The sequence below is a fragment of the Oryza sativa genome, chromosome 10 (genome assembly GCF_034140825.1).
Source record: "Oryza sativa Japonica Group chromosome 10, ASM3414082v1".
NCBI classification, from domain to species: Eukaryota; Viridiplantae; Streptophyta; class Magnoliopsida; order Poales; family Poaceae; genus Oryza; species Oryza sativa.
Window position 1 is genome coordinate 14,451,264 of NC_089044.1, and position 60,948 is coordinate 14,512,211.

The 60,948-nt window shown below is 40.4% G+C and overlaps 5 protein-coding genes across 6 annotated transcripts; 4 read left to right on the forward strand and 1 right to left on the reverse strand.

Annotated features, from left to right (window-relative positions):
• The first annotated feature begins 11,963 nt into the window (after positions 1-11,963).
• Positions 11,964-13,904, forward strand: LOC4348578 (homeobox-leucine zipper protein HOX23). Its single transcript, XM_015757937.3, has 2 exons — positions 11,964-12,693; positions 12,912-13,904. The coding sequence occupies exons 1-2, from the start codon at positions 12,106-12,108 to the stop codon at positions 13,389-13,391; spliced, it is 1,068 nt and encodes a 355-aa protein (XP_015613423.1). The 5' UTR covers positions 11,964-12,105; the 3' UTR covers positions 13,392-13,904.
• Positions 13,905-30,828: 16,924 nt separating this feature from the next.
• Positions 30,829-36,577, forward strand: LOC4348579 (probable serine/threonine-protein kinase PBL3). Of its 2 annotated transcripts, none has more exons than XM_015758842.3 (6): positions 30,829-31,376; positions 32,623-32,972; positions 33,051-33,186; positions 33,283-33,419; positions 33,518-33,641; positions 35,870-36,577. In XM_015758842.3, exons 1-6 carry the CDS (start codon positions 31,316-31,318, stop codon positions 36,346-36,348), a joined length of 1,287 nt encoding a protein of 428 aa, XP_015614328.1. In that variant the 5' UTR covers positions 30,829-31,315; the 3' UTR covers positions 36,349-36,577. The 2 variants fall into 2 exon arrangements, with proteins under 2 accessions (XP_015614328.1, XP_015614329.1); XM_015758843.3 differs by having other exon boundaries at positions 33,292-33,419.
• Positions 36,578-40,499: 3,922 nt separating this feature from the next.
• LOC4348580 (uncharacterized) lies at positions 40,500-43,427 on the forward strand. Its single transcript, XM_015758844.3, has 3 exons — positions 40,500-40,702; positions 40,935-41,225; positions 43,050-43,427. The coding sequence occupies exons 1-3, from the start codon at positions 40,685-40,687 to the stop codon at positions 43,095-43,097; spliced, it is 357 nt and encodes a 118-aa protein (XP_015614330.1). The 5' UTR covers positions 40,500-40,684; the 3' UTR covers positions 43,098-43,427.
• A 5,405-nt stretch (positions 43,428-48,832) lies between these two features.
• LOC4348581 (meiosis-specific protein PAIR3-like) lies at positions 48,833-56,121 on the forward strand. The gene is made up of 12 exons (NM_001423025.1): positions 48,833-48,984; positions 49,072-49,201; positions 50,276-50,357; positions 50,476-52,125; positions 52,234-52,381; positions 53,412-53,552; positions 53,625-53,685; positions 53,778-53,927; positions 54,048-54,106; positions 54,625-54,759; positions 55,505-55,596; positions 55,687-56,121. Exons 3-12 carry the CDS (start codon positions 50,328-50,330, stop codon positions 55,753-55,755), a joined length of 2,535 nt encoding a protein of 844 aa, NP_001409954.1. The 5' UTR covers positions 48,833-48,984; positions 49,072-49,201; positions 50,276-50,327; the 3' UTR covers positions 55,756-56,121.
• A 32-nt stretch (positions 56,122-56,153) lies between these two features.
• LOC4348582 (ATP-dependent 6-phosphofructokinase 5, chloroplastic) lies at positions 56,154-60,659 on the reverse strand. Its single transcript, XM_015759399.3, has 14 exons — positions 60,269-60,659; positions 59,394-59,720; positions 59,230-59,311; positions 58,811-58,884; positions 58,618-58,729; positions 58,374-58,469; positions 58,187-58,288; positions 58,017-58,091; positions 57,714-57,854; positions 57,468-57,584; positions 57,282-57,386; positions 56,989-57,069; positions 56,774-56,902; positions 56,154-56,683 (listed from the first exon to the last, which is right to left on the reverse strand). The coding sequence occupies exons 2-14, from the start codon at positions 59,684-59,686 to the stop codon at positions 56,516-56,518; spliced, it is 1,575 nt and encodes a 524-aa protein (XP_015614885.1). The 5' UTR covers positions 59,687-59,720; positions 60,269-60,659; the 3' UTR covers positions 56,154-56,515.
• Positions 60,660-60,948: the final 289 nt, after the last annotated feature.

Consider the following 60,948-nt stretch of genomic DNA (forward strand, 5'->3'; position numbering starts at 1 on the left):
ACCCGCCCTCGACGAACGCCACAGAGTCTCTCAACGAACGGCGGTGCGCACCCCGCTACAACACCGCAAACTCGGCGAACTCATCCGCCCATGCCGCGTCCCCAACGCCGGCCTTCGACTTCAACGGCATCTGATCCACTGTCGTAGTCGCCATTGTGAAAGCTCCGCCTCGGACCTCCACCTCGTCATCGGGTGCGGCGGTGGTGGCGGTGGCGACAGACCCTCTCGAGGTGGCGGATCTCAGCCGGACTCACTGGCCGCTTGTCACCCATCTGCCACCGGCAACCTCCCAAGAAGAGAAGCAAGGAGAGAAGAGAAGAGAATAAAGAAGAGCTGTGGGTCCCATATTTTTTTCTCAGACTTACATGTGGGCCCCATATATCTTTTTTATTTTTTTTGCTGACTAGGATGCCACGTCATCAAAACTAGGCATCTATACTACTATGGGACCTAAATGGCACGGTTTTGTATAGTTTAGTGGTGAAGATTTCTGGTATTGAGGATAAGGGATGTCAAACAAACTTGGTGTAAAGTTGAGGGAAGGCTGGTGAACTTGTTCATCCAATCTTCCATGCCAATGCAGCCTAAGGATGGGCCCTAAATTTGATCCGAGAGATTATATTTGGGCTGAAAATCAGCCAGAAGCTCAAATTTCATATATTTCTTCAATTGTTCGTTGTTGAGAGGAAGGAACTTCTAAGGCGGAAGCGATCGCCCCTGGGCGCCCTCCTCTCCTCCACCTGTTTTTCTTTTTTGGCCACCGCATTACTTTCCTATTTTAGTAAATTTATGCACCTAAAATTCATACACCTTAAGTTTACACCTCTAAAGTTTAGTGACCTAAAGTTTATAAATCAAAAGTTTATATATCCGATTCAAATTTGAATTTGAATTCAAATATTTTTTATATATAATATTTTTATACATCTAAAGCTTATACACCTAAAGTTTATAGACCCAAAGTTTATAAGTCAAAAGTTTACGTACCCGATTCAAATTTGAATTTGAATTATATCTGATTCAAATTTGTATTTGAATTCAAATATTTTTATATATAGTATTTTATACATCTAAAGTTTATACACCTAAAGTTTATAGACCCAAAGTTTACAAGTCAAAAGTTTACATACCAGATTCAAATTTGAATTTGAATTCAAATATTAGTTTATAGACCCAAAGTTTATAAGCCAAAAGTTTACATACCCATTTTAAATTTGAATTTGAATTCAAATTTTTTATATGTAGTATTTCTATACATAAATTTTTTCAACCTTGTGTTTTTTATTTTTTAAAAATTTATGGTGTAGTAGGAAGAGAAGAAGGGGAGGAGGAAGCAGGAATAGTGTATAGGGGGATGGGGGGTGATCGCCTGGGGCGATCACCAGCCCATTAGCCGCCCCCCTTCTAAGGCTCTAGAGGGCCCATTCAGATAGCGTATTCTATATACTTATATAGTTCATCCCCACTAAGTGTAGTTAATGCTATTTCTCTCTTATCTCCTTAAGCCACATCACCCTAATTGTTTATAGCCTTTGGATGATAGATCTATGGTCTAAATTGTCTCTTCTTTCTTCTCTCATAAAAACATGCAATCTCAATTATTTTTAGGCTCAAAATTGTATCAAATTGTTTTAGTTTTGATAATCAAATTACATTTTATTTGCACATATTATGCAACTTAATTTTCCGCAGCAACGCAATGGGGTATTCATCTAGTTAATAATATTTATGGGTACTGAACTGCTCCATGGAATCGAACTATTTTAGGGTTGTTTTGGTTATCTACATTGCCAAATATTTGTGTGGCACTGCCGATTACTCCCTCTACTAAAAACTATAAAGCATTTTTAAAATAGTGATAAATCAGACAATTTTAGCGTTCACTTTCAATTGAAAAAAATAATGACGTAAAAAATGATGTTACTAGTACTAGATTTATCAATCAACAAACTACCATAATATACAACTATTTTATTTAAAATAATTTACTTTTATAAATATTATTTGTCAAAACAGCATATCACAGGTGGTGGATTAAAGTCCAAAAGCACTAGAATGACTTACATTGTGAAACGGAGGAAGTAGTGTCTATCTAAGCTGTGCTATAGCTTTTACATTATTTTTAAAGAGTACTTCAAAAGGAGCTAGCAGTTATTAGACCATTCCCAGTAAGAGATACTATTATTTTTATGTTTCTAATGGTGCCATGTAACAAATAAGATATTTAATTGATGATTGAAATAACTTTTACAATGTATTGTTTCACAAGCAATACATATAAGAGACAATCTGTACTGGAAAGAGCGTAGATATGGTTTCATCTAGATGAAGCTCATTTCATCTCTCAATTCATTAAAACCTTACCACATCATCCAAATTGCTGACATGGCAAATGAAACTTCAATTGGAAGTGGCTTTAAGGTCCATTTGAAACTCTATATTAGATTAGCATATTGCCAACACGTAAAACAGCATAGCTTATTAGCGCATAATCAATTAAATACTAAATATTATAAAATTTAAAAATAGATTTTTTTTGTTTTTCTTAAAAAACTTCTATATAGAATATTTTTACATAAAATATATCATTTAATAATTCGAAAAACATGCTAACAAAAAAACGAGCAAGTTGTACTTTGCTGTAACTTGAGCGGGACATTTTAGCAAGTGCAACTTAATTTATGGACAAAGTCTATCAGGCATATTGGACCCACACATTTGACACGCAACAATTGCTGAGGCCAATCTCATATGAAAAACACCTTAGCTCAACTTTTAAAGCCCGCCCCTTGTAATTATACATGTGCACATATATCTATAGTGCTAAAAAAAACCTAAATAAGTCATCATTTCATTCTAAATTGATCTACATATATTTTTTTTAGATTATTTCTAAATGATCTACATATTTTGATCTACATATATTTTTTTTAGATTATTTCTAAATGATCTACATATTTGTGTTCATTTATTAAGTCTATTCGTTATTTATGCATTGGAGTAAATGGACATTGATGCATGCATCCATACACACAAATATTTATAACCCACATACAATATCTTGATTTGCTATTGGCTAGGAGATAGTGGGGATGATGCATGTATCGAGTTTGCTGCTAGAGTAAATATAATATGAGAGAGTTATTAGTTTTTTTTGGTCTTGTTATATATATGAAATATGTAGATCAATTTGAAATGGAGGGAGTATATATGTACCATGCCACTAAAAACGAGTGTCATGTTCTAGTCCCAGCGGTAATTAAACTGAATGTTTTGAACAGTTTTAAATAGTGACAAATGTCCGATCACGAAGCTTAGGTTTCTGTTTCAGGAATTTTGGAAGAATGGAGGATTTTTTTTTTTTGTTTTTGAAACAGAGAATGGAGGGTTTGTACAATGAACATTTTTCCGACCTAATAATTGTGCAATATTATGAGTGGTGATGACTTCCATGACATGAAAAAACATTCGCGATCATAATTTGTTCGTTCTAAAGCCATTGTTCGTCCTTACTCAGCCCACTGGTCGTTCACACTTTTACTGTTCACGATGGAGAGGGAGAGGAAATTCAGAAAAAGGCATGCCCCTGCAGCTGTTCTGTCACTGTCCGTCTTCGCTAGCATCAGCCATGCACATGCTCGATCGATCGGCCATTCATCATCTTCATCGATCAAATCGAGATTACCTAGGAAATGTGCAAAATTGGGGCTATATATACACACACACCCGATGTATGCAGCTACTACCTGTAGCTAGCCATGTCTCTAGTCTCGTAAAAGCACGGTCGTCCTCCTTCTGTTTTCATCCTATCCCACATCCTTAAAAAACTGCTCACTTCCCCTCCATTGATATCCCACATCCCATCAAGAAAAAAAAAGCTAAACAACCGAAAGAAAAAAATATATATGGGAGAAAAAATTGAACATGTTTCCAAATCCCGTAAGAGAAAATAAACCACGTTTCTGGAACATATCCTATTATAACATACGAGTATGTGATAAATACTACTATTTGTCCACCTTCTTCTCTCCATCATCGTACCGATCCCTACTCAAAATCCATTGTTTTCCACGCGAAATCAATGCACTAGAAAACCAAATAAAAGATAGAAAAGACTAAAGTCTATAAGGCCATTCCCAACCCAATGATTAGGATGATGTCCATAGCATTAAATAAACTGCCACCTAGAATAAAAAATGATGTGGCAAGTGAATAAATGATGTGTCTTTGCATGAGACATGGTTTCTACACAACATCCAAGACATCGTGTGAGATAGATAGCATTAAATTTAAGTATAGAATAGTGGTGTTTACATTGGCAGAGTAGTGTCTAGTACTATAGTTTCTTGATGATGTGGAGTTTATGAAAACTATGTCTAGTATCTTGGTTTGGAAATGGCCTAATACCGTTCCTGCATCCCTCCAGATATCATTGCAACGTAAAAACTAAACCACGTAGAATCATTCATCCATATTCTTCAAGATACAGTTTGCAATGCACTGGCATGTCACTAGTGTACGAAAAAGTGTGAGATGTAAGCATCATTCATCCATGGCGCGCGCGTTCTCCCTCTCAAATAATAGAAACCATCACAACATTTACTTCAATGAAGTTACAACCAATTATTTACAAAGCTTGTAAATTGAACGACTGCCAAATACAAATTACAACTTCATATTGCTAAATCTTCATATATATAGTTGACGAAAACTATATAACGGTGTTTCTGAGTAGTGGCCTAAAAGTATTGCATATAGTATATTTTCCTCGTCAAACCAGAAAATAGAATCTTGAAAATCAGCGCTCGATCGTTATGCCGACAGGATCATTCTCACACACATCACCATGGATGACCGACTTCGAACCAAAGCTGAGAATGACTGAATTATATATCAGATGCTTGCTCAGATCGATCTTGCCGTACATCACCACTTCATGCTGGCATTATTAATGATTAATTAATAATGTTGGTTTCACAAAGGTTGCAATCATCTTGACCTGAATATGTCAACTCCTAACTGTTTTGAGTCAAGGGAATAAATAACTTTCTAGATTATTGGACTAATAACTTCAATAGAGTGATGAACATATATATGTACTAGCTAGCTAGACATGGGATTGGCTGCATATATACAGCCATCAATTATTTTGCATGGATCATGCCCTTGTCTTTTCACCATGCATATATCCCTTGGCGCCATTAGAGGGTAGCAATCTATATCCTTAGCTAGCATGCATACACATGTATATGCATGTTTTAAACATGCCTCATTGCTTCTTTTGAGTACGATGATTTGCATGCATGCACTCACGAGATCAGTAGTAATCATGAGGAATGCCATTATTCTTGGTCTACATATGTACATATTTCTCTATAAGAACTACTATTCAACACATATATATGTAATTATGTTTCCATGATACTTTTCAGGCCTCCTTTGAAACACGGGATTTTCGTAGGAATTAACCACATTGTCTCCATGATACTTTTCAGGATTTTTATAGGAAGCATCCTTTTGAGATACATATAAATAGGTTTCATGGAATTGCCTACAAACTAATATCGTAGGACGTAGTTAAGATGTACAAACAAGGTGCTAGATATGGATCCTAATTCTTTGTAAGTAAGATGGCCCTATGTTTGAAAAGGTTCTCAGAAAGTGAGCAACAAGAAGTGAAGATGGTAGTGTGTGCATATAATGAAAATAAAGGTGGAAAAAAAATGCAGAGCTTTTCTCATCTGGCCCTACTTATCTTGGCAGTTAGGTTTTGGGGGGTAGTGTGCATATGTGGTCCTTTCAAATTTGTAACAGTACTGCATGCATGCACTTGTGCCCCCATTGGTTGCAGGTTTGAAAATGGCAAAAGGGGTGATCAGTGGGCTTGCGTGTTTGAGGGGCTGAGGCTGGTGCTGGTCTCTTTGGATGTATGTTCAGATTATTTTGTGTAGCAAAAACCAGTTAATTTGATTTCTAAATATTGGAAAAACAGCATATTCGTTCTTTCGATCGATCACCCACATAGTATAGTGACACATAGACTAATTAGAATTATTACACAATATGTGTTAGTCGATGATTTATAAGTGTGGTTCAACGGTTATCGCCCCTCTCTCTCACTTCTCCTTAGGATTGAATCATTTTAGATCCTTTGGGAATCGGTGCTCATTAGATCATTCTTGTCAATCCATTCCAAATGCCACTCACAAGTCGGAACAAAACATTTCGATACAAGTTGATTATGACATTTTATTTCATGGTTTATATAAATTATATATTGCATTTATATGCATATAAATGTATATTTTAAGCATTAATTAGTGGGCCAAAATTCTGTTATAATATTATTTTAAATACTACATAAGTATAAAAATATCATGTTGACATATAACAGAAGACTAAAAAAAGAAGGAAAAGTACCAAAGGAGGTAGTGTCATGTGAACTTTTTCATGCTCTACCATACAATACTATTGGGAGGCAATACATATTAACAATAAAACATGTGGGCACCTCCTTGGGGACTATTAAAAATCTCATTACCTTACATGTTGATCAACACTGGTATATATATTAATCGACATGCCTAATATTGAGACGGGAATAGGACACAACCTTCTTTACCATTTTATGCGGCGAAATGGTATACACTCGAGCCAAATGTATCAAAATTAAATGGAATGATCCAAAACAAAGGATCGCCTTGCAATATAGCTAGCTAGACAACAAATATTTTCTGAACCAAAAATGGTTTAAGAAGTGCGATTTTGCGACGTCCACGAATTGAACATAACAAAATTGAACAGAGAAATGATAGATATAGGCAAGAGAGGAGATGGAGATGGCATGGGGGCCAAGGAGCCAGACGCATGATAGCTGTACGTGTGTTAGGTAGCAATCTCTGCACCTCCATAGGACCCCCCCATGCATCCCCATCCTCCCCCCTTAGATTCCTGCAGCTTTCCTCCTCTTTTCTCTTGCATTTTTTTTCTGAAAAAATACATCAAATGGTGGCCAGCAGCTACCCCTCTCTCTCTCTCTCTCTCTCTCTCTCTCTCTCTCTCTCTCTCTCTCTCTCTCTCTAAACCAACATTATTTTTTATTTTGTATATTTGATTCTTTCTCTACATAGCCAGCTCATTCCTCCAATTCCCTCTTGTACTTTCCTATCCTCCTCCACTTCCAGCATCATGCAGCATGTCCAAAAATCCCTAGATGAAAAAAAGATCATGCCTAGAAACGTACCATGCTTTTTCTTCTCACTTTAAAAAAGAATCGGTTCACTAACTAATAATAAATAAGCCATAAGAGTTTCTTCGATATGTGTTTCCTAAACATATACAATGCGCTATTCAATCGCCACTCATCGTGCACTATGAGAACAAATATATGGTACTTATGTTTGAAACACTTGAATTTCACGTGAAATAGTTCGATCATTCAACTCTCGAAACGAAAATTGTAACTTTCCAAGCGAGCGAGTGCTATAAGGCTTCAAAATTCAAACTTTTAAGAGAGTTGTAATTTATGGAAAAAAATTCTATCTAACTATATCAATTTGAACATTCTTTTATTGGAATAATGCACTAAACTAAGTGAGATGTCAAGTGAGAGAGAGAGTTAGGAGAATAAACTAGTGAGAAGGTTCTCCAAAACGATCCTGCAAGCACATGACGGCCAGCTTCTCGGCCGCATGGAGCAAACACAAAAATATTTGCAAGTGTACGTACCAACAACTACCAAAATTCTGACTGAACACATGCAAGAATCTCCTAGCACAACTTTGGAAGGATCATGGGGCTGATTAGTTTAATCATCCCTGGATTAAGCAAAAGATGCCTCATGATTTCTTTTCTATATATATACATTGTGAATGCACTAGCAAGCTTAGGATAGTTATTAGCAACTAATTTTTTTATGAAGCTATTAACAACTAATCATAGGGCTCTCAAGAGGGGGGTTAGGTTCCCTAGAAGAATGTTAAGCTTTTCAGAGACCAAGTTAATTACATATGATTGTGTCATCATCAGCAGTCATGCATGAATTGGTAATCATAGGAAGCTTGGAACATCCCTGTGATGGTCAGTACTGATGGATTTACTCTGCAGAGAATGATCTGCAGGACCAGTATTTTTATACTACTACCATGTACTTTGTACTAGTACTTGGATAAATCCCTGTAGGGGCTAGGTGCTAGCCTCTACAGTACATGTTGTTCTGCCACGTCATCTAGGCCTGTATGTGCAACAGTTACATGAAAATGATAGCCATGTTGCATGTTGTCTTCGATCAACAAATGTTCATCTGTGTGTTTTTCCTTTCATATTACAGATCTCGTTTCAACTAGCTAGGTGCACTTATTAAGAAAAAAAACACCCCCCCCCCCCAAACTCACCACAAATCAATAAATGTGAAAAGTGCAGAAATGGTGCCATCATATAGTTTGATGATAAGGTGATTTGTGGAAATGTGTCCTATAGCTTCAATCTTTAATGCGGCAGTTAATGGTAGACTTAACTTTTCCTTGTGGTTATTTAGCTTTTGAAAAGCCAACAGTCAAGAGTTAGATTGGTTTCTCTTTCTCTAACAAAGATAGTGTTATTAGTTTTTCTTTTTTAGGGTTAACATTTCTCCTAAGATGCTATTTATGTCACCTATTAAAGAAAGAGAGAGGAGCCAACCGGCCTCCAGGTAGTCTTTATTTTTTTTCCTCTTTTTTTACCCTGATATTTTTGGGGAGTTATTTCTCCATGCTCGAAAATGTCTAAAAACAAAGGTTTGTCCTTAGCTCTCTATTTTGTGGAAACTAGCAGCACCAAGTGGCTAATAAAAACAGTGTCGAGAAAGTGTTCCTTCTCATCAATCTCATGTATGCTGTCATCAACGTTGTCGTCGTCGAAACAACACCATCTGATTCGACTCCAATGTGACGTTCTTCCTAATTAAATGAACCGAGTAATTACGCCCAATATTAGTTGAGTGACCCGCTATATTTTGCCTCGGCGCAAACAACAAAACAATATAGGTAATGGAGTCTCTGGAGATCTCATCCAACGATTACCAGCTACAAGTCGGCACCACCACCATCGGACAAGAGGGGTGGAGCCAGAGATTGGCCAAACCTTACACTAGCTAGGCACTTAATTTTTTTACAGTATTCACTTAATTTTTTTACAGTATTTTGATAAGGTTTCAGTGGGGATTACGAGGCTAAACCTAGGGCGCACTCAGGCCCAAGGTTCCCCATCCTTATCTTCGCCCCTATCATCAGGGCACCACATAGACCGCGCTTAAAATCCGAGCGTCCACAGCTTGTTGCGACGAGAATCCAAGGTGCTCAATCCACACCACATTAGGAAGAGAGGCTTGTATGCCCAAGTGGTGGAAATTAATCTCGAGAGTTTCATGGCATTGGAGTGAGTTGGCATATGCAGGGACCCAAGAGGGAGGTAGCTAGGAGAAGAAGACATACACATGCCCAAGTACTGTTGGAAGTTTCGCCTGCCTGTTCACAGTAGTAGCAGTCAGTCAGTATAGAGAATTAGAGAGCCACTGTGCGAGTGCATATGGCCGTGGTTGGTGCAGAGACGATCGATCGAGATATGCACAGAAGCTTAGCAGCCAGCCACTCGTTAGCTCGGGGAGCTAGCTAAGCTGGTACTAGTACGTACGCTGTGCCACTGTTCGGTGGGGCCCACACGCAGCAGAGAAGCACGCAATGCGTGTCAGGTCGTCCGGCCGGCCCTGATTGATCCGTTGGGATATGTATTGGCATGTGGTAAGCACCGGTGGAGAAGCAGTTTTTACTCCTGGTTCATAACCCTCCTATAGTTCCGGTTTTTCAACCGGAACTACGAATCCAGGACTAAAGATATCTTTAGTCCCGGGTGAAAAAATCGAGAGTAAAAATTCATTTTTAATCCCGGTTGGTAACACCAACCGGGACTAAAGAGGCTAGATCCGGTTGCTACTTTATTCTATTCTTTTCTTTATTGTTTTTAATATATTGATTCACTCTATCCCATCCCAAAATCCCAAATCAATCATTCCCGAATAGTCTCCAAATTCTCAAATCAATATCTCTAAATACATCACAAAATCTTAAAAAAATTACATCACAATTTCTACAAAATTCATCACAAATACATCACATATTCACATCACACACAAATCAAATACATCACACACAAATCATCTCAGATCCGAATCACAGATTCTCAAAAAAAAGGAAAAAAAGAAAGAAGACGAACGACCCGCCACCTCGCCAGCCGCCGCCGCGCTGCCCGCCGCGTCGCCGCCGCCAGCCGCCAGCGCGCCCGCACGCCGCCGCACCGCCTCGCCCGGCCCTCCGTGCGCCGCGCCGCCGCGCCGGCCGGCCGCCGCCGCCCGCCACGTCCCCGGCTGCTGCCGCAAGGCCGCTAGCCGCCAGCATGCCGCCTCGCCCGGCCCTCCACGCGCCGCGCCGCCGCGCGGGCCGGCCCTCCGCGCCCCGCCGTTGCAGAGGGAGGTGGGAGGAGGGAGAGGAGGAGATTGTATTGATCCGATCTGCGTGCAACCACCCCACTTATGTCGACTTTTTTCCCGGTTGGTGTTACCAACCGGGACTATTTTGGTTGGTAACACCAACCGGGAGTAAAGCTTATATCGATATTTTTTCCCGGTTGGTGTTATCAACCGGGACTATAAATAGATCTTTAGTCCTGGTTGGTAATCAAAAAATTCCTCAGAGCTTTCAAACCGGGACTAAAGATGTTTTTAGTCCCGATTTTTAATACAACCGGGACTATTGTGAAATCTGGTTGACCGACCAAAGATGGTTTCTCCACTAGTGAAGGCCCCGTTTAAGGTGGTGTTTGAATCTCCTGAAGATGAAGATGAAGATAAAGTATTTCACGTAAAACGAGGTGGTAATAACGTGTGATTAATTGAGTTTTAATTATTTTAAAACTTGAAAAATGGATTAATCTGATATTTTAGAACAACTTTCATATAGAAAGTTTTCGTACGAAATACACCGTTTAGCAGTTTGAAAAGCGTGCCATTTTAATCCAAAAGTTTATCCTCAAATTTCAGAGGAGGGGTGAAATATTTTTTAGTGTCACATCGGATATATGGATACATATTTGGAATTTAAACGTAGCCTAATAACAATATAAATTACAGATTTCGCCTGTAAACTACAAGACGAATTTATTAAGCCTAATTAATCCGTCATTAGCAAATATTTACTGTATCACCATATTGTCAAATCATGGTGTAATTAGGCTTAAAAGATTTGTCTCGCAATTTACACGCAATATGTGTAGTTAGTTTTTTTTATATATTTAATATTCTATGCATGTGTCCAAACATTCGATGTGATAGGGTGAAAAGTTTTTGCGTGGGAACTAAACAGGGCATAATTCTGATCTTTGTTAATTCGTTCATTCACCACAGTGGCTGGTTTTATGTTTATGCATGGATATATATGCTGCGTCGCCATTGGTTTGGTGATCACCTCCATCACTCTTCATGTCCTACAATTCCCATAGATTAATAGCTGTTAATTTATTATCTAATTAAGAAAAATATATATTAATTTTTTATATTTTGTAACTCATTTCATAGGTGTTTTATTGGAGAAAAGGACAAATAGAGAGTACCCCGATCAAATTGCCGCATATAAAAGCATATGCATGGTTTGAATCGCAATGTATATAAAACTTGGTTGAAAACGTTTGTTTTACTTGTAACAATTTATTTTTTTTCCGACCATATATACAATGTTCCAAACACCACTTATAGCACTATTAATACACCACTTACAATACGCTAGCACTATCAAGCCATGTATATATAACCATCAAAACTATTAGACGACTCACACACCCTACTAATTTCTCGATTAATTTTTTTGGGTAGGAAAGAAAAAAAAACCATCTAAATTATCTTATCTTACACCAGTAGGAGTATATTTCCTTTGCATGTCCTCTCCACTCCCCCCTATCTTTCTCTCTCTAGAATATAGGCCTTTCTCTCTCTAGATGGGCGTAGTGTGAGTGATTGGGTAGATATAGCGCGCGCGCGCCCTCCATGCTCGCCCAGCCGCTGCTCGAGCTCGCAGCTTGATGAGGCCAGCGATGGCCAGCAATGGCGCCGCCGCCGGCGCCATGGCCCCGTTCTTCCCGCCCAACTTCCTCCTCCAGATGCAGCAGCCTCTCCCCCTCCACCACCAGCACCTCCAGGACCACGCCCATGGCGGCCACGGCGGCCACCACCTCCTCCCTCCTCCTCCTCCCTCCCTCTCCCCCTTCCTCCCCGACCTCGCCATGGACGCGCCGCCGCCGCCAATGTACGAGGCGAGCGGCGGCGATGGCGGCGGCGGAGGGGCGGCGTCGGAGGATGAGGAGGATGGGTGTGGAGGGGGAGGGGGTGGGGGTGGTGGGGAGAAGAAGAGGAGGTTGAGCGTGGAGCAGGTGAGGACGCTGGAGCGGAGCTTCGAGTCCGGGAACAAGCTGGAGCCGGAGCGGAAGGCGCAGCTGGCGCGCGCGCTGGGGCTGCAGCCGCGGCAGGTGGCCATCTGGTTCCAGAACCGCCGCGCGAGGTGGAAGACGAAGCAGCTCGAGAAGGACTTCGACGCCCTCCGCCGCCAGCTCGACGCCGCCCGCGCCGAGAACGACGCCCTCCTCTCCCTCAACTCCAAGCTCCACGCCGAGGTACGCATCGCATCGCCATGGATGGATCTTGGAGAGGTCGATCCATGTGGGTTTCAGTGCGTGGTCTGTCGCCACGCGGAAAGGTGTTCGACCGTGTCGGCTCGGGATCGGTGTCCATGTCTTTGATGTCGCTGTCGTGTCGCGCTATGATTAGCTGCCATTGCCGGCGTGTACGCGATCACTCATGGCGTTGATCGATCTCGATCTTGGTGGCGCAGATCGTGGCGCTGAAGGGGGGAGCGGCGGCGGCGGGGGGAGGAGGGAGCAGCTGCAGGCAGGAGGCGGCGTCGGAGCTGATCAACCTCAACGTCAAGGAGACGGAGGCGTCGTGCAGCAACCGCAGCGAGAACAGCTCCGAGATCAACCTCGACATCTCCAGGCCGGCGCCGCCGCCGCCGCCGCCGCCGGCCAACGAGAGCCCCGTCAACCGAGGCATCCCGTTCTACGCCTCCATCGGCCGCGGCGGCGCAGGCGGCGTGGACATCGACCAGCTGCTCCTCCGCGGCGGCCACTCGCCGTCCCCGGCTGCCGTGACGACGCCGCCGCCGCCCAAGATGGAGCTCGGGATTACAGGCAATGGCGGCGGCGCGGACGCCGCCGCCGCCGGCGCGGGCAGCTTCGGCGGCCTGCTCTGCGGCGCCGTCGACGAGCAGCCGCCGTTCTGGCCGTGGGCCGACGGCCACCACCACTTCCATTAATCCGCCACCGCGTCGCCGCCGCCGATCACCATGATCGATTTCTTGGCAGAATTGAGGAAGGAGAAGGTCGCCTACTACACCACCATGATGATGATGATGATGAGTTCTTGAGCCAAAACAAAAGCAAGATTAAGGGAGTTAATTACTGTTGTGATGATGGATGAGGTAATTAATTAATTAATTAAGAACATTATGTGAATGTGAGAGAGATGATGATTCAACATAATTTGAGTTAAGAAGAAGGGGAGTTAATCAATTAAGCCATGATGAGTGATTGGGGATTAATGTTGGATCAATCATCAATGTAGATTGATTTTGGAGTCCAGTAGTAATTTTGTTTGTTCTTTTGCTTTCTTTCTTTCTTTCTTTTTTATCATTTTACCTCCATTACCTTTTTGATGTTCATATAGGTGATTAAATTTGTGAGGCAGTGTGGTTACATTCATGTATAGGATTATTATATTATGGCAGTATCAAGTTTGGTACTTATAAATCAAAACTTTTTTTCCTTCATTCTAAGTTTGTGTGGATCTACCTCATTACTGTGAAATTTGAAATGGATTATCAATCACCTATTCCTAACCATTGAATAAATAAATAAATTTATTTGTGGGTTGATGCATAAGAGCTGGCTGGGTTGATATAGTGTTGTACTATGGGTGTGCGGTTGGTGTTTGGCATGTGGGGCTGATCTTAGAGCCTACGAAACAGACAGGGTGTACAGACAGATTGTTGTATAGTGGCCATTCAATTTTGCATTAGTTTTATTTTGTTGAAAAGGTCCAATTCTATAATTATTAGTTTCTTAACATGGAGCAAAATCAAAGACTACATATTTCAGTAAAAATTTAAAAAGGGTAATGGTAAATCTGCCACCACCTCCACCACCAACTCTCTACCTTTTTAAATGAAGCTATGTGTGAAGGAAAAAAAGAACATTATAGGGATAGATAACCTATATGTCATTAACAAATGTACGAAAAAATTAAGAAATAGTGTATGCAGAAAATAGTAATGATAACTAGTTAATAATAACTTTTGTTAATTAAAATATGCTAGCTTTAATAAAAATTAATAATTCCTCTGTACTGGAAGTATAGAAGTGTGTGAACCTTACTGTTTCATCAAAAAGTATTTGATACTGTTGGGTGAATGACAAGTGGTTACAAACTGCAATTGATTTGTTTTTAGAAACCTTAATGGAAAGAACAGGGTTGTACGTTGTTTCTTAAATAGTTCGAGGAAATGTTTGACGCCTACAAATGCATGCTAATTATGTCGAGTTGATTAATCTAGCATTAATTGTTGTCTTTTGAACAGTTTGTTGCTAAAACACTCATTGTGAGGGTACAACTGTAATTAGAGATCGAAGCTTAATTAGCTTTTGACGGCTGGGCCTGACGTACTTCCATCTACTTGGATGCATCTGAGGCCCATAAGCAAACCAAGACACATTTAATTTATTTCATATTTCCATGCACTGTACACAAAAAATAACTTAGTACAACTGTTGTAATTCACAAATCACAATATTCACTTATACTATTTAAATGTGTGGTATACTCTTTAGCGCGTTGCTATAATATGCCGCACACACACCCTTCCCAATGCTTAGTGTCCCCTACTCTCACATGTCACTAAAAAGTCTAACATTCAGTCTTGTTTGGTACGGCTTCGGCTTCGGCTCTAGATCCAGCTTCAGCTCTATCTTTCCTAACAGTAATGGGCATAAATATATAGGTGGGATGGGCCGGTAGAAGTCCCAGCCTTTCAGGGCTATTTAATTATTTGTAAGTTTTGATTGCTCCGTTTTTTTCAATAGAAATTATTTGCATCTATAGTTTCTACCATAAGGTTCACAACCATAAGTTTATTTAAAAATTAAGGAAAATGACATAAGGTGTTTAGTTAATGGAATGAAAATCCTAGTATCTGCATCATGTGATACACACAGCAGACATAAGGTGATGGAATAAAGCCCCAACTCCCGCCCATATGATTTAGAGGAAAAACATGATTTTGAAAGATTTCAACCCTAGAGAAAAATTTTCTATGAAACCATTTGAAACAAAGGATTTATTCATATTTTATCCTTTGAAATTCATATGCAATGGATAATGTTGTAGAGATTTTGGAGGAAATTTAGCAGGAACTCCAACCTCTTGCAAAATTTCGTTATGTGTTTTTTTAGTCCAATCAAACGGTTATTCCTATGTTTTCCCTGTATTTTGTAATCATCTATTTTACACTTACATTTCTATCAGAATCTTGTGTTTTTCTTATTACTCTATTTTTCCATTCCCGTGATTCAAAGGGGCCTAGTACTAACTAGTGTTAAATCATTCAAGTATATATGTTGCATAATGAAATATAACATTGCAACTTCCTTTCGTCATATAAAATTTTTGTTCTTCCTTTTCTTACTGCGAATTTCAGTGTTTCACAATGTAATTATGGGGAAAAAAACATGAAGACTGACACCGGAAAAATCCAGGTGTAACTAGTAAGAGTTAACCTCAAGTCCATTAATCCAGTCATATGTACCAGAACAAAGTAAGCAGCGCCTCTGTTCCCTAACAGTGTGACAAATGGTGCTTTGCCCAATTCTTAATCAACCGAACTGCACATGCATAGTTGGTTGCTTTGCTGAGCTAGAATACTATGACTCTATGACAGCGACTCAGCTAGCTAGCTTACAAAAGATTACCATTTTAGGATACGAGTTAACACAAATTAACTTTTTTTACTACAATTATTGTTTATAATGTGGATTTTAGGCATACGAAAATAATGAGGGGCTATGTATTCGTCAAGTGACTGATTTTTTTTCTTATCTATCAATCATTTTTTTTTTACATTAGATCAATATCAACAACTAATCCTTGTTTTTTTTTCTTGTGGTGAAGCAAGTAATGTTCTAACCTTAAAAAGTTAGAGAGAGGGGGGAGGGAGAGAAAGTATGCTTAGATTAATTTTTGAAAGAAAATAAAAACAAATTAAGCAAACTAAAAGTCACACTTCGTTTTTTCTAAAGTTGCAATTTTTTATATTGTGCAAGTTTAGCAAATGGTAGATTTAGTAAATGACTTATGCAACAAATTGAGCTGACTAATGAATAAGAAAAGAAAAATTAAGACGACTCAAAAATAGCAAAGCTTAATATAGCCAAGATTGCCAAAATTAAGTCGTAACAAAAGCGTTTTGAGATATTCATTCAGATTAATGCAAAGTAATTAAGTGAAAGAAAAACAAGGGTTAAGAGAGCTTAGATCAATCATGATTGCCTTTTGGAATTTATGTTCTATATATGGGTTTGGACTTTTCTTCTGGTATAAAATTAATTAAACGTGCGGTTTTATTAATAAGAATTGACTGCCACAGTACTATGTACGGTGCAGAATGTACCAAAGAAATTAGTAACAGTTATGCGTACTAATTATACGATTAATGCGCCGCGTTAGCAAATTAAGTCACCTTTAATTTATCTAATATAATATTCTGCAGCCCACTAAATTGCGTACATGGGCACCTCCAAATGTGGGCATTGCAGGTGAAGACGTGAAGTACAGCTCGTACAAAAATTATATATTAGCATTATTAAATTAAACAGTGGTTGGGGTACAGTGCACGTACATACGTACAGATGTGCAGTGTATTGCATTGCCAGCTCAGAAAACGGTATATGTACAGATACGATACGGACAAACCGCATGTATTTACGGAGTACAATGTATCTTGTAGATAACTAGAGCTAGCTATGCTGCACCCGGATGTATACGTACTCCCTCCGTTTCAGGTTATAGGAGTTTGACTAATTTTATAGAAAAATATAGTAATATTTACAATATGTTATTAACATAGTTTAATAATATATTTGTCTTGGGTTAAAAATATTACTATTTTTTTCTATAAAATTAGTCAAATTTAGAGTAGTTAAACGTCTTATAACCTGAAACGAAGGGAGTACAATGTAATGTACCACTGGCTTACATATAGTTGGGTGTACGGCGTATGTGTATATATATTATTTGGGTGTGGTAACATTCATTGATTGCTCGATTCTTTTATACTAGTCACCAATCGATTGAGATCCTCTCCTCTCTCGTCTCCAATCTGTTTGTTGTATTGAGCTAGTATTACTGATGCTACAAATATTAAAATTTTAATATTAACTAGACATGAGGGTTACTTTTGAAATTATAGTTGCTTATTCCATCTGTTTCAAAATAATTTTTTTTTCACCCATCCCACACATACCAATACAAATTAAAGTCAAAAAGATTAGAATATTCAAACTTTATCAAATTTCAATACAACTATTTCTCACTTTATCTACTCTCAATACAATCATTTCATATTTTCACAAACTCCGATGAAATGATTCCAAAAAAATAAACTTATCTAGGACAAATAGAAGAAACTAAAAATAAATTTAAACTTAGGGATGGAGAGTGTATATTAAGAGAGTCGTAACTTGTTAATTATTAATTTCAAATTTTAAAATTAAATTAATAAAATACTAAATTGAGTTTTCGATATGGGTATGGTGTCATACTTACAATTATGAATTCAATAATTAATAAATTGGAGTTCACGCTATTTTCTTTAAAAGTTGGGCCATTTGGTCTAGGGTCTAAGAAACAAAAACATATTGCTTTTCTTTGGATCGAGTCATAGTTTAATTAAAATATCTTAACATCAACATATTTTAAAATACTTGGATTAGATGTATGTATGAAAATCTTGTGTATAGGTTCCTTTTGTGTTAAAAAGTATTTCCCTTCATAATATTACAATTTTGTTGAGTATTTTTGAATTTTTACGGTAATAAAATTTAGATTTTATTTTGAAGATATATTGAATTTAAAATAACATGTGTTTTTTTACTCGAATAAGCAACTAATAGAATGAAGAACCATTTCGAAAGAATTTATAAAGATGATCAATTATTCTTGGCATGCCAAGAGGGCAATAAGAGATTTGTCATGCCATGTGTTTGCCACCCTAATTCACAAATATTCCCTAGTAGTCTTCCTCCACTTTTGAATTAGTTTTAGAAAAGGTCATCAGGACGTACTCTGAGTTTGTTGGCTCATCTTAGTTTCAATTTTATTTGGCCTTATTTAAACGGGATCTCAAACGAGCATATGCATGCCGATATAATTATATAATGCATATGCACATGGCATGTAGGGAAGCTCTGGGGGAGTCGTGGTACATATTATTTGTTATCCCAATCCAAATGTACATACTATTTATTATTATATCTAAATACATAAATATGCTTCTTTCAAATAAAGTTGATTTTTGTTAATTACCTTTTAGCAGGAAAATTTTTAATTACTTAATCAAACGACGTCAGAATTAAACTCACTAGAAAATGCGGGGAAAAGATGTTGAAAGAAAAACAACAAAGCAGAACAAATAAAGATTATATGTATTCGAGTTTTTTTATGCATGTGCTTCATACGACATTCATTAATTTAAGACATTTAGTTCAGCCTTGCTAAAGACTAACAACATCAAAAGATTAAATTTCGTTTTTGAGAAAAGAAAAGGAAATCTTACTAAGCCGATCGGGCTCAATCGAGTAGTGGGCCTCAAGATTAATTAGTAGCCCTTCTTGGGCCTATACTCTTTTGATAAGCCTGGTATTAATTAGCTTTGGGAAAAAGTGCACCCAAGGTCCCTCAACTTATCATCGAGTTACAAAATCATCCCCCAACCATAAAACCAGATATCTGGCATCCCTTAACTAATCAAAACTGGTCACAATAGGTCCTTTGGTGGTTTTAACCCCGGTTTTATCCTACATGACAGTTGATTCAGCGTGGGACCTATGTAACTCCCACATGTCAGGTTGCCAAATCATCTCTCTCCCTTCCTCCTCTCTCTCTCTCTTCTCTTCTCCTCTTGTCTGTCCAAGCCGTCCGGCGGCTGGGGAGGAGGCCGTCGGGGCAAGGCGGAAGAGGAGGAGCGCAGCGCCGCGACGGCGGCCGGCGCCGGCGCCGGCGGGCGCCGCAGTGGGGAGGCAGAGGAGGGCCCGCTTCGCGGCATGGACGAGTGCGGCGCTGCACAAGTTCGACTTCGGGGCCGCTCGCCCGCTCCCCACACGGCGCTTCCTCCTCCGCAGCCGCTGCCGAATCCGAGCACGTCGACGGTTGCCGCGCCGCCGCCGAAGCCAGCGATGAGCTCGGAACAGATGGACTTGGCGCTCCCGGGGCGCGCCGCGCCGGCGAAGGAGAAGAGCCATGGGCCCTCGAGGCGGCGGATCTTGCCTGGCCACCAACCCGAATTTACTCTCGTCTTGCCAAGCAGAAAACGCACGATCTATCACTGAAACCATGCTTGCATCATCTAACCCAGACGTCACAGATCGACCAACAAACTTTGCAAAATTTGTCGGGACAGGTGGTTTCTGTTCTCCATCAATCTTCGACCCTTCTTCGTTCGTTGCAAGTTCATCCGCTGACGAAACACATAGCGTAAAATTAAGATGAACAAAAGGTTTCAGTTCATGATCGCAATTTTGTCCTCGTATGTACATCAACGAAGCTTAGTACTGGGAGTAATTGATGAGAAATTCGATGGGTAGATCAGGGGGTGGTTGGTTCAGGTGTTCGCGGAGAACCCAGAGCACTGAGCACGTCGAGGAAGCGGACGACGCCAACCAGCTCGCCGTCGTCGGCGTCCACCACCCACACCTGCGTCACGCGGTGCGCGATCGCCTGTGCCATCACCACCACCAGCGAGCTCCCCGGGTGGCACGCGATGGTCTACTCCGTCGCCGGCCGCCGCATCCCCACGACCTGCCTATTGCCTCGCCGCGCGCATGGCGCTGACGCGTAGTGTTTGTACCCGTCCTCCGCCTCGTCGTCGGACAAAGACGTGAAGGAGGATAACGATGATGACGACGACGATGAGGGGGAGGGGGGCCACGACGACGGGTCCCCGGCGTACAGGATACGGCGACGGAGGCAACACCGTCCACCACCGCGAGCGCGCGCGCGAACGGGTGCGCCGCCGCCGGCAGCGAGGATGACGCCGACGATGGCTCGCCTCCACCGTCAGACTCCGTGCCGGTAGAAGAATCGGACGTTGCCGACTTGTGGTCGACGGTGACCGGCTTCGCGCTTCCAGAGTCGGGCGGCTTGGTGTGGTCGACAGTGACTTGCTCCAACGACGCCCTTGCGCCGCTGTCGTGCGGAGGCTCGGGCTTCGCGCTTTCGGCGTCGGGCGACGACAGTGAATGGCCAGAGAACGACGGGCCGCCGCCACCGCTACTGTCAACCATAGGCTTCATGCCACCGGCGACGGGCGGCGAAGGGGAAGAGCCAGAGAACGAGGCCTCCTCCTACGGTGAATGCCCAGAGAATACCTACGGCGGCCGCCTCCTCCTCTCCGCCGTGCTTCCCCACTACAGCCGCCGCCGACAGCGCCGGCTGCCGTCGGCGCCCCAGCGGCCTACTCCCCAGCCGCCGGACGGCTTGCACAGATAAGAGGAGAAGAGAAGAGTGGGAGAGAGAGGGAAGGAAGGGAGAGAGATGATGTGGCAACCTGACATGTGGGGTCCACATGGGTTCCACGCTGACTCAGACGTCACGTAGGATAAAACCGGGTTCAAAACCACCAGAGGACCTATTGTGACCGGTTTTGATTAGTTAAGGGACGCCGAATATCTGGTTTTATGGTTGGGGGACGATTTTGCAACTCGATGATAAGTTGAGGGACCTTCAGTGCACTTTTTCCTTAGCTTTGTGAGAACTTGGAGTTTTGGGCTAGATCATGAGCACTGCACTGTCACACAATCAACGGCCCAGATCAGGGCATAGATTGGCCTGAAATTCTGATCACGGAATAATTCAATTAATACAAGCCCTTTTCCTCCCTTGCAAATTCTTGTGAAATCAATTTATTTATGCACAAAAGGCAACGCACGGAATGACATTATGGATTTATGGTAGTGCTGCCACAACTTACATAAAAACATCGGCACATTTTTTTAAAAAAGTAAGGGTATTTAAAGAAATTTTAAGAGAAGTTTTTAATATATGAAAAACCATATGCTTAGCGGGTGACTCTGGTCACATTAATACTATCTCCATTCTAAAATATAATAATTTTAGAATAATTTATGGCTATGTGTCGGGGACAAGAGGTAGTATATATGCCATACAAATAGGATAATTAGAGGCTGTGTTTGGGAGTGAGGGTTGGGAACCCTCACTCCTCAGCACGCAAAACGAAGCAGTGTTTAGCGAGTGATTAATTAAGTTTTAGCTAATTTTTTTTTCAAAAATGGATCAATATGATTTTTTAAGCAACTTTCGTATATAAACTTTTTAAAAAACACACCGTTTAGCAGTTTGAAAAACGTGCGCGTGGAAAACGATGAGAAAGGGTTGGGAACATGGACAAACGAACTGAGCCAGCTAGTAAATATGGGAGCTAGTGATTGTGGTTTAATCATAAGGTGCCAGATGCAGCACAACACTGTTAATCTAGGAGTAGAAGGCTAAAAGACAAAAGAAAAAGGTTTCACTTATTTTGTCCTCCAATGTTGTGGCAGCTGGAAGAAAGTTTCATCAGTTCTTGTCAATGGCTGGACCTACCATACCCTTAAGATTGTTTGTTGTAGTTCAGGAGTGATACCATGATGATTACAAAAATGAATGGGGTCACTGATGAGGTCACTAAGCCACTAAGCCACTTTGTTGTATTATACTTTACATAGCCATGCTTATCAGATGACCTTGGCAATACATTACATAACACTAGCTATGAAATCGTAGTACAGAAAATTTTTGCTTCTTTTCCAGAAAATTGCCTCTGGTTTCACATTATGACATTACAGAAAATGCTACTTTTTCAGCTTAAGCTGTGTGCTCCTTCTTAAACTAATTAATTAATGCATGGTTAGTTGGCAGCTTACCAGTTTGTTTGTCCTCCTTTTATATATAGAGAGAGAAAGAGATGTTGATACTTGTCTAAGAAGAAGTCATTCTCATCGTCATTAACCATTCCCTAATAATTCTGTTTTGACAGCATCCCTAATAATTCTGTACAATGATGTAAATATAAGAATATAAAAAAAACTGGGCATTGACAGCGTCCCTAATCTCATTTCCCCAATTTTAATTTACACAAACTTTATGAGAAAAGGGTCCAGATTCTGTTTTTAAATGAAAAGCTTATGATTCTGTTTTTGCAAACAGAATTGAAAGAAATGGTAGTTTGGCTAGCACAGACATACTTATTTGCATCTAATCCTTTGATTAATTCGGTGCATAATTGGTGTCAAAAATTTTCAGGTTCTTTTTAGGTGGATCATATTTGTCATCATCACTGGGCCAAGTATGTACTAGAAATATGATTGGACATATAATTTTGGTTGGAACAGAAGGTGCACTATTTGTCATGACGACAGCTGCTGAAAACTGGAAAGAACCATGGTGGTGATCGCCTAACACACTGTCCTGTGTCTCCAGTGTTTCAGAACAAATTAAATTCAGAAACAAATTAAACAAAAAATGATGATGATGATGATGCAAGCTAGCTAATCCACCACTAAGCTGAGCCACTTTGTCTCAACACCCTCTGATTTCTTATGTGCATTATGCTTTTCCTTTAGGCAAGGCCCTACTTCTATGATTTTATTGACAAAAATGGCACATAGTACACCTTTTCGCAACAAAAAGAAGTTGAAAATAAGGGCAAAAATATATATGCGTGAGCCTTTCAGGCCAAGTGGGAGGTTTAGGATGTAGAGGTAGGGCTCGCGACCAGCCCGGGTCTATTATACAGTTACACCCACTATATAGATAAACTTGAATCCACTGTATTATCAATCGTCTCAGTAAAATCCTAACTCGATTAGCTTGGCTCGAGTCATATTGAAATCCTATTACTCAATTACCAGAATTGTGACCAAGGTTTTCAATTTCTTTTTTGACCTAAATTTCAGGATTTCAGTGTCACTGAAAATTTTGGGAATTTTCATACTTTTTTGCACAATTTTTTTGAAAATTTAATAACATTTGACTGAATTTAAATAAACTTTGACCTGATTCACATAGAAAATGGAAAAACCAAAAAATTTCGGCCAATATATTTGCTTGTCGGAATGGGCAAAATTTTGAACCAAAATTGTAAACCCTGATTGGGACAAAATTAGAAACATCAATTGGGTGAAAAGGGACAAGGTCTAACTGATATTGCTAGTCCTAAAATCAATATGGTTACAGTACAATGGCCATGCGGTCAGCCTCCCAAAAGAAATTCAGAGTATGGACTATGGAGACTCTTCAGTAGAGATAGCAATGGGTACCCATAACCCGAGACCCGACGGGTTTTTACTCTATTAGGAGCCAATCGTGTTCTAACTCTTATACCCATGGGTCTACTAACGGGCGAAAACTCTTACCCATTGGGTACGTGGGTATGGGTCCGTTCTTTACCCACCCGTACCCACCAACCCGTGGGTAGAAAAAACCCGTTGATTGAGTCTAAAACTATGAGCATTATAACTCTCAGCGACTACTAAATCATAGCATAAAACTTCTTTCACATCTTAAAGCATTGCTTAGTCTAGTTATATGAAATTATTATTTGATTTCTTGATTATGTAATGTGGTTGTATAATTTTTTTACTCGCCTTTGAACACTAATATTAATAGCATTGTTACTAGAGAAAATATTGATGGTTTACAACTCTAATATGGCTAATTATAGTACAAAATTATAAATATTACAAGTCAATTATATGGGTATGGGTACCCGTTGGATACTCGTTACCCGCATGGGTGTGGGTATGGGGACAATTTTGTACCCGTGACGGGTGTGGGTATTTAAGTGAGAGTATTTAGACATCGTGGGTGTGGATATGGGGCAAGAGAACCCGATAGATATGCACCCGTTGCCATCTTTACTCTTCAGATAGAACCTTGTTTTTGTTTTACATGTTACAAGTCACATCACACTTTGCAGGACAGTATCACCAACCTCATGCCAACCCATCAGGGAGCTCATGACAGAAGAACAGGAGAGGAGAAAATGCAAGAAAGTTAGGACTCCTTTGATTTGTAGGAAATTTTTGAATGATTTTAATCCTATAGAAAAATTTCCTACGAAACCCTTTGAAACAAATGATTGAATCCTATACTATCCTTTAAAATTCTTATGGAATAGGTAATCCTATAGAGATTTTGGAGGAAAGTTAGCAAGAGGTCCAACCTCTTGGAAAAATTCCTTTGAGTCTATATCTCTCATCCGATTCGTGCTTTTTTCCTGTAGTCCAATCAAACAGTCATTCCTATGTTTTTCCTGTATTTTCTAATTCTCTGTTTTACACCTGCATTCCTATCAGAATCCTGCGTTTTTCCTATTCCTTTATTTTTTCTATTCCTGCGATTCAAAGGGGCCGTGACAGCGCATCACACCTCCAAAAATTCAGATATCGACGGGCAGCCAGGGCAATCCGTCCATGATCCTGATGCATGCATGTATGCGCCGATGCAGGGCTAAAAACATGTCAAAATGAACATGGGCGTCTTCTTGTTATCTATTTTCTGTAGAAGCAAGCAGATGCTGAAATTTAAAATCCTGATTATCACAATTAAATCGTTGTGTGTATATCTCGAGTTGGTGTTGACGCTACTAGTACAATTTATAAATTATCCTTCCATTCTCTTTAAATATTAATCTTAAAGGTACAATTTAGCTCAACAAGCATATATATATGCAATACGTTACCCTAATTATATATAAATAAGCTTGAGCCATTGGCTTGGTAAAATCCTAACAAATTGGCTCGAGTCTTGGTTAGAACTATTACTCAATCCCCTTTAGAGCAAGTATAATAGTAGGCTATAAGCCAACTATAACCTTATGTGGAGAAAAGAGAATTTAAAAAATGGAGAGGGTTGGCTCTCATGCAAGAGCTAGCTATTCACATACTTCAAGATAAATACAATAAATATATAGGTGAAAGATAGAGAGAGGAGGAGAAAGAAAAAAGAGATAACCTTATAGCTCAGCTACTATACATGTTAACTCTAATATAAGTTATAAGTTAATAGTTGGCTCTATTATTAAACTTGCTCTTATAGGGGTAAAGGAAGTATAATTGAGTGAAAAAGGAGAATATCTAACTGAAATTAATTACAAGTCCTAAAATCATTATGGCTATAGCACAATGATCAGCTCTGAAATTAATTACAAGTCCCAAAAGAAGAGCTTTTCACACACTAGCCTATAGACTAGAGTACGTCATCTTGGTTTGATTCTCGGGATCGTTCACGTCAATAACACATACTCCCTCCGTTCAAAAGAAAAAATAATCTTAGACAACGATGTGATATAACTTAGGACAACGAATCTGGACAGGTTATGTCATATCCTTGCCTAGGTTAGCTCTTTTTTTAGACGAAGAGAGTATGCCCTTCAAATGAACTCTATGGATTCTGGATATGTGTATATTAGCTTGTTCACGCCACAATCATCATAGGGTGTCATGTCAAATTAAAGATGGTTGTGACTATGGTGTTTATGGTTGATTGCAATTTAGCTAAGACTAGGGGAGGGGTGAAGGTTCTAGCTCAAAATGAGGGGCGAGCAGTATTAGGGATATTTATTAGGTACTCTCTTTGAGCACCGGTTCCTCGACTCCGAGGTTGAACCTTAGGTCTGGTTTTAGCTGGTTGTACCTGGTAATGATGTTTTGCTTTCTTGTTGAAGGTATTGTGTAGAGTCAAAGTCTTTCTCTTTAGGGTGAAACCTTATGGTTTAGCCTTTACTAAATTGGATCATGGCAATGGCGGCACATGCACGCAACAGTTCCTTTTTGAAGGCAATGTTTTAGGAGAGCCTTTTTCACCATCCAAATGTTGGTTCGATGGAGTTTTAGGATGAAGATTACCTATGGTTGTAGATTGACGCAGCATGATATTTGTTGTCATGTTATCCTTCTTGTTTTTTTGGTCATGTGCATTCTAGTTATATAGAGGCCATGAATGATTTTAGAGAAATTGTATCATCTTAATATTATTACCTAACATTAGTAAAGCTTTCCGGCCTCATCTTTTCGCTTATGCTTATGCTTATCAGCCAAAATTTGAATTTTTAATCTTATATTTGAAGCTGATTTTGGGGTTCTTTTAATCAAAGTTTATTTTTTAGCCTTTGCTTTTATGTCGCTAAGAACGCATATATAAAAGTTTTATTCACAAATTATTTTTGGTTCACAAATATATCGCTTGGCTTATGGGAGCCTTCCCTTTATCTTAAAAAAGTACCATGGTCAGCTCATGTAAATAGGCTAGCAAGTCTCCCAAAAGAAGGGCAGAGTATGGCACTCAAATGCAAGCTCAGATACAAGTTTACAGCAGCATTCATGTGAAGTTTTTCATTCAGCAAGTCGCCTCTCACTTTACAGCTCTGGATCAACAAAAACCTCATGCCTTCCAATCAGGCAGCTCGTGACTGAAAACAGAAGAGGCGAAAATGCAAGAAAGTTCAGTCATGACAACGCATCACACCTCCAAAAGTTCAGAGAACGACAGGCTGCCAGGGTATGGATCCGTTCATGATCGATCCTGATCCATGTAGGTAAGCGCCTATGCATGGCTTAAAAATGTCAGAAAGAAAACCATGCTGGGTCATCTTTATCTCTTTCTAGATGCATATGCATACAGATGCTGAAAACTGGAAAGGCAAGGATCAGGCAGGATCAAAGAGCATCGTTTTTATGTTCTTTCTTGACAGAGATCACAATTTTCAGATAATTGAGAGGGATTACATGGACAGGTATTCGGATACTCCCATCTTTATGTTAGAAATTAGATTCGGAAAGTGTTGTGGTGTAGTCATAGGTGGATGCATAACTTCACTTGTTCACTAGTGCCCACAATTACTAAATTATTATGTGCATATCTAGTTAGTGCAAAACTACACATGCTAAGTTACTGTCTTGGTCCCAAATATAGGTGTTAGAATTGTTAGCTCAAGATAAGAATTGTTAGTGGCTAATATTTCCCACTGACTTTCGAATATAAATGCATGGTATTCAGGTTTTCCACTGACTTTTGAATTATTGTTCATTTCATGCTCATATATTATCGGTTACTACTATACCGGTACAGGGAATGTACCTGCAAAATAAGTCTTGCCAGGTGATCAGGTGTCCAATCATATAATAGACTAGGAAATTAATGATGCACCTGATGTCATGCATATGTCATGTTAAGAGATCAAATTTATGTCATGGCACCAAATGATAAATTATTTTTCAGAACATTTTGTGCATAATTTGCATTCACTGAGTTGACTCTGTTAGAAAAAAAAGGGGGTGAGATCTAAATATATAATATTATATTGTGCTTGTTGTCATTAGAAACCTCAACATATGCCTTTTTTTAACGACACGTATGTCACCTTGTGCATTAAGAGTTGTGGCACATATAGCTAAACACAAGTTGACCAGTTGACATAATATGCCACCTTGCTATCTGGTGAGATTCTGACTGAAATTGACACTATATTAACAGACCGTTTAGCTGTTCATTAGGTAAATGATACTATTAATTTGGAGATATGCTAAACACTCGTATATCCTGTCCAATTACCGATTTGACCAACACAAAATGCCCAAAAAAAACTCAAGGATAGAAATGATTTCTCTTTGTTTCTGCATGCTAAGAAATTGCAGAAGGCTACAGAGAGAAGTAATTTTCCGGTCCTGACTATCAAGGAATAACATTACAAATCTTACAAGCACAATCATGCAAGAAACCGATTGCGTAATTAAACAGCAGTCGGAATTGAACTACTTACTTGGACCGGCAAACACATGCATGTGTGGCTACAGCAACTTGCTAATTAACTGGTATATGTGTCTCATTCACAAATGTGTAGCTTCCGTATCTAACAGTGCCGGCAACGATCCTGACTTTGAAATTTCATATTTACAATGATCTTAATTTGGAACTTTCTCAAACTTGTATGACTCTTGATATGAATGATATAGTGATATTTGGTAAAGAAAATGTAGCACATGCTGGAAGTTTTTCTCTCCTACTGACAAGTGGCTGATCACCGGCCTGATCTACTACTGATGAGGAGAACAAGAAGAAGAACAGAGTGCTTGGAAAAAAAAGTTTATAGTTGAAATAAAGATATACTCCATTCCATAAAGATTTGGTTGGTGCCTAACATTGCCACAACTTAATTTGCCATAGGTGTAGTATGGGAAACAAAGTGTGGCCAACAATTTGTTGGTCACAAGTGTAGCAATGTTTGGCTAGAAAATGAGTATATGACATGTAGGCCCATGGATTAAGAAAGTGTGGCTTGCCACAACTGAAACAAGCAACCAAACGCTAAGCTAACAATCTGTGGCATGCCTAACATGTGGTGTGTCAATGTGTGGCACCTAACCAAACAGCCCCTTTATGTCGTTTCGGACAGCAAAAGATAACTAGATGCAAGCCATTTCAATGGTCTAAAACGTCAAATAGTTATATCAAATTCCGAAGGGAGTATATATATGACGGATATAACACCCCGGTCATTTATATATAAGAAGTACACACACTAAAATTAAAACAAAAATCATAATTGTTACCAAGAATTAGTTGCGCTATGAATATCCTTGATAGTACCAAAGTGGTACCATGATCCATATATACGTGTGTATTTCAATTGGGATAAATTAATGGTTAGATTTGAGTTTTGAAGGTCGTGCCTTGTAGAATGAAATGGGGAACTCAACCATTACCTTTTCCCTTCCCCTTTATGAGGGAAAAAAACACCACTCTTTTCTTAAGCACAAACAAAAATATGTTGTTATTGCTTTACGAAAGACAAAAAAAAAATATCTATCTTTTTGTGTAATGAAAGAGAGTGGATTAAAAGCACAACGAAACATGTTTATTCCTTTCTGAAAGATAAAAAATATCTCCTTTTCTTGCAATGGAAGAAAGTGGCTTAAAAACTCTAAGAAATAGGTCATTTTTCCTATATGAAAGATAAAAAATTCTCCTCTTTTTGTGTAATGAAAGAGAGTGGATTAAAAGCACAAAGAAACATGTTTATTCCTTTCAGAAAGATAAAAATACATCATTTTTTTCCTACAATGGAAGAAAGTGGCTTTAAAGCTCTATAAGAAATAGTAGATCCTTTCTCCTATATGAAAGATTCATATCATTATCATAGATAAGATAAGTGCAAAAATTTCCAGCTCATTTTCTTATCTAATATATAGGCCCAAATCCAGCTGGGACCCACCCCACCTAGCTTGAGATTCTTTTGCCACCTTGTGGTTTTGTTGCATTGGTGCCATTTTGCATAAGAAAACACCCACAAGACAACAAAATGCAAAGACAACAGATGCATGCATTGTGCACATGCTTGTTCAAGATTCAAGGCCCCATGGCTTGGGTGCCGCATTGACCACGTTTCATGATGTTAACCAGCTTGATTCCCTTGCTACTTTAACCACTATTTTCATTTTTTTTCACCCTACTTATTATTATTAAAAATAAATGTGTACAACTTAACTGTGACCATTTAATGAACTCTCATTTGATGTAAAATTGCAGAATCTTCGTGATAAATACGAGGACTTTTTTTTTCCTGAAGGATTTTATTTTGTGTGATCCATATGAACGCATGGTTTCCATCCAAGCTTGACTTCCAAACAGAATTTTCTATTGAAGCTTGACTTCAAGCACGATAGGCAGGAAGATAAGGAGGAGAAAAAACAAACCAAGCAGAATCAAGTCTGCCAGGATTTGGTATTGCCCCTAATCTTATTCTTCTTCTAAAGGAACTAAAAATCAAACCAAAAAGATATACTTATGTTTTTTTCCAGCTCCCAAATCCAAATCCAAATCCATACTAAAAGAACTGAAAACAAACCAAAACAAAGAAAAATATTTCCAGCTCCCAATGAGTTCGTTTCTTCCTTTACCAAGTTCTACTCTCTCATTTTCCACGCATACGCTTTCCGTACTAATAATTGTTACTTTTTAAAAAAGAATTCTATATCAGCTATTTAAAAAATCATATTAATTTATTTTTAAACTAAAATTTAATTAATCATATACTAATAAGTCACTCTGTTTTACATGCACGTAAGATTAGCTTCCAAGGGACGTATCCTTAAAAATAAAACTTACTCCTTCTGTTCTAAAATATAAATAATTTTGGATGGATGAGACGTATCCTAATTCACAGTAACATGATATAGAGTTATTATCCATAAAAAATTCCTAATATTTTGAGACGCTCCATCATCATCTAAAGTAGATGATAAAAAGCAAACTAGAAATTTAAAAAATAAAAACAACCTTTTCGGCTTTTCCTAGTACTAGCTCCCAAATCCACACTCCCATCCAGTGCGGAACTGCAAAAGCCAGCGGGCCCCACCTGCCAGCGACCCACCGGCCACCACCTCGCACTCTCCGTCTCCTCCGCTGCGCCCCCAACACGGCGCCTACTACTCCTACAACAGAAGACGAGCTCGCCTCGCCGCCGCCGCCATCGCCACCACCACCCGCAGCTCTCCTCGTCGCGTCGTCCCGCACCTCTCGATCTCCAACGACGCGGGGGCTTGCCGGCGCGGCGCGAGTTGACGACGACTCGCCGGCTGTAGCAGGCAGCAGCAGCAGTAGAGAGACGAGACAGGAGTGAGTGGTGATCGCCGCGGTTGGGTTTCTTGGATTGGGCTGTGGCTGGCGTTGGTCGGAGGAGCCAGGAGGAGGTTCCCTCTCGCTTTGCTCGCTCGCTCGTTCGTTCTTGGCTGGGTTTGGTTTGGTTTGGTTTGGTCTCGGTTCAGATCTTCTCTCCAAAGATTGGGATTCTGTTGGTAGGGGGGGGAGGGAAGCCATTTTCTTGTTTCGATGGACGCTCGGTAGATCGGTAGGTAGATGGGGAACTGCATGGACACCGCGGCGGCGGCGGCGGCGGCGCCGGATACCAACAACGCCGGTGAGTGATGCGCCCTCCTTCTTGGGGGTTGGTTGGGTTCCATTCCATTGTTGTGTGATTCGCTCCATACTTGTGAATTGAATGGCACAGACTTGGCTTCTTCTTGTTTCTATGTTTGCTATTGTTGAGTTTTGCTTCCCCTTTGGGTGGGTGCCCCCTCACTTTTGGCTCTCCCTTTTTTCCTTCCTAGTTTGGTTTGGTTGTCTATAGCATTTGGATTGTTATTGTTACATGGAAAAAGGGGTGAGAGTGGTGGGATTTCTAAATTTTTCTTTCTTTCTTTCCTACATTTCTAGAGTTTTGCTACTAGGGTTTAGTTACCTTGTTATTGATCTCAAGCCTCAGATGGTCTGGTTATGGCAAATGATACATATGCTTGGTATAATAATGATTGGATTTGGGGGGAAGTCTTGAAGTAATGTCTTGTTGTCGTAATAGTTATGAACCTTCTAACTTGTGTAGGAATATAAATCGTTTCCAATTAGCATTTGCTTTTCGAAAGGAGGTTTAATTTGTTCCTAGAGTAAGTATATTTGCGAGCTGATAGATACCGGATTTTGTGTTTACTGTTAGATGTTACACCTTCATACAGCCATTGCATATTGCTACCGCCTACCAGAGAGATGTTTTAAGTTTTGACACCTTAGGCTGAAGTATTTGCAAGAACGAAATCAGACATAATTGAACACACAATTGCATTGTGTTGCAACCAAGGTAATAAATACCGTTCTTAGCGTCCGCTATAGCGGTAGCTGACCTCTACCGCTAGCACTACAAGGTAGTGGATCAAATATAGCGTATTGGAATTTAGTGGCCGTTATAGCGCTTGGCAACCGTTATAGTAGTCTGCTATTGGCTTGTTGCGCTGCTATTGCTCTTAAATGATATTCTTCATGCATGGACAGGAGAACTTAATGCAGTGCGCCTTCTCTATATCTTACTTATTTTGTTATCTTATAATTTTTATGCTATGAAATGTATGAGTATCAAAGTATGTAACCTAAACTTATTTTAAGTGAAACTTGATGTTAGCATTCATATATAATCTAAAGTTATGGTTACTTTTTGAATTCCGCTATTGGAATTTAGTGCCTGCAATAGCAACCACTATCCACAATCAGCTACCCGTACACTAATCCGCTACCAACCCTCTATTTGCTAGTATTTATTACCTTGGTTACAAATAAATCGATTTATGCAACAGTTATCCTTATGTATATCTCTCTGTTTCTTGTCTGGAAAGCAGATCCATCAAAAGCTGCTAGCAAGACAACCTATTCATCTTACCCTTCAACTACAAAAAGCGGTTCATCTTGGACTGTACCTTCCTATAAGGATCGTAGCGACCTTCCTACTCCTAGGACAGAAGGAGAAATTTTATCATCGTCAAATTTAAAGGCATTCACACTGAGTGAACTCAAAAATGCAACAAAGAACTTTAAGCCCGACAGTCTCCTTGGGGAAGGAGGATTTGGCTATGTCTATAAAGGTTGGATCGATGAGCAAACTCTTGCTCCTGCAAGGCCAGGGAGTGGTATGGTTGTGGCCGTCAAAAAGTTAAAACCAGAAGGTTTTCAGGGTCACAAGGAGTGGCTGGTACGTCTGCTATAAACCAACTTTCTAGGTTTCTCTGAGGTGCTACAATGTTTCTTAATTGTGATTGATGTGCTGCAGACAGAGGTTGACTACCTTGGCCAACTTCACCATGAGAATCTTGTTAAACTCATTGGTTATTGTTCAGATGGTGATAACCGACTTCTGGTGTATGAGTACATGCCTAAAGGAAGCTTGGAGAATCATCTATTTAGGCGTATGCATTTAACTCTACCACACTATTTTCTAAATATATACGGGTTCAATATCTTAAATTTGGCAGCACATTAAATGGAATTTTCTGTTATTTTAGGTGGTGCAGATCCTTTATCCTGGGGAATAAGGCTCAAAGTTGCTATTGGGGCTGCTAGGGGTTTATCATTTTTGCACGATGCTGAAAATCAAGTTATATATCGTGATTTCAAGGCATCAAACATTCTCCTTGACTCGGTATACATGAAAATAGCTACTCATTCTTGTCCTTCGAAAGTTTGACCTTTTGCAAATGTTTTTACTTTAACTTTTGTTTCCTTTTTTCACCATTATAGGAGTTCAACGCAAAGCTTTCAGACTTTGGTCTGGCAAAAGCAGGCCCAACTGGGGATAGAACCCATGTTTCCACACAAGTCATGGGTACCCGAGGTTATGCAGCTCCAGAATATGTTGCAACAGGTCAGGAATGATCTTACTTTTGAGTTCATATAATTCACAAGTTGGTACAGATTTATTAAATGGCAGTCTGCTTACTACCCTTGATGTTGGTCACTTCTTCAAAATTATGTTCAATCAGCTAGAATTAGAGTAGTTTACAAAAAAGGAAAAGAAGCTAGAATTAGAGTGTTGTTAAACCACCTTGTTGGTGCTAAGCTTTTATTTTGGTGACATCTAAAATGTACAGTAGTTTTGAATTAACAAATCTTGTTTTGCCGTATCTATTTCACCAAATGACATGCTGACTGTTATTGTACTATGACCGATAGCAAATATTTGTGAAGATCCTTTATTTGAGTTATCATCATCTCATTGTCATATCTACTAATGTCATTTTCACACATCAAATCTTAATATTTATTTTAAATTTATTAGCAAACGAGGGATGGTTTAGAGCCAAGTGAATGCGTAGAAGATGAAGACATTTTCCCTTTCTTCTTCTGCCTTCTTTTTTTTTTCCCTTCTTGCCTGCCCTAATCTATCTGGTGGCATACTCAATCTGCTCAAAGCAGAGCTGACCAACTGAGAAAACCAATTGACGGAAGACCTGCTGCGCTAGCCGACATAGATTGAAGGAGCAGCGAGCAGCAACTCCTGTGCGTGGCACCACGCGGGAGGTGGAAGCAGACGCCCATGCATGAAGGAGCAAAGTGCCAAGCAGCACCGTGCGAAGGAAAGCAGTGGGTCTGCATGCGGCGGAAGCAGGAGTCCGTGCAAAGAAAAGCGGCGGGGCCCCACGAGGAAAATCACCCGGTGAAGAAAAATCGTCAGGCGATGAGAGAAGACAAGCAGCAAGGAGGAAAACTGGCGAAACCCTAGATCTAGGCTCTCATACCATGTTAGGAATATAGCTTGTATTGAATAATAGCCCCAAGGAGGCAATATATAGGAGTACAAGAGACCAAAATACGTAAAGAGATAAACTATATATGTAAATAAAAGACTATATTCCTTGACAGGCGGTAGTGCTTCCAGTTGAGAAGCCACCGGTCCTGGGTTCGAACCCAGGATTTGCACAGGGAAAAAAAAGGACTTCTCGTTGGCTATTCCGTATTAAATGTGTAATCACTACGGTTGCCTTCAGTAAAATGCATGTGACCCACATGCCCTGGGCACCCGGGTAGGCGGCCTTTGGGGCCTTTTCTCGACTGGGCCAGGAAGAGCTTCTTATATTTATCACTGAGTTAAGATTTTGAGGTTTAACTCCACGCATTCTAATATGTCATTTTTGGAGTGTGGTAAAGCTGCAAGTTTCCATTTTCTTTTTTTTATTATTTTGGACAAACATTAGGGAAGTCTTATGTGCATAAAGGGATTCTTTTATGCTACTTGAAATCACTGCAAGCCTGCATTTTTATCTGGAATGTATGTTGTTTTCTTGTTTAATACTATTACAAAATTTGTGTTATCCTGAAAAATTAAGTTCTGCAAACAAAACCCTGAATTTTAAATATAAATTTCTTTATTTGCACTTCAAAGAGAATCTATATTGATTTTTGCCTTTAGTTTGGACATTTAAAATGATTTACAACTTTTGCATTATATTTGGTTCCTACTTCATAACAATAACAAGTAACTGGAAGATACAATTGTCTTTGCTTCAAGTACAAAACAGACTTTGTACACATTACTTGCTCTGAATTTTGTAAGTCTCAATGTTTTATTGAAAATTGGAAACAAAATTCTGGATATTTGATTTTTACCGTGCATGAATCTAGCAGAAAACATATACTCCCTCCGTTTCTAAATATCTGACGCCGTTGACTTTTTTAAACATGTTTGACCATTCGTCTTATTTAAAAAAATAAGTAATTATTAATTCTTTTCCTATCATTTGATTCATTGTTAAATATACTTTCATGTATACATATAGTGTTTCATATTTCACAAAAAAAATTTAATAAGACAAACGGTCAAACATGTGCTAAAAAGTCAACGGTGTCAAACATTTAGAAACGGAGGGAGTATGATCTACTTGAAAAGAATAGTCATGCCATTAGGACTTGCTCTTGTTGGCTAATGTATCTGGTAGTGGTAGGAGATAGTATTATTGTTGGGGGGCACATGTCCTTCACCTCTTAGAGCGGTATGATGGGGCACTAATAAAATCCAATTGTAATTAACTGCTGAGATCTTCAGTTTATAAATTCTGTTGCAATTGTTTCTCACAATGCTCAAATATGATCCAGGTCGCCTCTCTGTAAAGGCAGATGTCTATAGCTTTGGTGTTGTGCTGCTCGAGTTATTGACTGGGAGACGGGCCTTAGACAAATCGAAACCAGCATCAGAACAGAACCTGGTTGACTGGACAAGACCCTACTTGGGTGACAAGCGCAGGCTGTACCGCATCATGGACATGAAGCTGGGCGGACAGTACCCTAAGAAAGGCGCCCACGCTATCGCGACCATTGCCCTGCAGTGCATCCGCAGCGAAGCCAAGATGCGACCCCAGATGTCCGAGGTCCTGGAGAAGCTGCAGCAGCTGCAAGACCCCAAGTACAACGTGACCTCACCGCAGGTTGACACCCGGAGGAGATCATCGTCGGGTTCAGTTCCTAGGTCGCCGATGCGGATGCAGCCTTCGCCACGGCGCCTTTCCGCCTCGGCTTCCCCATTGCCGGCTGCAGGCTCCCCGCTGCCGGCTTGTAGGACTGCGCAAGTGCACTAGATGCACAGCCTAGGATAGTTTGGAACTTCGTGCTGTAGTTGTTTGTAACCTCTAGCTGTATATTTTGTTTTGATGTTGTGCCCAATCTGTAGTTCTTTGTTTTGTGAGGTTGGATACATCTGTTGCTGTTAGACTCCGATGTGTGTGTAACAGGGAACGTGATTCCGGCATTCTGACGCGATCATTATTTTTTTTTACTTGTTTCAATAGATAAATGGATTCTTAGATTTGTGCCGTTGTGCATGGTTTTTCCTAGCCTTTGTTGGTTTAACCAATTACCTGTAGTTTGAATATTTATGACATGTACAAATATTTCTGGTGACATGACATCCATGAAATTCAAGAACCCTGCTTGTACTGCTGAAGTTGTTCATGGTGGCATCCATCAAGATGCAGAGACCAGGGATGTAAATCATCCTATGTAATCTGAAAAAATTGCTTCGGTTATTTTCCCATGGAAGCAAATGCGGCAGCGCGTTGTTGTTCCAAGAAAAGCTGCTTCTGAATCTCATTCTTCAGTTTCCCATTACCTGCATTCAGCATTCTGGACTTCCTGATGAATGCATTAGCAAAAAACTGTTCTGCTTTCAGATAATATATATTTTAGATTACCCTTCACAAAATGAAAGAGATTCTAGTAGTTTTCAGTCGAAGGTGCCAAGGATGAACCGCATGCCATCACATATAATAATTTTCAGAGATCCAAGCTCCAGAAATGATATGCTCTGCAAGAGTTTCGTTGATTCAGATAGCATCAGAGTTGGCGTCAGGACAGTGAAGTTATCTGACTGAATTCATGTTGAAAATGAAGGTTACAACGGATTGGGCCAACAATCAGGCTTCGAGAGAAGGCCTTCATTCTCATTCCGATTTCCTGTTCAGCAATTGCAGAGAAAATTATGTGCCAGTTCGAGTAGAACCAATGCTTAATCTCAAGCACCAATCGCAGAGATTAAGTTCATTTTTAGTTTTCATCATTTGTCTCGAAATAAGTTTATTTTTCAGTAATCATTGCATCGGATAAAAGTACTCCCTCCGTCCCAAGTGCAACCATAAATTTCCACGCCCAACTTTGATCATCTGTCTTATTTTAATTTTTTTTATAATTAGTATTTTTATTATTATGAGATGATAAAACATGAATAGTAATTTATATATAACTTATGTTTTTAATTTTTTTCAAAAAAATTATAAATAAAACGGACGGTCAAAGTTTTGCACGGAAAATCATGGCTGCACTTAAAATGGGACGGATGGAGTATAGAATAATTGCATTGAAAATAGATAAAGTGAGTGATAGTTACATTGGAATTGGATAAAGTAGGAATATTTTAGTCTTTTGGTGTTTGTATTGGTATGTATGAGATGGGTGAAAAATGAACTTTTTTAACAAATCGACGAGGCCGCCAATTTCATTGCATAGAGAAGAAGAAAACTGTACAAAAAGGATAATGTAAAAAAAAACACCAAAACCAGGGCCATGGCCCTAACTATAGGCAGTTACATTGTCAACCAGGCGGCGAGATTTTTTGCGCCCGCCAACCCCCATGTTTTTGCTGCCACCTTTATCTTGGCTAGCAGAGTCGGCGCCGGCAACTTCTTGTGCTGGAAAGTCCTCCGGTTCCTTTCATTCCATATCTCCCAGTTAACAAGCAAGGTTAACGTGTGTAGTGCCTTCTTAGGTGCTTCACGTATGCTTACAGTGGCCTCCCACCACTCATGTACCGTCAAAGATATTTGTTAGCTAGAAGGTCTTAGATGGGCAATGGTCATTGCATGTCCACTGCGCGATTTCATTCCAAATTCTTCTTGTGTATCTATATTCCGTTAGCAGGTGGAGAGCTGTCTCTTGAGTCTGGCGATATAAAGGGCATGTGGATCCGTTGGGCAAGCCTCTGGTTGCTAGTCTGTCTGATGTCCACACTCTGTTTTGGAGTATCAGCCAGGCAAAGGTCTTGCACTTGTGCGGTGCCCAAGGCCTCCATATCAATGTGTCGAAATTTGACAATGTTGTACCCAGGAGTTGCACCTTATAAGCTGAGGCGGCCGTGTATTCACCATGGTTGTTGAGCTTCCATGTGATCTGATCTTCATGTTCCGTGAAGTGTACATTCCGAACGGCGCTCCAAACGGTGATGAGCTGGTCAATCAGATCCGTTGTCCATCCTTCGTTAGTTGGTAGAGCAAGGTCGTGCAGCCATTGATCTGCTAAAGCGGCATGTTTGAGGGTCCTGCTCTTTTTCCTAGAGGCCAAGTGGACTAGTGGTGCGACATCCTTCAATCTTCTCTCTTGGAGCCAAGCTGACTCCCAGAACTTCGCTTTTGCTCCACCTCCAATTTGTATTGTTGTTGCCGCTGCAAACAGTAGCTTGTCAGTTTTATCACAAGGTGTTTCTGACCCCACCCAAACCTTTTCCGGTAACTTCCATTCGTGTTAGAGCCATCGCAATCGAAGGGCCCTTGCGAACTTTTCTTGGAGAACGACACCTAGCTTGGCTGGCAGGGAGCTGCCAGGAGCAACGTGCTGGCCTGGGTTCGAATCCCTTCGAACGCAGGTTCTCTCACCAATTTCTTCTCTATGAATATTGAATGCTAAGTTCCTTCTTAGTATTTCAAATTTTCTCTTTTCAAATGAACTTATTTTGGGATGAAGTTAGTATTAACCTCTTTTATCGAAAAGAAAGTAAAACTCCTATAAAGCTTATGGGTTTCTTGACAATGATACTCAATCAACCTTGCGAAAAAACAACAGCAAAAATCTAGGGACTGGAAGCCATGTACAAATCCTACGGGAAAAGAAAACAAATGAAACTTGTTAGATTGGCAGTATTTGGCGGTTTGCATACTCCACAGGAAATACACATTTGGCTTTATTGCAAAAGTATTATTAGAATAGAGTTGAGAGGAGAGATGAAGGGAGATGGTGCATTGAATTTGTCAAAGGAAATCAAAACCATGAGGGTGCGCTCACAACGTGCGTATATTCACCCCTATGAACACACACACGCACACTCTACCCTGGGCCGGTATATCTTGAGATTGATGAAGGATAATTAGCCGTAAATACGAGCACCCGTGTCAGATCTAAAATTTGAACCCGGGTGGACTGGTTCCACCACAAGGAACCTAACCATGAGGTTGTGTCCACGAAATCGTCCGAAAAAGTGAAGAACGGAATGGATTCCTATGGTAATTCTACACCCAAATTCTTCAAACTAATTCGTGTGAAAGTTCAATTCTACGAGCTTCCTACGAAAGTCCCTCCTGTGTATCAAGGAGTTGTCATATCAAAGCAAGTTTAATATTTGCGCTAACATTTATTTCATGTATATCCAGATTTATATATAGTACTATAATGAGTCTAAGAGTATAATTTCATTCTCAGTTGCTATATATTAAGTATATAAGATTGAGGGAGTATATAATAGATTAGCTAGTTAGTTTCTTTTTTTCTTCATCCTCTCTTATTCTCTCGCCATAAATTTAATGTACTCCATCTATTTTATAAAAAACCAAAACTAACTAGTACGGTTTGGTTTTTAGTGACGGATGGAGTATTTATTTTGAAGTATGTGTAAAATTTATCTCTTGCGTAAAAATCAATTATCGATATTTTTTTCTCACTTGTCCACGTATACTTTGCTCTTAAAAGGATTTTACCGAAGACTCGGTAAAAACATAAAAAAAGAAAAAGAAAAAGTGCTTAGGATCCAGCAGAGAAAAAGGTGAAAAATGGAAAATTCCAGGTCATGTAGCTGTTGACCGTTGACAGATGTTACCGCGGAGGAATCAGCCGTGGACGGCTCTGCTGCGGGGCCCCTTTTCCCAGCCGTTTCTCGCCGACCACTCCTCGCTTTCGGCCCTCTTTTTTTTTTTCACTTTACCCACCTTCCAAACACCGGGCCCCACCCCCTCGCTCGCCACAGAAGATCCCGCCTCGGGCCCACTATGCTGGTACACATCTTTCGCGTGGCCCCACCTCCTCCCAGTCACCACGACCCGCTGCTAATCAGGAGAGAAAACATGATTAGATTAGCGGCCGCATAATCGTGATTAGATTGGATTACACGACTGGTAATTAATCGCGGGGCGGCTTCGCTTCGCTCAAGCTTAGCTGCTCTGTTTATAAGCGCAGCACGGCACGTCTCTCCCTCTCTCTCTCTCTCTCTCTCTCTCTTCTCTTCTTCTTCTTCAATTTTCCTCGCACCGTCGGCGAAGGCGAAGCGGAAGAGGCGGCGGAGCAGTAGCTAGTCTACTAGCTAGTAGTAGTAGCTCGCCGGCGAGCGGAGAGGAGGAGCCGAGGAGGAGGAGGAGCTTCGTGGCCGGCCGGGCCGCCATGGAGAGCCGCAAGGAGGTACGATCTCGAGGAGAGGAGAGGAGACGCTTTGCTGCTTCTTCTTCTTCTTCTTCCGTCCTCTCCTCCTCCTCCTCGCGCGCGCGCGAGAGAGATTTTTACCATTTTCTTCGTTTCTCGGGGGGAAAGAATTGCACGGATTCTTCTCCCTCGAGATTATGCAAGAAACCGAGCATAATCTCTGGAGAGATCGATTGGAAGCTGAGTAATAATGGCGGATTGGTTCTTGCAGGAGGAGCAGCATGGGGGAGGAGGGGCGGTGGGGTGGATGACGGTGCCGGCGTTCGGGGAGTGGGACATGAAGAACGGCGCGGTGCCGGACTACTCCATGGACTTCTCCAAGATCCGGGAGATGCGCAAGCAGAACAAGCGCGAGCTCTCCCGCGCCAGCCTCGGCGGGGACGACGACCTCCTCGCCGCGCAGCAGCACAAGGCCGCCGCGCCGCAGCCCGCCCCCAACGCCTCCGCCGCCGCCGACGACCACCGCCGGCCGCTCCACGCCGCCCACGACGACTCGCCCACGGTAACTAACTAAACCCCCTTTTGAAACCCCCATCGTGTTACTAGTAGTAAGTTAGTACAAGTAGTAGTTATGCGATGATGTTGGTTAATTTGTTTCAATTGTGTGATTGAAATTTCGATGATGATGATGATGACAAGGTCATGGCCTGATTGAAGGGTAGAAATTTTGCTCTAGATGAATCGAATCGCGAGGCTGCGATATAATTAACCTTAGGAGATTCTGATTATGTGATTGAGGCAAAATGAGAGGCGTGCGCCATTTACGCCGAACTCGGTACAAAAGTTGATTGGGAGTTAGTGTGTTGGTAGATAAGAGAAGAACACATACTAGTTACTAGAAGCCACACTGGCTATTTTACTATCTGCGCAAATTTGTGAAAATTGAAAGAGGAAAGAAGAACAAAGTATATCTTTGCGATTTATGAAAACTGATAAAAAAGAGAAAGAGAAACAGAGTATATCTTCTGCAAGATTTGTATGGTAGTGCAAGGCGTGGACCCATCCAAGCAGCATCACATCCATGGAATTGGCATGATCATCAATTTAGGAGCAGTGCAGCGACCTGCGGCATGACGATCGGCATGGAAAGGGTGGCCGAATCAGGGGAGGCAATTGCGGGTGGGTGCAGGCCAATGCGTCCAGTTATGCGCATGCGGTGGACAGTAGCAGTAGTGGTGCTTGTCACTACTAGATGACAAGGACAGGTCCAATAAGTTTTTGTGGTCTCCAGATCTGTATTCCTCCAAAATTATTAGATATGCTAATCCACGGGTAATGTCACTGTCCATTAGAGGGGGTGAGAAGGCTATCAGGGGCAACATGAATTGATTTTATAATAGTATTTTGAGGTGTACACTGTTCCCGTCCATCGGTGGTAGGTTTGAGTTTTATTAGGATGATGGAATGCTGACTCAATTGCCTCAGGAGCTGGTTTTTGGGGGAACACGGATGTTGAAGAGGGCATTTGCTAATTGTTACAATGCTATGCGCATAAACATTTTTTTTCCCTGTCTGATATTCTGTAGCATTTGGTTATATTTGGGTTGCCATGCCTAAGGGTAATTGAATGGACACTCATTAGATGATTACCCAATTGGCATTAAGAGAGCTGGTCCACTGGGGACCTAGTAGGAACATCCCAATGCTTATGGATAGCTGATTTCTATGCAATCTTAGCCTGCCTTACCAGGATAATACAAGTTTATTCTATTATTGAATACGCAGCCCTGCTGAGCTGAAACAAATTATGTAAATTAATTAATTTGTATGCATCACTAAAGCAAAATACGTGAAGAAAGATGTGATTGTCAGGTGGTTAGAGAAGCTGTTTTCTTTTCTCCTTTTTCCTTTTTGGGTGGGGACTGTGGAGCAAGCAAAGCTAGGGTTTAGTTGGCCGTCACAAGTGCAGCTGTACTTTCAGGTTGGTGGCATCTTGATGTTGCTGATTTACTATTTCTAATGATGGCCTACCTGATGAAGAATTGCAGCAGCAATTAATTACTCGTGAAATTAATTAAATATGTGAGGTGGTTATCTTTGTGAGTCATGGTTTGAAACATGAGCATGAGGTGAGACTTTCTCAGCCACGTAGCCGTCAGACAACATTTCGCTGAACCTATCAAGGTCAACATGTCATTTTCAAAAAGTCGCGTATAAAGCGTATTCAACTTCTCGTTCACCTTGTTATCATGCGCTCCATTGCATATGATTGACCAATGTTACTGGCCTATGTTGATCTGCACCATGCACTCGGTTGTACATAATTGACTAAACTTTTTGAATTCCACTGACTTTTTTACTCCCTTTTATTACAACTGGTGTGCAGGGGAGGAAGAAGTTCCTTAGCTATTTCCAGTGCTGTATCAGAGCCTGAAGAACTGTGACCCTGCCCGTCGTGTTGGCGGCACGTAACTCCTGCGCAAATAGCTCTTAGGTTTCTTGGGTACTGTAAAGTTTGCGTAAATGTGTAATCTCCACCTGCTCTGTAATCTGTTGCTCTTTGCAGAGAAAAAAAGGGGACCGATTGTGAACAATGAAAAAGCGTATTTGTTCATGCTGTTTTTCGCAGAATTGTTCGCGACTTCCGGTGCAGTATCATCGTCCTTTGAAAGGGATAGGATCCGAGGATGTATGAGTATAACTTATGATTGATTTGGTTCTTGGTTGGAGAATATAATTTTCACCTGGTGACCTGTGATGATGATATGCTGGTTTGATACTGAGTGATTACTCTTGTTCTACTTTTTTTTTTGGTAGCTTCTTGTTGTTGTTGTTGTTGTTGTTGTTGTTGTTGTTGTGAATCCTTGCTTGTATCTCTCAATCTCTGTCTGGAAGAATGTCGGCTGCCTGCCGTAGAAGCAACATACACTTTGAGACTTTGGCAGCTAAGCACAGCTAGCTCTATCCATGGGAGAAAACAATTTGAGAGAGCTTGTCCATAATCACAAGATTTCCATTGTGTATGTGCCCACAAAGAAAGTGACCTGAGCTGCTGGTATTTGGAATTCTTCAGACAATATTGCTTGTTTCAATGGTCATACGCTCTTCAATTTTCAGTGTGTTTTCCAATCTTATTTTTCAGTACATGCCAAAAGGAAGTATATAGACTGTGGGCATATGTTGGGTATATAATAAAATACTAGGTGAGAACACATCAACTTGGGTAATTCATGTGGTTAAACAAATCCAGCTGATCTTTGGAACATGCTGTGTGGAATATTTGTGGTCTGATCTGCAGGGCATCTGGTGTCAACAGCAGAAGTAAACAATTCTCTTTGTCCTCGTCAGGGTATGATCAGGTATTCTGGTCAGATGAGTACTTTAAAAAACAAATCTTGCATGGGGATCAATGTCCTATCAGAATCAGTCATTCAGTTTAGCAACTGAACTCTCCTTGATCTGGCAGTTCAGTGAAATAAGGGAAATTTTGCTTCGGACCACTTTAAATTTATGGCATTTACTATATAAACTCTAGTTTTGGGACCATATTATAGGACACTCTAGTTATATCGTTCTTTGCCAAACAATAATTTTACTCTTGGGCCACCTTGAAAAATTAAAATTAAAATTTCAATACATCTAGCTAAATTTAGACATATTTTTTTTGCAAAATTCAAAACTTGTTATCAATAACAGAAATAAAAAAAACATTTAATTCTTCTATAAAAAAATTGAACAAATACTGTCTGAATTTAAACAACTTATATAAAATAATTTTATTTTCTAAATTATGAATTAACTTTTAAATCTAGCTAAAATATGTTCAAATTTATACTTTGAAGGTGGCCCATGGGTAATTTTTTTTTTCAAAGTTTTATCTCTCCTTGAAATAGCATATATTAAAATAAATAATCATCGGATCAGTGTCTTTTCACAAAGAAACTCAATATTAGAGTGTCCTATAGCAAAATCACAAAACTAGGTTATCAAATACGATAAAACTAGAGTGTCATAGAGCAAATTTTATCGTGAGTTAACCAGCCATCGATTCTCCATCCAACGGTTGTCCATCGTTTGGGAATGGATGCTGTGGCCGGGATTGGGTGGATTTTCTTATTGGTTTTCTGAAGCAGTAACTGTCGTGGTAGGTTAGGTGGTCGGTCCATTGGCATCTCAAAGGAACTGACTGACCAGCATGGATGGATGGATGGATGGAAGACAAAGATCTGCTTCGTCGCTGCGTGCAACAGTACGTGCATGCTTGGTACAATGGCAGGCATCTCATGTGCCGTGTTCCGTGGCCACAATGGGAGCTAGAGTCATACACCGTCCATCTCAAAATAAATTTATTTTTACCAATTTCACATATAGCAATACAAAATTAAAATGATTGGAATACTCCTACTTTTTTTAAATCCCAATGTAATTGCTTCTTTGTATATTTCTAATGCTTTTTTTTACTTTTATAAACTTTAATGCAATGATTGCTAAAAAACTTATTTTAAAATACAGAAGTAAAAAATAAAATTATTTTAGGATAGAGCGAGTATGTTAGGGTAAGGCCGAAGGGAATCTCTCGCTTTCTCCCTATTTAAGCAGTAGAAGAAGCTCTTGTACATGTAAGTTGTGCCTACATCTGAACAAGATAATCTACCGTTATGTTACATGTTACAACATGATTTGGGATGGAGCTACACAAACCATAGTTGAAAAAAAAAAGTCAGAGCGTCCGATCCGATCCCTAGTTCACCGGTTTAGCTAGCTGTAAACTGGTGTTATTTTATTTTGAGAGAATAGCTAATATGTTCCCTAAAGTTTCACTCCTGAATCATTTTAGTCCTTAATTTTTCATATTGTCCAAACAAGTCTTTTAAATTTGTCATGTGGGCTAATATAGTCCTTGGTCCCACCAAAATCGCCACATAGACATGCCATGTCACCTTTCTACGCAAAATCTATATGATTTGTCCAATTTACCCTTACGTATAAGAAAATAAAAAACAAAAGGAAAAAGTTAAAAAAAAATATGGTATATGTAAGAGCAAAAATATACCTCAAAAGGGTGAAAAAAAAGAAGTATATTTTTCCTATGGTTATGTCTAATTCACCCTTATATTTATTTTTCTATGATATACATAAGGGTAAATTAGATAATTCATCGTAGATTTTGCATGAATGATGACACGGCATATCCATATGATGATTTTGGTGGACCCAAGGACTATTCTAGGTCTTATGACAAAGGTTAAGGATTTCTTTGGACCATTTAAAAGGTTAGGGACTAAACTGATCCTACAGAGAAACTTTAGGGACTAAAATAGCTATTCTCCCTTTTATTTTCAACAAAAGGACTAGTGGTAATTTATACTAGTATATAGTTCGCATATTTCACAAACCACACTTAACTAGCCAACCGCTTCAATCCTCCAACTCATCACCTTTTCCATATTTTCAGTATTATGTGCTATGGGCCTTAAGCGGCCCATCTTCTAGCTATGCGTGATTAGGAGGCTTGCCTCAGTCTACCTCAGTTAAGGCCCTCTTTGTTTAGACTTATAAGCCAACTTATAAGCCAAAAAGTCTAAGTCTAAACAAACAAGTAACTTTTTCGTTTGGCTTTTTTGAAGCCATAAGCCACTCTTATACTATTAAGCCAAAAGTTAGGTTGGAGAAGGTTTTTTTGGCTTATATGAGATATATGTATGACTCCACCACTAAACTTAGGACATTAAATTCACTGGCTTATAAATCATATAAGCCAATAAGCTGACTTAAAAGTCTAAGCCAATAAGTCTAAGCCTAAACAAAGAGGGCATAAGTCAATTAAGCACATATTTAGTCTAAGTATTACTTCTATAATTTTCCTTATTAAATAAGTAGGTGATTTCAATTTTTGGGGAGAACCAGCAGTGAAGCAGGATAGTCTCGTTGAAGGGTGGTGTACTTAGTATATATTGTGGGGCCCAAATATTAGTAGTAGGGATAGTGTGGCAGTACGGATACCACCACCGCTAACATTCTAAGTAGTATAGATCTTTATTCTTTATAGATGCGACTTTAACAACAATTTTATATTATAAGTAAGTTTATGAGATCATGAATTTATTTGGTATATGTACATGCATCATTTTAATGTTTTAAACCTAAGTATTTTAGAAGTCGTGATGGTAACTTTGATTAGATTTGAGGCCTCCTTTGATTAACGTGATAGGAAAAACACATATAGGAGAAACACATGAATTAAAGTGGTGTGATTCTCTAATTCCACATGAATAAAAAAGTACAGAACGAAAATAGGAACCTTTGACAGTGCCATAGGGAAAAAAAGTTCATAATAAGCTCATATTTCTTACTATTTTTCCTATAAAATATGAAGCATAAGAATACAATCTTAGTCCTTCATTTTTCTATGAATCAAAGGGATATAGAGGAAAATTTTCATAGAAACTTGAGTCTTATGAAAATCCGCCAATGAGAAAATTCCATCTATACCACAAATTTTTTGCTGGTATCAAGTAATACCATAATATTATCCTCTATTCTAAAAATGTACTTGTGGTATTACTTAGTACTAGCAAAAATGTTTGTGGTATAGATGAAACTTTCCCATTGCCAGTCCTATTAATAAAAGAGGCCCTAATAACAAAATCGTCAAATATCAAAGTACAGTACCGATGAAACTGCACGAAATACCCTTTAAGAATTGTATTATTTGTTTGCACTTTTTTGACAAAAGTTCATGTCACAAGACTTGGCAGGTTATACCCAGGTATTTTAACTTGAAATTTGAAGCCACAAAATCTATTTGTTGTGCACATAGTACCATAAAGTACTCCCTTCATTCCATTTTAAGTACAGCTATGAGTTTCTGTGTTTAACTTTCATTGTCCATCTTATTTATTTTTTAAAAAAAATTAAAAGCATAAGTCACTGTAAAAAGTACAATTCATATTTTGTCATCTAACAACAATAAAAATACTAAATATAAAAAATTAAATAACATTCATGTTTTGTCATCTAATAACAGTAAAAATACTAATTATAAAAAAATTAATAAGATAAAATTAAAGTTGGATACGGAAAATTACGTAGTGTTTGGTTTGGGGACGAAGTGGGATGGGTTAGACCTATCCTAGTTTTGTGGGATATGATGGTTCCAATTGTCTGTTTGGTTTATGGTATGGAATGGTTATAGTTTTCTGTTTGGTAGAAGGGATTGAGGTGGGATGGGATGGACGGATTTGTACTCACCGTTAGTGCCGTTTGGGGCCGGAGGAGCTCGGCAGCGGTCGCGAAGGTGGCGGCAATCGTGGAGGCGGCGGCGGTCGTGGACGAGGCGGAGGAGGCGGCGGGTGTGGCGACAGTGCTCGCGATGGTGGCGGCGCTCGCGGAGGTGGTGGTTGTGGTGCTCGCGGAGGTGGCGACGCTCGTGGAGGCGGCGGCGGGTGTGGAGGCGAGGCGGCTCCCGGATCTGAGAGGAGCGCGGCGGTGCTCGCGGAGGTGGCGGCGCTCGCGGAGGTGGCGGTCGCGGTGCTCGCGGAGGTGGCGGCGCTCGTGGAGGCGGCGGCGGTGCTCGCGGAGGTGGCGGCGCTTGTGGACAAGCGGCGACGCTCATGGAGGTGACGGTGGTCGTGGAGGAGGAGGAGGCGGCGGCGCTCGTGGACGCGCAGAGGTGGCAGTGGGCGTGGACGAGGCAGCGGCGCTCAGGGAGGCGGCGACACTTGCGGATGCACGGCGGAGTTCGCGGAGGTGGCGGATGGCACGGTGACGCCGTTCGCTCGTCCTAGGTGGGACGAGTTCGTCCGCCAGTTTTTTGCGGATCAGTTGGTCCTGGATCTAAAAGGAATATTCCTCTCCAGGGACCAACCCATCCCACCCACCCCTAAACCAAACACCCCTAAAAGTGGGTTCGTCCCCATTACATCCCACCTTATTCTTGCAACCAAACACTACCTTATAGGACGGAGGGAGTACGCAATAAATTTCTGCCATTTAGCAGGTTAGGGAATCAGTGTACCGGAGTAAAAATACACCACAGCTGCATATATGTGGGACCAAATGAATCGGGGAGACTGACATGTGGGCCATCCTTATGTGTGCCCCGCACGTCAGTGGCAATACATCAGGTTACCACCGGTGCACGCGAACGGCGTGACGAAAGACGAGTAGACTCCCCCAAAAATTTCAAAAATTCAAAATCCCCCGCTCTCTCCCAAACTTTTCCCCTTCCCCTTTCCCATTCGCCTCTCCACCGCCGCGGAAATCCCCCGTGCGGCCGCGCGGGTTTCGAGGCGGCGCGACGCCGGCGAGCGGCGGCGCAGGTGAGCCCCCCTCCCTCCGCACCTCTCTCACTTGCTCGTCGCTGGTTCTCCCTGATCTCGTCGGTCTCCTTGTTCTCGTTCGAGCAGCTTGGCTGGGGTGGCTCGCTCCCGACGGCGCGGGGGGCTCGTCGGAGAAGAAGCAGAGATTCCTTCTCGCCTTCCGCGGTTCGTGTAGCTTCGCCGGAGGGCGTCCGAGGCGTCGCCGGTGTCACTAGGGGTAAGTTGCTGGGCTACTTACTGGACTCCATGATTCCCCCCCGTGCATGCGCTGCATCGTTTCCACGCTCCCTCGTGGGGGGAGATTTTAGGGTTCGGGAGGGGGAGTTGGGACCTGGGACTCGCCCTGTGCATTTCCGTGGCGATCGCTTCTGATTTTCGCCTCTGTTGCTATGGAATTGCATATTTGCCTCGTTCGTAAACCTATCGTGTAGGTTTCCGTTGGATGATTGGATCCTGAATTCTGTCCGATTGTTTTTGTCTCTCTAAATTATGGTTATCTGCCGCAAGTGTTAGGCTATGTTAGTGTCGCATTCCGCAGTATTTTTCACGGAGTTGGGTTCTTCTAGATAGTGAGTGGAGCCTGGATTGTGTATTATGTTTGTGGAAGAAGATCTCTTAATGCTGAGGGCACATTTAAATTGCTGATACACAATATTGGTTTGATATGTTTGTAATGGACTGTTCCTAGAATTTCACTGGGGGTACTAAATTGACTTGTTGGACATGCAGTCTATTTAATTTGAGCCTCAGTGCAGCAGTACACTGTTGCAGTTATCAATCAAAAGCAAGTTGTTAGCAATCAAATCATCCAGCTTAGAAATTTAGGTGTGGTACTGTGGTTATGTAATGCAGCTCCACCACCACTGTAGTAATTTAAAGTTGACAGTTGTAGTACAACGATGCAGTTATTTGTTACTACTTTTCAATGCTAGTTTCTTTTCCAAGCGTGATTGCAATATTGCCATGTGACAATCTTTTACATGTATTGCCTGCTGAATCAGGAAAAAGAAGTACAGATGTATCACTAATTCACTTATGCTTTGGTAGGCTAGTTGAGGATCAGTGTCCCTTGCCCCCATGTCAATGCTTATTTGCGGTGTTTTCGCCCTTGCTGATACAGCTGTGCTTCTCACATGTGATGGCAGATTTGAAATTTCTTCCTATAACCATGCTTGATAAAGATGTGCTTTGCAAGACCTCTGTATTCATTTGCTAAGCATAATTTTGATTCTGAAAGATTGTCTCAGACCAGTAGAATCTTGTCTTATGCAGTTGTTTTTCTATTCACCAGGTCCAACCTTCTTTAGTTAATTTGGTATACTATTATCCCAAAAGCTGCACCTATGGAAGTTGAGCTGACGAACATTCAGAAAGTGAGTAGCTATTTCCTCTGCTAAGCTGCTGGATGCTTTCCTTTTTCATGTTATCCTTTCACCTTCAGATGTTTTTTCATTATAGTATTAAAAAAGTTAGCATGTTATACTTTTGTAGGCTACATCAAGTGACTATTGGAGTTTGGCCAGCAATCAATATCCATGTGGTAAATTCCCTAAGGTATCAGTTGGCGTCACAATTCCAAGGACGAGTTCTGTATCAAGAGGCAGAGATGCTGCTAGTACCGCTGCATTTGAGAAGAACTTGTCTCAGGGAACTGATGGAAGATCTAGACCTCCCAAAATGGATAATGCTTCACTTCAGGTCTCTCCAGAAGCAGCAAACCACGGCGGATCTGCTAAAGAGGTTCCTAAACCTGTCCCTGCTAAGGTTTCTGTATCACAACCTGATGATAATGCAATTGAGCAAACAGGAACCTTTTCCTTTGGAACAAGAAGAGAACAGGACAGTCATCTTGATCAATTAGATAGGCCACCACTTGTGAGTTCCCAAGGAAAGCGTCAAGTGGAATCAGCTGATAAAAACAAGCCCAACAGTGAAATGCTCAGGATGAAACTGTGGGAGATCCTTGGTGGTACTTCACAAAACAAGGAGGCTGTTGCCTCACCAAATCCTGAAGATATTGAGACGCCATGCCAACCTAAAAGTCAAATTGCCAATGGACCATCTTCAGGAAGACAGAAGGTTTTCACTTCACCTGTTCCATATAATATTAAGACACCAGCTCAGTTTAATAGTCAAACAGCGAACAAACCATCCTCTGATCCAATTGAGTCAGACTCCGACAGTCCTCAAGTAGTTGAAGTAAGACCTATTACTCGTTCGCTGGGGCGCAAGAAAGAACCAACAGGCTCCACACATCAGGATAAGAGCGGGAGTGCAAAGAAACCATTGTCTACTCATCGTTCTACACCCAAGCAGAAAATATTGGACAATGTGTTTGCCTTCAACGATAAATGCACACCTAAAACAGTAGGAAAATCTGCAAATGGTGAATCTGGCAGCTTGAGGAATCTTAGAAGCTTGAGTAGGAGGGCTAAAGTTGAGCCAAAGAAGGCACATTGTTCGGACAGGATTTCTCATAAGACTACACAGGATGATATGGAAAGAAAGGTACCTTCTAAATATATACCATCAGAGAAAAAAGGTGAGAAAACAAACTCCTTTTCTTCTTTATCCCGAACAGGAAAAACTGCTGAGAGTTGTTCTAGAAGCCCTAAAAGGGAGAGAAGGGTGAACACGATGGCTAATGTTGGGGCTCGAAAGATGCAGTTATCTGAAAATTTACTGGTCAAGACTCTAAATGATGGTGAACACAAGCTCTCTTCTCCTCAGCTTACTTCCTTTAAGAGCAAGGGAAAATGTTCTTCTATATCGCCTCAACAGAAGGAGAATGATAATACCCACATCCCTGAAGCTTCAGACAGAACAGCAGCAAGAAATAGTTTTAACTCCACACCTTCTCCTGCTGCTAATCCATCTCCTGTACTGAGGAAGTACTCATGGGAACATGATGAGAATCCTGCGATAAATGGTAAATCTGGACAGAAGGATGCCAGTCCGTTGGCAGACAGATTCAGCGACATGCCAGATGATTTTGCAAGTCCTACTTTTGCAGCAAACATAAAAATATCCCCCCACAGAAGTAAAATGCTAGACGATGACCTATTTAGCTCCAAATATCCAAAAGGTGTGAACAGGTCAAGATCAACTTCCTTTACCTCGGATCCAGAATCGGAGCCATTGGTATGCTTCAATCTCTAAAGCAGATTGCAACTTTAGTAAATGGTTCTGTTTATACTCTACGTAGCAGAGCAATTTTATCCGTTTGACACTAATTGTTCTACTGTCCAGGACAAAATGGAGAAAACCAACGAGTTACCTGGCAGTGAATCTCCTAACTCTCAGGAGGAAAGACAGAACAGAAAACAACCACATCTTTCACCCCTTTCTCCTATTGAGAGTGAAGGGGCTCAAATTTCTATTCCAAGCTTTAGAAAAGGTCAGAACGCCATCAATGCCAATTTTCTAGGCTCTTTATTAAAAAGGGGTAGACATGCTCCTGTCATGTTTAATGCTTCCATTCTAGACTCAAAGGTAGCCATGCTAACTTACAGTGCACTACCCCCTTATTCTGCATGTGGACCATACTTATTGGACAGAAATCTTATGTATATGTAATTATGTATTTCAAGCACCTCTTGAATTTATCATTTAGGTCATAGGATCAACACTGGCCATAATCCTTATAACATTTGCATAATCTGTCAGATCAATCCTGTTAGTATTGGTGTTCATGATATGTACACTTATTTTATTGGTGCAAATTTTGACATCGTTACTTTTGGCCTCATAAACGCTCGAAGTTTGACTATTTGAACATTGAATTCTAACTATACTGGCAAGCATATTTGCAGGGTTGTTAGTGGTGAGATTGCAAAAAAGAAAAAAAATTTCTGTGTCACCCACTTCATTTACTTGACCTTTTTATGACAATTACACATTTTATGTGACATGATAAATGAGTATTTGTGTTTGCTTTTGCTGTCATTTTCGATTAGTGCTGCCTTACTAAGCCGTTAGATGTCTTCCAGGTAACCTGCTATTGTAACTTGTGTTCACTGGCCTGACCGCAGAAAATTTCCTAAATTCCTTTTTGTGGCTGTATAGTTAGGCTCTTCAGATTTTCAGCTATGTCTTGCTGCTAGGTCACAACATTTTTTTGCAACTGAAGGATCTTGAAACTTGAAAGTGCCAATTCATGAGAGCATGCCGTTTGTGTGATAGCTGACAAGTGGCATAGCAGCAACAAGTGGCATATTCTGCCATGTGCAAGCATATCCTTAGTTTACATATATTTCATCAGAACTGTTTACCATGTTAAATTCGCTATTAGTTTAGTTATTCGACTGTATTATTTTCAGCCTTTCAGAACATTAATTACTTGAGCTAAAGTTCTCATTGGAGATGCACACATCTATCTATCTTAAAGTTGCTTATTCATGCCTTGTCGCTTTGTTTTTCACATGCAGGATATAAATCTCATAAATGGCTTTCAGATGTTGACAGCCCTGATAAATCTTCTATTGAGCATCTGGGCCGAAAATCACATCTAAAAGAGGGTAGAAAGGGCAAAAGGCAATTAACTTCGCCAACCCATTTTGCCACCTCTGGTAACACTGATTACTTTACTGTTGTGCTTGTGCATTCATGGTTTTCGGTCTGACCAATATTTTTTTTCTCAGGGACGCAAGAAACAATGTCAGACAAAGAACCAGAAAAAGTCCCAGAAAACTACCTAACCAGGTTTGACTTAGGTCATTGTGGCTTAAATAGTAGGTACAAACATGATTGCTAGTTTGCTACTTGGATTAATTTCATTTCTTGACTTCCACCAGGGCTTTTGATCAGTTAGTAGTGGTGCTAGGAAGGTTCCAAACCAAAATCAAGTCTGAAACAAGGAATAAAAGTTCTAAGATACTTGCAGCTACTGGAGAGATAATACGCCAGCACCTTGAAGGGGTTGAGGGGCAGATGCAGGCTGATGTGTAAGATCGAGTGCCAGTGCCACTTAGAAACTGCCTCTTTTCTTCTTTATGCACATGCGATTGTATATAGGCCAGATATGTACTGCCTCTTTCATGCATGGCATTTAACTGTGATTTCAGGGACAAGCTGGTCAATGCAGGAAAATCTAAAAGGAAACGTCTAGAGTCAACATTTGAAGGTAAAACTCTAATCATGTCGATGCAACCATTCATAATGCAATTAATCTATGAGGGCATGATGTGGCAATATTTTTTATCCAACTATTGTTTGTTGTAACTGTAACATTTTTTATTCTACGTATTTGGATTATTCATCTCATGTAACACAAACTCTTAAATCTTGATTCATCAATACAGAGTCATGTTTGAACTCTAGATAGAATGTTTGAAGTCTACTACAGGATAACAATGTAATCTGCCTGTTCCCTTGGTTTGGTTGGCTAGAATGACAAGTAATTTGAAATGGAGGGAACATTAGTTTGAGAAAATCTCATGCAGTATTTGTCTTATTCTGCCTGCAATCATCTGATGTGGCTTGGACGCTTGGTCTTTATCTACTTCGTTATTTTGATCTCGTATTATATACTGAGTTAAATCTCAATATGCAACTGTATATAATGTTACAACTTCTTTTTCCTTCATGCCTTGTTTTTCTTGGATGATTTTAACTATTCAACTGATGTCTTCTGGTTTGCAGAGCAACAAGAAAAGTTAAGGATTCTTCACGAGAAGTTCAAGGAGGAGGTCAACCAGCAGTTGCTCGGTTGCAAGAACTCTGTTGAGGATTTTGAGGCTTACCATGCAGAACTTAAGGGAGTTGCTGACAAGCAAAGTAAGTTAAACTTAATACATACACTATCTTTATGAATGGGACTGAAGCAATTAAAGATTTCTTACCAATGTACACCTGAAAATCCCATAAAAATAATGTACACCTGAAAAAAGTCTCTAAGGTTGCAAAGCCATGTTAACATTCTATATACTGAGCCTGATGAACTATTCCCTCCATCTCACAACCTAGGAGGCACCAAGTAAGAACCAATAAATGTTGAGATGACCATAAATATGCCTACTAAATGACATGCTAGACACACTCTACCTGTTTTACAGCTTTAAATTAGGGTATAATAGAAAAGGGTGGAATATTTACATTAATTATGAAAAGAATGTATCCCGAAAAGGACGGGCAGTTTTTGTGAAATGTAGGAAGTATGGTTATAAGCATTTCCATTGGAATTCTCTACTTACAAATTGGTAACACTACATGTTATCCAGTCATTTGTACTTCAACTCTTTCTTAGTATAGTTAAAATCACACGTTTAGTTTTCGTGAAAAAACCTAACGAATTTAGTTGAAAAGAATGACAGCCCAATCTTCGTATGAAGTGAGTTTTCTGAGAGGTTCGCCGGTTCCCCTGCAATGGCATACTTGTCCAGTGACATAACTCCAGCTTTGATCCTCTCTTAGCACTATTAGGATGCAAGTTATGGTGTGGTTAACAGGACAACCACTTCAAGGATTCTATTTATACTACCGTTCACTGACCCATGGTGTGTGCTAATATTTGCATCAACAGAAGCCTCACACAAGAAGCTCCTTCAAAATGCTGAGAAGACAGTCGGCGCTCAGCTGAGCGACGCGGAAACCAAAATCGCTGAGGTCCAGAAGGTGAGCCAATGCAACTTTTAAACCATCCTGATAAGTGATAACCATATATCTACCAAATGCTCAATCTGTTTTTGACACGTTGCTTTTCAGAGGGCACGGAAGAGGATGAAGGGCCTCAAATTTGTGCTCAAGGAGCTCATTGCAGAAACTGCAGAGTAACCCAACCAAAGTTGGTTCACTCTGCACAAGTACATAGCAAAGGTGTATTGACCAGGACGTACAGTTTCACTTACAAATAGGCTACTGTTTCATTTACAAAGGGTTAAAGGAGAATTTACAAAAGGGTACAGGAGAATAGTGTCAGAATGCATATAGGTTTCTTACCAGATGAACTTTTCACAGCATACATTCAAGGATTCTATTCTTTCCATTAGCATACATTCTTCGCCTAGCTATCAGATAGACATGCATTGTTACCGGCGTGCCAGTTTGAATAATTTACATTCCTGAGAACCGACACATTTTCTGTGTACTGTAATCGTATTTTATGAAAATTGAAAATTCATAAGTTGGAACATCTACTGCAAAGTTGCGATGCAAATGCTCATTGTACTTGGTTTGGTGGCAATGTTCTCTCCATTATTTCAGCTGTGAAGAATGTGTAATGTGTACATATGTTTCTGCAGTTGTAACGGGAGCTAACCATCTCCCTTGCAGTTAGAAATCTTCTCTACTTCTATGTGGTCTCTAATAAACCATGTACTGCTAATCTATAAAAAAGAAGCTATCTTTTCAATGAGGTGCTTATTGTATCCATCTTGCACCTCAAGGATCAATGGAAGATGATGTTTCTTTCTGATGAAAGACGAAAAAACATCAAACGAGTGATGCGGCACAAGCACCACTCTTACTATACAGCACAAAACCGCCTATAGTTTTTAGCTTCAGTTGCTATGAGCTTCCACTGTCAATACCTGAATCAGTGGAAGTCTGGTTGCCCTGTTGATGTCAAACACCGGTGCCACATCCTGCTGTTTGGATCGACGAACCTTGTGGACTTGATGACTTCTGAGATTGGCAAGTAGACGTTGTGCGTGTTGCATATGCCGGTTGTGATGCCACTGAACCCTGCAAATGCACCATGAACCTGCGAAGTTCCATCAGAAATCAATGCTGAGACAACATGAACTGCTAGAACTTGTGTGGCAGAAAGCTAATGAAGGGAAAGGTGCCTTACAGCATTCTGACCAAGCACAGTGCATAGGATGGCATCGGATGCATTGGCACGCACAGCACGGACCATGTATGTAGGATCAATGTACTTCACATCAGAATGTACTCCTATTTCCTTGAAATGGGCCTTGATCTGTGGCATGGCACGGTTAAGTTAGATTTGGTTTGGCATGTGATTTTTGATACATCATCAAGGTGAAGGTCATTCGATGGACAAACCTTCTGATGAAGGTGCACGCCGATATCACCAAGGATCATGTTCCCTGATGCATCAGTTGCGTTTGACTGTTGCAGATGTTCCTGATAATACATTGCAGCATTTCTTACATAATTATTATATATAAAGTGGATGATAGACTGGATAGCTTACAGCAATGATCTATGTGGTATACTAATACTCCATATCACAACCTTGCCCCTAATATAAGAGATACCCGGTACTAACATGCAGAATCATTCATACTGAAAATCTTTCTTTAAACAATTTGTTTTCTATCTGGAATTAGCCTTACCTGTCCCGCTCCTTCGGCTACACAAATCAGAGCAAATCCCTTGGTTTCTATCAAGTGCTCAAGGTGTTGAAGAACTCCATTTGGCCCATCAAGAGTGAACGGTACCTTCACATAGATTACCGATGAGCTTGATCAACTGTAGTGGCATAGTACATAGGTTATACATAACAACAGAAGAGTTCATACCTCAGGTATCAGGCAGATATCTACTTGGCCACTAGACAGGGAAGCATGCATTGTGATAAAGCCACTGCTTCTTCCCATCAGCTTGACCAATCCAATGCCATGAAATGCAGAATGTGCCTAATACACAAAAAATTGTTACTGCTACCAAACTAGTTTTGGTGGTAACTGGTAACTATGATGTGCATATTATATATATAGTTCTTCAGTCAGACAAGTTCATTCTGAATGGCTCATGAAATGAATCACCTCAATATATGCAGAGTTTATAGCTCTCTGTGCTGCTTCAACTGCTGTATCAAATCCAAATGTCTTGTCCATCAGTAGTATGTCATTATCAATGGTTTTTGGAACGCCCACAATTGATACTTTCAGTTTTCTCTTGCGGCACTAGATCAAAAGAAAGAAAAAGAGGCAAATAGACAGATAGATGTAAGATGGCCATCCACTCATGCTATATATGACTGAGGTCAGATATTTTTTTTGTCTATTAAAATCCAGGAACAAAAGATAACTTTTGTTCAGAAACAATGAACACGGAATTTAACATACCTCCTCATGTATAAGGTTAGCTCCAGCATGAGTTCCATTTCCACCTAGAACAAAGAGCATGTCAAGCCTCCGGGCCTGAATGTGGTATGTAAAAATCAAATCGATAAGTTTTTTTGTGCATCAGTTCATCGTAAAAATATATTTTGAATTGTAGAATGATGTATTCATGCCTGTATGCTGTCGACAATGTCTGAGATATTTGCTCCACCACGAGAAACTCCTAAGAAACTTCCACCAGCAAGATTGATATTCTGGACAACTTGCCTATTAAGCTGAGTGAAGGGGAAAAAAAGACCATTAAACTACTTTTGGTATGATTATCATTATTTTTCCAGAAACTTGGTTAATGTCTCTTACTGGCACTTCTGCTAAATGATCCTCAAAAAATCCACGGAAACCATGCTGTATTCCAACAATGTTTTTCACTCCATATTTTTCCAGTGTAAGCACAATCTACAAGAGTGCAAGCAAGATCAAGTTGACAATTAGGGTTTTGTTGAAGAGAATCTCAGAAATATAATCATATGATGGGTTAGTCAACTTCTATTTTTCTGTACGGGTCTCAAAGTTCAACTTGTCCTGTTCTATTCAACAGTTCTACCTGCCGAATGACATCATTGAGACCAGGGCAAAGTCCACCACAGGTGACAATTCCAGCCTTTACATACTGAGGTTCAAAATATATTTGTTTACGTGGGCCAGCACGGTGCACCCTGGAGAAGATAACTTTTGGTTACAGAAGTGAAAAGCACTGTCACAATTCAACATTTGAATTTGTGGATAATATTTATCACCATTGTTCGACCCAGCTGCAATCAGGGTCAATGCAATCAGCTCCAGCAGATGTTGGTGAAGCAAACTTAATAACCTAAAGAAGGAAAAAATTTGCAATGAGAACTTCTTATTGTATCAAGAAGAAAGTAAACAACGAGCAGTTCTACAACATGTCCTTTAGAGTAGCAGGAATAATACTCGAACGAAAAATTCCTACCGCCACATGGCTTAGATATGATTCTGCATTTAAAAATCATTGAAACTAAGTTCAGGTTATCCATGCTCATGCACTGTATTCCGAAAACGAAAAAACAAAATCCAGAGCACATCTTGACATGACCAGAGTCTAATGAAGTACTTGTTATTGAGTATTTGTCTATTTGAGCTTATCCATGTCTAGGTAAATCTGATTGCTCAATGTCAAAGCAATAAAACATACCTTCAAAAGTGCTCTGTCATCGTCATTCACATAGCCATTCCATGATCCTTGCATAGAACCATTAACATTCTCCAGAGGGGTCCTGTTGTAGGCATAGAAATCATGTTATACATAAAACAAATCCTAGAGAGATAGACGTTTCAAAATTCAAACGTATTTCTCACCTGCTCTTGAGGGAAAACGTTGTTGGCCTCGGTTCAACGTCGATTACATCTTTCAAGTGAGGCAAACTGAACCGCCTATCGAAATCCTCCTGGAACTGCTTCTTCCAGTCTGAGTTTGAGAAGTCTAGCTGCGGGCGATCGACGGATATGGCTCTAGTAACCAATCGGCATGTTCTTGATTTCTTATTGTATCTAACACATCGCGGATTGCAGCCGGGCACACCAAAACAACACGGGTCCTTCTGGCCTGAAGTGATTGAGCCAGCAAAATCCACTGGTGATTTTAGAGCCATTCTTCAGATTGATGTTGCCGATCATGCAACTACCCTGCAGAGTAGGTTCCATCAGCACTGACAAATACATAAGCATTTCTGCAATTTTTCCCAATAATCTTCTACTTTTGTCTCCAACTGTATCTGTATCCCAGAAAAAAAAGAAGAAAAATAAAAGAAAAGAATATTCCTACACTACAGGCAGGTGACCAAACTAATCAATTCAATGTATTGCTCCACCTTTTTTCCTACAAGGGAAGATGACATATGCATATGCTCCAGGAATCTTGGACTTGAGCTATTACAAACTGTCTACGACTAATAAGCCACAAAAGAACAACCGCAGAATTAGCATGTGAAAACATCAACCAAAACATTGACAAGAAGCGGAACAAATCATACTCCGAATTTTTTTGGGGGTAAAAGATGATTCTTTTTTTCAGAGTAAAAATCTTCTCCACCCTGAAACCATGTAAAAACAAAAGGAGATTGCAGGATCAATCACTCCCACCCCGCCGGGAAAAAAACAAAAAATCACCTAAGCACGACCTACCACGAACGCAGCGAAGCCACACCAACAAAAAAAAAAATCAAGAAACGCACCTCTCCCCGGTCGCCGGAGTAGCGGAGAGAGCAAAGCGGCGACAACGGCGGCGGCGGCGGCGGCTTGTTGTTATAGCGGCGGAGGGGAGACGGCCACCTCGATGCCTCCGTCTCGTTTTTTTTTTTCTTTCTTCCTCGGCGAGAGAGAATTAATCCAATCCACGCCACGGAGCTCTCGACGGATTGTTGTACCAACGCAAGAAGAAGAAGAAAAAGAAGAGGGAATCCAAGAACTCGAGGGGCGCCGGAGGGGGGAGACGAATCGGGTGGGGGGAAGGGAATGGCTCGATCTTCCTCTCCCGAATCGAGGGATCAAAGCGAAGCCACCAATGGAGGAAGAGGAGGAGGCAAAAAAAAGCCGGCGCCTTTGGCAATTGGGTCGCTGACTGCTGAGGCCAGCCGCCACGCGCGGCCTCGTTTTCTTTTCTTTTCTTTTCTTTTTTTTCCTTTTCTTTGAATTGTATTTTTATAAGGAGTTTTTTGGTTTGGTTACTTGCGTGGTTGTCTATGGCCCACACTTCACGCGTCCTGTCACATCATCGTATATTTGGACGTTAATTTAAAATATTAAATATAGATTAATTACAAAACATATTATATAATCTTGTACTAATTCGCGAGACGAATCTATTGAGCCTAATTAATTCATGATTATATTATGTGATGCTACTGCAAACCTT

Excerpts from the sequence above, each read along its gene's own strand:
- LOC4348578 (XM_015757937.3), top strand. The coding sequence starts at position 12,106 with ATGAGGCCAGCGATGGCCAGCAATGGCGCCGCCGCCGGCGCCATGGCC. Across the intron at positions 12,694-12,911 it reads ACTCCAAGCTCCACGCCGAG|ATCGTGGCGCTGAAGGGGGG; the intron begins GTACGCATCGCA and ends TTGGTGGCGCAG.
- LOC4348579 (XM_015758842.3), top strand. The coding sequence starts at position 31,316 with ATGGGGAACTGCATGGACACCGCGGCGGCGGCGGCGGCGGCGCCGGAT. Across the intron at positions 32,973-33,050 it reads AGGGTCACAAGGAGTGGCTG|ACAGAGGTTGACTACCTTGG; the intron begins GTACGTCTGCTA and ends GATGTGCTGCAG. Across the intron at positions 33,187-33,282 it reads GGAGAATCATCTATTTAGGC|GTGGTGCAGATCCTTTATCC; the intron begins GTATGCATTTAA and ends CTGTTATTTTAG.
- LOC4348580 (XM_015758844.3), top strand. Across the intron at positions 41,226-43,049 it reads CCCACGACGACTCGCCCACG|GGGAGGAAGAAGTTCCTTAG; the intron begins GTAACTAACTAA and ends ACTGGTGTGCAG.
- LOC4348581 (NM_001423025.1), top strand. The coding sequence starts at position 50,328 with ATGGAAGTTGAGCTGACGAACATTCAGAAA. Across the intron at positions 53,686-53,777 it reads CCAGAAAACTACCTAACCAG|GGCTTTTGATCAGTTAGTAG; the intron begins GTTTGACTTAGG and ends GACTTCCACCAG. Across the intron at positions 54,760-55,504 it reads GGGAGTTGCTGACAAGCAAA|AAGCCTCACACAAGAAGCTC; the intron begins GTAAGTTAAACT and ends TTGCATCAACAG.
- LOC4348582 (XM_015759399.3), bottom strand. The coding sequence starts at position 59,686 with ATGGCTCTAAAATCACCAGTGGATTTTGCTGGCTCAATCACTTCAGGC. Across the intron at positions 57,855-58,016 it reads CTAACCTTATACATGAGGAG|TGCCGCAAGAGAAAACTGAA; the intron begins GTATGTTAAATT and ends CTTTTGATCTAG. Across the intron at positions 57,387-57,467 it reads ATATCTGCCTGATACCTGAG|GTACCGTTCACTCTTGATGG; the intron begins GTATGAACTCTT and ends ATCTATGTGAAG.